Below are 72,089 nucleotides of genomic sequence, written 5' to 3'. Positions count from 1 at the left end.
AACAACTAGGAAATGAATTCTTCCCACAGTTCAAGTGCACATGGAAGAAATGCTTCCCCAGTTGAGATCCAGCCGCTGACATCTCAATGATCATCTTGCCAAAGGACCATGCTAAGCCTGGACTTCTGAGCCACAGTCTGGTGGAGTAAAAGCCATCTGTGGTTTCTTCAGCCACTATTTATCATAGACAAGGAAAAGTGTGAGCAGACTTGGGCATTCGGTTCCAATAAATTATGTATCAAAAGTGCAGGAATCCATCTTATGTTCCCCTTTCTAAAAAAGTATGTTCAATCTTATAATTTGTAGTCTCAGTGAGAATGTGGCCCAGACACTGGCACGGACTCTGTCTAGGGGATCATTTTCTTCATCATGCCTGCTCCAATGCCAAGCACCTAGCAAGTGATTAAAAAACGTCTGTCTAGTTAACAAATTAATAAAGGTTATTTTAGTGTATAGATAATATTTTCAGAATGTTGACAAATTGTGGTTCACTTAGCTAATGACTAGATGATGGGTTTCTAATTAATTTGATACTTACAGGTGATGAGACAAATATCCTCAGTCATACAATATGAACCATTTGGATATTACTTCCAAATAATACTATTTTACCCAACTCCTATATATGTCCACATATACCAAAAGTATGACTAAGTCTCTTTAGAGTAGCATTTTTTTCTTCCAATAAAAGTTATGGCCCCATCTCTTAGCACTGTATCTAAAATATAATCAATACTAAAAATAATACTGAATGAGTGAATAAATGAGACTTTTTATTGCTCTTAATTAATACGGCTCAATTACTTTCAGACTGCATTTATTTATACATTATTAAATTCACTTAATGACAGTATTATTATTTGAAAGTATAATTATATCCTACCTTTCCCAGCATTGATAATTAAGATTTTAAAAATATATTACTCAATTAATATCCAAAGAGATGCATAGTTGCTTTATATTTCAAGTTACTAGAAAAATTCAGCAAGCAGTTATTAGTTGAATTTCCTCTTCGATGAATGCTCTGTTCATGTCCTTCAAACATTTATGTATTGGGTTTCAATTATTTATTAAATTTCTTGACACATTTATGTGATACTGACATCTATTAATGGCCATGCATATATGTGTACCACAAGTGTACCATTATGCACTACTTAAAGTTGGGAATCCTCAAGATTTTGTCCTTGTGCCAACAATGTGGTATGTTTACATAAACTAAAATAGCTACATTGTCACTTAATGGTGTGATTTTTATGGGCCCTCCTTCAATGAAAATATCATTATGTAGTACATGACTTACTTGTTTCTAGACATTTCCAAGGGCTTTAGAAATTCATAATAGGAAAGATTTTTATAAAAATTTCTTTTGCTTAAAATACATTATTTTTAAAATTTCATTTTCTTTCATTTCCTACTGAAAACATCACCCAAAATGGCACAAAGTTGAATGCTGAAATAAATAATTCCATAATCATAGCTGGAATCATCAACATTTATCTCTCAGTAATAAACAAAATGTGAATAAATAGAAAACCTAAAAGGCACTTTGAACTGTTACAACAATTATGAAATATTTCACTCCATAACAGCAAAATAGATAAGAAGTATTAGATATAGATGATCAATAGACAAATACAGATGGGTAGATAAATGAATACACAAATATATATAGATAATAATTAGATGCTGGATAGATAATAAATGCTTAGAAAGATGGATACAGAATTAGCTAAATACGTGTAGAAACCTAATATATATTAGTTATATATATTAGTTATCTATTACTTATATATATATATATATATATATATATATATATATATATATAGTATATATCACCATGCACTAGAATCCAAATGGATCAAAGACCTCAAGGTAAAAGCAGATACCCTGAAAATATTACAGGAAGAAATAGGAGAAACATTAGGGCTCCTTGGCATAGGTCAAACTTTCTTAATAAAGACCCAGAAACTCAACAAATCAAAGAAAGGCTGTATAAATGGGACTGCATTAAACTGCAGAGCTTCTGTTTGGCAAAGGACATAGCTAGCAAGCTACATAGAAAGCCCACACATTGGGAGAAGATCTTTACTAGCCATACAACAGACAAGGGCCTCATATCTAAAATATACCCACAGCTCAAGAAATTAAATTCCCCAAAAACAAACCCTCAAAGAAACAACTGCCCCATTAAAAAGTGGTCTAAAGATATTAAGAGAGACTTCTATGAAGAGGAAATACGAATGGCCAAGAGATACATGAAGAAATGTTCAACATCTCTGGCAATAAAGGAAATGTAAATGAAAACAACATTGAGATTCCACTTACCCCAGTTAGAACAGCCATTATCAAGAAAACTAATAATGACAGATGCTGGCAGGGAGATGGCCAAAGAGGAGCACTGCTTTACTGTTGGTGAGAGTGCAAACTTGTCCAATCACCACTCTGGAAAGCAGGATGGAAGTTCCTCAAAAGACTCAACAAAGAGCTCCCCTATGATCCAGCAACCCCACTCCTGGGCATTTACCCAAATGATTGCAAACAAGGCCACACTAAAACAACCACCACAACCATGTTCATTGAAGCATTATTTACCATAGCTAAGATATGGAACTAACCCAGATGCCCCTCAGTAGACGAATGGGTCAAGAAAATGTGATATATATATATATATATATATATATATATATATATATATATATATATATATCACATATGTATATATATATATATATATCATATTCTTTCCATTGGAAAGAATGGCATTGCCCCATTCCTAAGAAAATTGAAAGACTTGAAAAATTATATTAAGTGAAGTAAGCCAGACCCAAAGAAAAGTAGGTTGCATGATTTCCCTCATAGAATACTCTTAACAGAGGATCCCAATAACCCAAATGCTTTATGCATAGAACCATAAATAATGAAGCATTATCAACATGAACTGCAATATAGGAAAATAAGAGGTTATTACTATGTCCTCTGTGTAGGTTTTTTTTTTCTTTTTTTCTTTTTCTTTTTTTCTTGTTTCCCTTAGTTTTTGGTACTATGTGTTTTTATGTAAGATTCGATAGGTGGAAGCGAAAGGGAATCACAGAAACAGAGGATAAAGGATGAACCAATGCAACATCAATACTTGACACTATGTTTGATAAGAACTTTACAATTTAGGGGGAAGGGGAATAAGGAAGGGTAAATGGGAGATAATGATGGAGGGGGTAACAGGATTTTTTAAAAAATGTACTCATTAACTTACTTATGTAACTGTAACCCCCCTCCTCATTGCCTTTTCAATTAAAAAAAGAAAAATGGATAGAGATCTATCCAAAGATAGATAGATAGATACAGAGAGAGAGAGAGAGAGAGAGAGAGAGAGAGAGAGATGAAAGGATGATGGATAGATAATAGATGCATAGAAAAGCGGATTGATGATAGATGCACAGAGAGATAGATGCATTGATGGATGATTGATAGATGTGTAGATAGATAGATGATGGATAGACAGATGGGCAGAAGGACAGACAGACAGACAGACAGGCAGGCAGGCAGGCAGATAGATAGCTCTCTGAATGATAACTCTCCATACTGGACAATCATCCCTATTATCATAAGCTTTCCTACTTGAAGCATTATTTTCTCATTGATTTTTCATGCACATTTTTCCTGGGGCTGCTTGCAAATGTAGAAATAATACAATAGTCCTTAAAATATGTAAAATTATGTCCAGGTGCTCTGCTCCTGCTATCACTCCAGCACTGGGACGTTTGAATCGATTATCTTGTATTCTTTTATGTTCCACTCTCCAACTGGGAAACATCTGTATCCCAATCGCTGATGGGCTGACCCATTTTCTGATCAAATTTGTCTTACTCTCAGCACCATTAAGTAGGGGGAAAAATCAGCATCAAGTGTTTCACCTCCTCTCAATTTTCCTCTCACATATCGCCCCGTATTTCTACATCATGCATTGGGAATGAGGCACTGGAGACACACCGGCTTGGTAATACTCTTGAGAATTTCCCTGGTGATGTGATTGCCTGGCTTTCTGTGTCCATTAAGAGCCTTCATTCCTACTTTCAAATGCAGGAAGAGTTTGCAAGCTACTGTATCGAAGGACGAAGGTTTCAGGACATCACTAACCTGTCTAGACACATAACCTACGGCTTCCTTTCCTGAAGCAGAGGAAAACAAAATGCTGGTAATAATTCAGAAAGTCACTATGTCATTCCCCACTGTATGTGGGCTTTTGCAGAAGAGATGGGAAATAAACTTAACCTCCAACTGGAAATTCCGCCTGCCTCTAGGAACACCGAGCAAGTCTACTCAAAGAGCAGAACTCAGCTTCAATGTAGTCCCCCTTTCACAGGAGACTCTGTTAGTCTCGACCATGTGCTCAGAGAATATTGGGTTTCTTGACCCAGGGGAATGCTGCTAGGTTTTGAGGTAACATGGTCTCGGGAGCCTGAATTTGAGAGATAAATTGCAAAGGTTTAAATCCTGCTTATCCAAGTCCAGTTGGGAGACCTGTGCTTCGGCTCACAGAGATGTGACCCAGGTAGAATGGGGATTATTTAAAATCACTAAATTTTGGCTTATTTGTTACACAGTATTTGCTAACCAATACAAGTACAAAGCCTTTTTCTCATTGAAAGCTTATGCAACTAAAACAGTATTTGGGACCATGTAAGTGTTCAATCAAAGCTTCTCTTTGATTGAACAATTTAGGTGCTAGTTTTGAAACAGTATCTCTGTTTCTCAATCTTCTAATAATAGAATCTCATAAAATTGCTTCAATAATTAAATAGAACACTGGAAGTACTCAATATACTGCTTTGATTATTGCAAGATACTTATATTTTCCTTAGAAAGTTAGGTCACAATTAACACCACAGTATAGACATAATTTTTTTAGCACTAGACTGTCTTCAACTTTTTTTTCTTATTTTAAACTTTTGTGTTAAATATTTTTATTTGCATATCATACTCAGACATATTATTTCTCTCTCTTTGGACTGTGAATGCTGTAAAAAAAAACAGGCATACATTTTGTTTATTGTTACTAAGGACGGCCAAGGTCACTCGTACTAAAGATGCTGACAATCGCTCATTTTCATGTTGTCTACAAAAAGAGAACTGACTAGCTACCTGTTGATTTGGCATATTCATCTCTGTTTTTCTACAGATAATTGATCCTAGTGATTGACCTACAATAATTTTTTTCAATAGCTTATTTGATGTCCAGCTGCATTATAACATATCTTTGTTTCTGTAATCATTCATGAATCTTGAGGTTTATTCTTGGAAAAATAAAATAATGGATTTTCTAAGCTCATTTGTGTGTGAAATGAATTGAAAACAAGCTAGCTCTGGTTATCAAAACTGCCAAGATGACCCAGAGCTCTTCCTCCAGAGTGGCGGGGCATGTCAACCTTTCACTCTCATTGTGAATGTGTGTGCATGTTTGCTTTCTTTGGGGGAAACATAATTCTAAGAATAAGCTCTGGTTTCTTTTTGTCCAGAGCAGCCCAATCTCTGCCCCTAGGTCTGCGGGTGGTCCCAGGGGAGGTAAGTGGAGAATGCAGGACCTGCTTTTTTTTTTAATGTGCATGTCGTAAAGCTGAGATTTAAGTAACTTAATCGTAATGATAGGCAGGTATTGCTCCTATGCAAATGCATGCAAATCGATGTAAATTTCCATTGGCCCCTAGGCCATGGCCTCAAAGCATTCATGCCAGGGGCAAGAGGAACTGTGAATACTGTGAATACTAATGGGAATGTGACTGTGTTATACAGCGAGAGCCTCTAATTCCTCCCGCTCCCTCTCTCTGCACACTAGGCCCAGGTCACATCCAGTCTCTAGGAAGCCATTGCATCCTGTTTTTAAACTGTGCAAACCGAAGACCAGAGAGTGCAAGTGACATGATCAAGATCACATAGCTGGAAATCCACGTGTCTGCTCCAGACAGACTTGACCTGCATTTCAATCCAGATCCATACAACCCAGAGAAGTGTTTTCATCACTATAGAAATTTGTGAATGAACTCATTCAATAAATATTTATTGACCATGTACCACACGCCAAGTAAACCACAATTAATGAGAAAATCAAACATGCAAGCACATTCGTCCTGGAAATGCTTGTCACAGTGTTATTTAAAATAATGAAAAAGGAAAGCAGTCTAAATGCACGATAATAGAGAACTGGTTGAACAAATCGTGAAAAATTCACAGCTTGGAATACCCTACAGCTGTTTTCCAAGTGGATGGGAATGCAACAGGGGCATTGGCACTTGCAGCCAGCCTGAACTCTGCGGGAGAGTTTATCCGGATGCAGCCGTGCTGGTTCCATTGTGACCTCCTTTCCCCAGTGCCATCGACAAGTTGAATATTTGTGATACAGAGCAAATAACCCAGAGAGCTGGAAATATTTATGATGACTCTTTCCCTGAAGTTTGCCAACCCCTGATGCAGGCAAGGGTTCCACCAATGACAGGCAAGAGAGGCCAGAACACACAGGGAAAACGTGCAACTGGATGTTTTGACTGAGATTCCTTTCCTGCCGGTAGAGATCCACTGGTCCTCTACCCTGACAAAAGGATGGCCTGTGAATCAGGTTGTGTCCTGGGCACCAGCCACTGCCCTGGAGGACCAGCCAGGTGACTTCAGGAAGCTCAAGGTCTAGACAGCTAGAAGAAAGTAATAGCAACTGAGAGTCAATGGGATCCATTCACACCAAATTCATAAAAAGGGAAAATGACAGAACCTGGAACATTATAGACAGCATCCTCTATTATAATAACCTAATGCAAATGAATCCCAGTCACAGACTCACAAAGAGAAAATAGACAGTCCAAATTAGGGAAGAATGTTTAATATGACTGTATCTGAAAAATAATAACCATGACAGGCGCTGGTGGCTCACGCCTGTAATCCTAGCTACTCAGGAGGCTGAGATCTGAGGATCGAGGTTCAAAGCCAGCCAGCCCAGGCAGGAAAGACCGTGAGACTCCTATCTTCAATAAATCACCAGAAAACCAGAAGTGGCGCTGTAGCTCAAGTGGTAGAGTGCTCGCCTTCAGCTGAAGAGCTGAGGGACAGTGCCCAGGCCCAGAGTTCAAGCCCCACGACCGACCCAAAAAAAAAAAAAAGAAAAGAAAAGAAAAATAATAACCAAAACTGCAAAATGAAAAAAGGACAATATGATGATTAGACCAAAATACAGTCTGCTCAAACAAGAGTGCTTGTGCATGTGTGTATATGTAGTGTATGTACATCTGTGCATGTATGAAGTACTCATACACAGCAATAAACAACCTTACACGTGAGATGAGAGAATATGCACGCTTTTCCAAATCATGGAGTAGGTAACACAGAAATAATAGAACATAGCCCAGGTTTTCTGAACCACAGTGCATTAACTTTTGATAGGCAGTAATAAAAGCATACTTAATTCCCTTTTTCCAATATACTTGCAAATAAAATACACTCATAAAGAAACCACAATTTAAAAGTATTTAAAATTGAAGAATATGTAGAATTAAATGGAAATTAATGTACAACCTTTAAACGCCTTAAACATTACTATCTGGAGAAAAATACATAGCTTTGCTGAATTTATTTTAAATAAGAAAACTTCAAATAAATGTAATTAAAATATGCAGCTAGCTTAGTGAAATTAGGAAGAGAATGAAGCAATGACCAATATTCAAGAAAGGTGTGGCTGTATTTACCAATAGTAACCAATAACCAAAAAATCGAATGGAAAAACATCTGTTTACTGTAGCCACAGTCCTATTAGATACAGTGATCATCCATCAAAAGATGGATTACAAAAATGCCATTGAATTACTTCAAGTAAGACCTAAATAAAACATAATCAAAACTTTAGCTTACAAGAAATTGACAAAGATGTCAATTTCCCCCAAAATAGTTGTTATTATAGATGCTGAGTCCAGGTATAATCTGCCTTCTTGGTTAATCCAGGAGTTAGTCTTGCTGTTACATAAAAGAGAATAAAAAGAGAGGCCATTAAGTTTGAGACAATTTTGGAGCAAAGTTAAGATTGGTGCTTTTCTTATCAGATACTAAGATGTTTAACAAACTTCTGGTAATCAAAACCAATATAGTTAGAAGGCAGGATAGAAAACAGATCATGAAAGGCCTATGATCACATAAAAATCTGAGATGGAAATGACACAACTTTTAACCAAGTTCAGAGGGAAAGCTATTGTAAATAAAAATTCATATATATACATACACACATGTGTATATATATATATACATATAGAGAAAAAATACAGTGTCAGAAATCTGTATCATAGTAAATTCAAATTCTAAGCAATATGTACTTGAAATAAAAATAAAAGCTCAAAAAGCTTTATGAGAACATATAAGAAAATATCTTTATGTTATAACCAGAGTGAAGAATTTCCTAGATATGAAATCACACCTAAGAAGAAAACTTACAGAACAAGGAAACAAGCTTAATAGCTCTTAAATCTACATGAAAAAACAAGATGATTTAAACTAGCCAAAGGGATTTTAAAAGCAGAGCTTGGATAATGCACTTCAACTTTCTGACTTTGGCAGGTACGATAGAAAAGCGCTAATAGATAAGTGCATTGTTGGTTTAAGACAGGTATATTGATAAATTAAGTAGAATGAAGAGTCCAAACACCATCCTGTATTGTTACTTATTTGTTAACCAAAGATGTTACTACGGTCTGCATGAGAAAGCAGTAGCCTTCCAAGGGTGAAAAGTAAGATTTTCATTGTGAAATATGAGATGAACATTGACATTTACTTCATTCTAGAGAAAAAACTTCACTTCACATGGATCATACACTCAAATATGTAAGCTGGGACTATTAAGTGTCTGGAAGAGACACTAGAGGAAAATCTCCAGGATAATAGATTCCGTCATACAAGGGCATATTCCATAAAAGAAAAAAAAAGTTCATAGGGAGGGCTTAACCAGAATGTGAAACATTTCATTTGAGAAAATAAAAAGCCATGGTGTAAACCAGAAGAAGATATTTGCAAATCATGCATCTGACAAGCAACTTGCATGGAAATTGTGTAAAGTATTTTTATTACTCAATAACAAGCAAACAGTGTTGGCAAAACATCTGAAAAGATAATTCATGAAGGAAAGTACATGAATGACCAACCAGCATATAAAAGCATGCATGATATCAGTAGCCAATAAAAGTACAAATAATTACAGAATTCAAAACATTGAAAAAGATGTAAAGAGTACATCTAAAACCATATGTACAGGGGTATGAAAATATATTAATGTATACAGATAGACATGCATAAGTATTGAATATTAAAATATATGTATATTTGTGTGTATACATAAAGGTATTTACATACACATCCATATATATATATGTATATATGGAGAGTCTCTGAGTACTCCAGTTGGTACATTTCATATATTTTAAAATCTGATGAAAATAATAGACACATCTTCAAAATGCATATTTTGAGGAGGAAAAAAGAGAGACACTGTCGAGGTAGAATGACAGATAAAATATTTAAAGTACTTTGCTGATATTTACTATTTTTAAGCCTGCTAGAATTTAAGCCTGTAAGGGCATATCACACGATATGTACATTGATATACAAATCTATAATCCCTTGCTGACACCTTTGGGGAAGGTGAATGTATAACACATATGTGTCTGCATATGTATACATATGTATATTTACACACTTCTGTGTGCGTACATACATATGTGTCTTTGTGTACCTATATACAAAAGTACATATACAGAGGCACTCCGTGTCCTACCTCTGACCTCATGGCCCCAGCAGGCTCTGCAGCAGCAACCCGTAACTAAGCACAGGCATGTGTTTGCTGCACACGATACAAATATTCACACAAAGCAGGACCTTTGCAGCTCAGGTGGAGTTCTGCTGCCAGAGGAGTTGACCACGGAATTTCCTGAAACTGTGGCTTGCAGAACTTTTCAGATTTTGTCACTGTTGATGGGGGACTGTGGATCAAAAGCAGTTTGGAATCGGTTTAATGGACTCAGTAAGAAATGGGTAGACCTAGCCAGGCACTGGTGGCTCATGTCCATAAGCTTAGCTACTTTAGGTGGCTAAGAACAGGGAGATTGTGGTTTCAGACCAGCTGGGACTGAAGACAATGAAGTTCTGCAAGACTCCTCCTCTCTACTTACAGCTGGGTATGGCCATGTGTACTGTTATTGCAGAGACAACAAAAAAGCTAACCATAGGCAGATCATAGCTTGGGGATACACTGGGGCTGGAAATGAGACTTTATCCCAAAATGACCAGCAAGAAACAAGGCTGGGTGCATGGCTGGCTCAGCAGTCTCAGCAGGCTAGCAATTACAAAGTCTTGAGTTCAAACTCTAGTACCATCAAGGAAGGAAGGAAGGAAGGAAGGAAGGAAGGAAGGAAGGAAGGAAGGAAGAAGGGAGGGAAGGAGGGAGGGAGGGAGGAAGAAAAAAGGGAGAGAGGGAGGGAAAGGGAAAGGGAAAGGAAAGGAAAAGGGAAAGAGAAAGGGAAAGGGAGGGAGGGGAAGGGAAAGCAAGTAAGCAAAGGTAAGACCTCAAAACTGAGCTCTCTGTAGTTCCCTATGCAATTGGCCCCAGGATGCTTGAGCTGAGTTTCTGAGACTTTGAGCCCTGACACCGTCTGACCTTCACAGCAGAAAGCCATCCTGTGACCCTCAGGCCCTGTGCTGTCTTCACTGGGCTCTGACTCCCCCCATGGCCTCACCCACCACTCCTCTCACTGCATGGTGACCTGGGCCCAGGCACCGCTTTCTCCTTTCACAATCCACTGTGACTTTCAGGTCTGTGAATCTGCCAACTTCCCTGTAACGTGCCTGGGCTGCTCTTGTGATCTTCTCACTGTCATCAACACATTCTGCTTGCTGTGGTGATAAAGAGGCCATCGGACATGCCCTCAGATTAAGAGTCACTTTCTCTGTGGGTCCAGCCTGGGACACATTGCACCTTTAGTCTGTGGGAGAGACTTCCTGTGTAGAACCATCAGATGTCCCTCAGGAAGCAGCAGTGGCCGCTCACTTCCTGTCTGTACCACATAAAAATCAGTCGTCCCTAAATCTGGGAAGTCTATAAAGATTCATAAAGAACTTTTCCGATGGCCATCAAATGGGCATTAACATATATGCCCACTACCACTTCCCATCTCTTGCATTCCCAGAGGGGAGCATATGTTATCTCTTTGGAATATACACTTCTCCTTATATCAAGGAGTCGGCACATGTAGACTATGTTTATGGACCACTGACAGACCCCTCCATTAACATGCTCAAAGACTCTTGTCCTGCTAGTTAACAATCTGTTGATGCATTAGAAAGTATGTAGCTAATGACAAAAAGTTACAGAGCATTCAACACTTTCTCCCATAAGGTGAAAAGGAGAAACAGCATTTACACCAATGATCCAAGTTTTTAAATAGCTCTGACTTCATTCTTGTAAGTCTCCTTGTAGTCACTTGAAGTACCTTTAAGTAACAGGAAGTCATCAGAGATGTAAGAAAGAGATGTGTAGTTTGTGTGTGTGTGTGTGTGTGTGTGTGTGTGTGTGTATGTATGACTGCTTCTTGCAATGCTATTTGTGTGCATGCATGCACACAGAGGAAGCTTCTAAATTGCCTATTTTGCAGAAATGGGGAAGTATATACTGAGACATTTTATCATGGAAAATTATGAAGCCATTAGACCTGACCCTTTAAAGAAATACTTGCTCACAAAGGAAAACATATTAGGAATGAAATAAAGAGAGAAAACAGTCCACTGGGTGTCTGGGCCCCCAGTTTGGTGTTATTAGGAGGCCTGTGAGAGAGGGAGCCCATGGGAAGTTTTAGGTCCCTGGGCGGGGGTGGGGGCATCCTTTAAGAGGAGGTGTCCTGCCAGTCTCCTCTCTTCTGTCTTCCCATTTCCAGACATCAGAGAGCACTGCCATGAGCCCCCACCCTGCCACCACAGGCCCAAAGTGAAGGACCAAGGGGTCACTGAACTGAAATCTCCAAAACTACAAACCAAAATAAACTTTTCTTGCTTGGTAGTTGATTTATCGTGTTTTGGTTAGGTGATAGAAAGCTGACCAACAGAGTAAGATATCTTAAGTATTCATATGAGATTATGTCAAAGATACAATGTACATATAAGCACACACTCTCTCATATATATATATATATATATATACACACACAATATATGCATATGCATGTGTATGCATATACAATGCATTAATATGTAACAAATAGATATAAAATAAATGCATATACAGGATTGATGACAGCTCTACCCTCAGAACTACAGTACTCATCCACATCCATTTTCATGATAACCATTTTTCAAAAATTAGTGCAAAGCACCTTCTAGAAATAGAATAAATAGGCTTACCTTCATTTTTATCAGACACTATCAGGGTCATAGTTACCCACTTTTGCTGCTCTTGGCACTGGGACCTGCACCCCAGTTCCTAACTTCTTCCCCCGTGTCCTGCCATCCTCAGCCCATCCATTATTATAGTCTCACTGTTTTACAAATAAATCATATCTGGGCTGGGAAGGTGGCTCAGTGGTAGAGCGCTTGCTTTGCATGCATGAGGCCCTCCCTGGGTTCTATTCCTCAGCACCACATAAGCAGAAAAAAGCCCCAAGTGGTGCTATGGATCAAATGGTAGAACACTAGCCTTGAGCTGAAGAGCTAAGGGACAATGCCCAGGCCCAACTTCAGGCTCCACAACTGACAAAAAAAAAGTTTGAAGGAATTCAGGTAATTTTTCATACATTGCTCCCTCTGTGTATGGTTGGGCAGGCAATATTACCTAAAATATTTTATTCAAGTCATGCAAGCATTAAGTAATTCTTAATTATATATGGCTCTTTGGTATTCATTATAATAGGTCCACTCTTAGGATAAAATTCTTAACTAGTTCAAGGAGAAATCTAGCCACAACACTAAGTTCCCAAGCAAAGGCAGCCTGCCTGGATGTGGATGTTGGCTCTATGTATTAGTGGCAGTTTAAATTTTGGCAAAATTACTTTTTGCCTTGGTTTTTCATTGCAAAACAGAGCTGATAAGAAAACATCAACATCAACATCAACATCAATGTGACAGCATTCATTCACTTATTCATAATTTAGGACAAAATTGTCCTGGACACTGGTACTGGTGGAGGTAAACCTATGATTTTAACTGACCGAGTCTCTGTCTACATGAACCTTTAGCTTTATGTGGAGAAAGACAGTAAATCAATGAGCAATGAGATGAGAGAAAAGGTCACAATGCCAAAAAAGAGTTTACACTATGGCAATAGAGAATGGAGAGAATGGTTGCCAGTGGCTCAAAGCTGTAATCTTAGCTGAGATCTAAGAATAATTGTTCAAAGCCAGCTCAGACAGGAAGTCTATGAGACTTTTATCTCCAATTAACCACCCAAAACCCAGAAGTGGGGCTGTGACTAAATTGGTAGAGGTCTAGCCTTGAGAAAAAAAAAAGCTGAGACAGTGCCAAGGTCCTGAATTCCAGCCCCTGTACTAGCACATAAAAGAAGGAAGAAGGAAGGAAGGAAGGAAGGGAGGGAGGAAGGAAGGAAGGAAGGAAGGAAGGAAGGAAGGAAGGAAGGAAGGAAGGAAGGAAGGAAGGAAGGAGGTGGAGGAGGAGGAAGAAGAAGAAGAGGATTGTGAGTGTACACATTTTAGATAACATGATGAATGCAAATCTCTAACCATGAGGTGAAAGAATGTTCTAGAAAGCACCTCACTGGGAGGTTACATACAAAGTGTTTTCATAGAGGTTCTAATGAGATAAAAAGTACAGCTCTCAGTATACTGCCTGAATGTATTACCTGTTCAACAAGTATAATGATGTAGTGATAAAACAACCAGGATCAAGTTTTCTTTAAAAATCACAGGAGAAGCATAACCTTCATGGCCTGCCACATGCCTGTCTCCGAGGTCTCCTCTGATTCTCACTGTCCTTCCCTTCCTTTTCTCCATCCCCACTCATCCCCACATATCTTGCACTTTTTGCCCACCTTCTTTTTACTCACCTCAGGAATACTGAACTGGACTGCAGGCAACTTTTTCTTGAAGACATGCTTCTATACATGTAGTTAGCTCTATCGATATTTTTAATCGTGAGCAACCACATGAACTCCAAACCCTGGAGATTACTACAGCTAACCAAATACTCTCACAAATCACCTGACCACCACTCCTACTCCATCCTTAGATCTTTTTAACTCCCTTTTAAATGGAATTGTAATATGTGCATGAGTCCCTAAGAAGCACATTTAATTTTACCGATTTCAAATGCTATAAGAACTTCCTGTTACTACATGTATTCAGGAACTTTTCTATACATAAGAGTCACAGAGTTAATTGACTTTGATGGATAGCTAGTCCTCTTGTTTGTGAAAATACCTTCATTTATCATCCACTTCCTCACTATGTTCCTAGATTTTTGTAATTCTTATTGGTATAGCTATGATGCACCTGTATATTTCTGCCATTGAATATCTACAAGAAATTCTCCTTTCCTTCAAAGAGAAAGTTAAAGGGTATTGGTTTGTCAGAGTTGTGGCATTAGGAGTTAATGAATGAATGGTTTTCAAGATATTTGCACCAATTTCCTCTCTCACCAGTGTTATAGAGATGATCCAGTTGCTTTGATTTTATCCACCAATTCAAATTCTGATACTTACATCATTTGCAAAACATGAAAGTACCAAAAAACAAGCATGTTAAGTGAAGTCATTCAGGCCCAGAATGCATGTTTTCACTCATATATGAAGCCAGAATTCATTTATAAAGATGTAACAAATGCTTTTGGTGGTATGCAAGTCTGCACAGATATATTCACTGAAATATGGTAAGATTCAGGAAAGAACGCAAACAGTGTAATCCTTAGAAAGTCCAACAAAACAAACCCCAGAAAAGGTGTACTCAAAAAGAATAGGTAAGGGGGAGGGAGGCAGATAAATGAAGAGATGAATGGGGGAAGAATGCAATCATAAAATTCAATTCATATCCTACAAAATTAAGAAAATTGGGGGAAGAGGTGGGATTGGGAAGGATGGGGGAGAATGATGAAAGAGCTAATATTCACCAAGATGCATTGGATTTATAAGTTCTTTTTTGAATGGCAACTCCTCTGTATTACTACTTGAAGATAATACACACACACACACACACACACACACACACACACACACACACACACACACACACACATATATATATATATATATATATATATAATTTTCAATAAAACAAAAAAGAATTTGAAAATACTGCCCATTGAAAGTACATAGAAGAACATGGCATTGGGGTTCTAGTTAAAATTTCCCAATTACCAGGTATGTTGATCATCATTATGTTGGCTTTCTCTCCAGCACTGTGACAAAATACATGGGTTAATCAGTTTACAAAAGAAAAGACTTCATTTTAGAAATTTTAGGCCATGCTTACTTGACCTGTTATCCTGGGCCTGTGACTAGGCAGAATATTGTGGCAGGAGTGTGTTATGGAGCAAAGATGCTCACCTCAGAGGTCAGGAAGCAGAGAGGAAGGGACGGGGTTCTCTTATCCCCTTCCAAGGTACATGCCACAACCTAACTTCCTGCCACCATCACTTCACTTCCTGTTGCCATGACCTCATTTCCTGCCACTATGACCTAACTTCCCATGCCATGACCTAACTTCCTGCTGTCAGGCCCAGGCATCTTACTGTTCCATCATTTCCCAATGAAAGGAGGTGGGCAGCCTGGGAGCAAGCCCTCAACACCCAGGTCTTAGGGAACACTCCGGACCTAAAATTCCACATTATTTTCATATGTTCATTGACCTCATGGTTTATATATGTTTTATCCATTTTTTAAATGTTTGGTGTTTATATTAAGCTTTGTTAGATATTTATTACAAAGATATCCTCTCAATTTATAAACTTATCTATTACTTTCTCTAAGCTGCGTTTTGATTCATTTTAATAGACGTACACTTCTGCTATATATTGTTGTATCTAGATTAAATATCAACCCAGTTCTTGAGATAAAAACCGCATTGCCATCTATTTGCAACAAACATGTTAGTGTGTTACCTTATCCATCTAGAGTTCACTTTGTACATTTCATGAGGTAGGGGTTCACTTTTCCCTGCTTACTTGTGGACGTCCTTTTTTGTTATTTCTTTTAACAGAGTCCTGCATCCATTCTCTCTCTGCAGCCTCACATGTTGCTCTCATGCTCATCCAGGTTTGCATAGGTTCCTTCTCACTGCCAGTGGTCCGAGTGCTCCACACTCCTATAATGTGGTTTTATGGCAAATGCTATTATAGTAAGCCTGCTTCATTGGTGGAATTATGACATGCAGTTTTGACCAAACATTGTAAAATATAAACATTGACTTAGAAACCGAAAGAAATTTCCAACACAAAGTTTCTGGATTCCTGTGCATGCATTATGCAGCTCAGTTGAATGGGAGGAGCTCTCCATTGGTTCTGTTTTATCCTCAGTCATGTGATCTGATAGCCATTGTGGTGCCCAGGGGTTCCCTGTCCCATGTATGCCTCCCAGAGAGCAAATGATGCCCAACCAGCAAGGTCAACATTATGATAATCTCCCTAAGATGAAAATGTGCATGAAGGTGTTTAATTTGAGTGGTAAAGTGAAAGCTTTAGATTCGTTGGAGGGTGGCATGTCTTGAGCAGAACTTGAGCATAATTATGGGGAACCTCCATCAGGCATCCACGGTCTCAAGATAAAGACCATGAAATCAGATCTAGGTTTTGGTGAGTAGCACTGATGTGAACAGCCATGATTTTTGTGGCACTAATGTGACCTCCTCTACGCATTTTCAAGTTTTGGGTCTTCAGACCTACTCTGGGTATACTAGACAAATCTGAGTGATTTTAGAGGACTGAGCTCTCTGCACCTTGTGTACTGATTGTTTTTTCTTAGTGGTGCTCTCCCTGGAGCCCTATCCTCATGGACAGCAAGGGCCTTCTGTATCTAATATCACCCGTTCCTACTTATCCTCTTCAAAGCTGTCCCGGTAAGATTCTACCTTCATCCTTTACTTTGCATTTAAGGGATCATTTTCAAATTTCACTAGGGAATCTATACTGAATTGATTGATCAACAAATTTCTCTCTGGATAATATCATGATTTCATATTTCTTTACCTGACCTATTTCTCTCTTTAAGTGTTCTTTGCTCGTATCAGAATTTCTTGATGCCATCTCTTATCGTTTTCTCCTCTGACTCTTACCACTCCCCCAAACTCTGCTTGAGGAAAGGATCCCACAGCCACATTTATTCAGAATCTCAGCCACAATCAACCCAGAAGTCCTCCTGCCTCCCACTCTGCTTTTCTCCCTTGAGCTATAGTGGTTATCAATGTCAGCATTCTTGGTAGCACTTCACACCCAGTTGATCTGCTTTGAATGCCCTCCATTCTCCTCTCCTCCTGTCCAATGTGTCATCCTTTACCTCATACATCTCCTGCTGAATGAGAACTTCTCTGACCTCCCAGCCCCAGGCTTTCCCATAACACCATGTGTTCTCAGCTCACACAAAGCCTTTCAAAACTCAATTGAACTAATCTGACCATTCATTTGTCTCTTCCATTAAACTATAAGCACAGAAACAGATTTTTCCACTGGTTTTGAAATACCTAATAAAATATACAAAGTGTTCCTTAAATGTTTGTTCAATTAAGCTACCAATTATCGTAATAATCTAGAGGTCACAGAGCCGCAATTTAAGCTAAATCAACATCATTACAAGAGGAAGTACTCAAAAGGAGTCGTCAGAGGACCTGAGTTCCAGGGATTCTTTTTTCCTGAGGCAGAGAAGTAGAATGATAGTCCCTTCTCCCTCTGGGTTGAAGTCTTTTAGCGGTGTATTGGGTGCAGTCTTGTAGCTTCATACCACTTATAAGGTTGTTGTTTTTTTTTAATTTCAAAAAAGGAAAGGTATTTGGAGAGAAGTTTCCTGCAAATGTAAGGATGGTCACTCCACAGGACTGGACTCTCTCCAGAGTCCCACCACTTCCTCTCCCTTCTCAGAGAATCTCTTAATTGTATGTCAAAGCACTGACATTCTGCTAGGTCACAAGAAAAAATTGTCTGCTCATAGGTCAATGAGTGTTAAGAAAACCTTAGGTAGCTAGGTAGGTAGATGACAGACAGACAGACAGACAGACAGACAGACAGACAGACAGACAGACAGACAGATAGATAGATAGATAGATAGATAGATAGATAGATAGATAGATAGATAGATAGATAGATAGATAGATAGATAACCTTCTTTGACCAGTAGTTTTTGCTAAAGAATCTTTAAATATAGGACAGAAAAAAATGACTTTTTATTTTAAGAATGTAACAACTATTTAAACAGTTAAAAATTCATTGCAGGCTGTTTTAAACAACCATCAAACCAGGACTGAGCTCTATGTATCCCAAGTACTGGCTTGTTAAAGAGCAAATTATATGATGTCTCTAATCCCATGATTGGGGACACTAAGCACCAGGTTTCCTTTCTACAAAACCTCAGTGACTTTGTCAATGAAGGAAGTTGGGGTACCAACCACAGTGTGGAAGAAGACTTCTAGCTGAGTCCATGGGTTCGAGACTCAGTCCTGGAAAACCCACAGGCCTGATGCAATGGCTCAACTTAGATCCAGTGCAGGGGGGAAGACCAGAAGACAGGCAAAATAATAATTTAACACAATTTAATAAGAATGAAGTAATTGTGAACCATTTCTATCCTGTAGTGAGAATGTATCTGTGCTCTTTCAATAATTACAGAATATTTGAAATATTCATAGAAGTAAGCATAATGAGTTACATCTGCTCATACACACGCCCAAATATGACAAATGAACCAGCACACTGGTATATGCACTTGTGATTCTTTAAATGTCAAAGGGGATGTTAGTTCCCCTGATTTGCTCCCTGGTCCCCTTCCTTTTACCAGGAAGTCATTAGTGTTTCCAAGTTCTTCACATCTATATTTTTAACACTTGCTCTGTATATTTTTCCATTTATAAATAATAAAAGTGGTTTCTTTTCTATGTGTTTCAAATGTACATGAAGGGCGCTGCATTGGATCTCATTCTTCCATGTGATTTTGATTCCCTCCAGCATGCACACACCAAGCCCATTCATCCATGTGAGTGGCACCTCTGTAATTGCCAGGAGAAATGGACTTTCCTTAAGTTAAGTAGAAAAGGCTTCCATTAGAAGGATGCTGGAGAACTGACAGGAGACACAGACAAAAGTAGTAGAAGAAGTAGGCTCAGGCGGGGGCCCTGGAGGGAAGGTCAGAAGCCAAGCAGCTGAAAACTGAAAATGCAGTTGGGGTCTAACGTGTTTCCTTGGGTGGTGCCTATGGCCAGCACAGCCAGAGCCAGCTCCATGGAGCACCCCCACCCTGCCCCAACACCCCACATCACTTTGTCACACCAGCTGACATGGCTGCCTCCATCTGCACCCTGGCTTTCCATCAAGTCTCTTCCCAATGTCACAGCATGGAGCTACAGGACACATTTGCCATTGTGGGACTTGGACTCTGGAGGGGAAAACTGATACAGAAGCCCACAGCCTGCTAAGGATTGGAGCTGGGGCAGAGTTCAGGTGGAACAGGCCAGTGCAGGAGCAGATCACCCCCTCCCTAACCCAGAGCAGTCAGGAAGATGGAAGATGGGATCGCTGCATGTCTGCCTCCTGCCTGGGAATTGAGTAGTGTTCGCTCTCAAAAGATAACATTGGTGCTCAGTATCGCCATTGCTTTTCTCCTCTGTCCCTGCAGCAGGGTTCCAATGGTGGTCATGTGTTTGACTCTGCCTCTTCTTGGACTGTCTGTGGACTTCCTATCCTGTGAGGTGTAGTGTCTGTGATGCTCCCTTCTAAATCTTTGCCTCCTGCCGCCTGTTCTGTTGGTTATTACAGTATAGGGAAAAGTATGTATCTCCATCCTGATGTACGGGCCCTGGCGAGGTCTCCCAGGCCTCCACTGGTCTGTCCACTGTACTGATGATAAAAAACATATTTTATGAAATAGAATTTACATGAAATAAAACCCACTAGTTTGAAGTGTATTATTTGACGAGTAAAAGTTACACAGCTACAGATATAGCATGGTGTATTCCAACACCACCAATCACTTGGAAAGCTCCCCGATGCTCATCTGTTGTTAATTCCCTCCCCCATCCTCAGCCCTGGACAATCGCAGACCTTCCTCCTGTCCATACCATTCTTTGAAAGTTTTCATATAAGAAAATCACATAGGATAGAGTCCTTGGAGATCGTTATTGATCCTAATGGCTTTGAAAGCCGTCAATGTCATTGCTTATATCAGTACCACGCTTTGTTACATTGCTGAGTAGTATTCCATTGTTTGGATATAGCGAAATGTATTTCACCCAATCACTGGTTGACCGATATTTGACTTTTTTCCAGTATCTTTCCAATTATGAGTGATGCCACTTGGTGTGATTTGTGTACAAATCATGGGAGAGATAAAACTACCACCACACCTCCCTCCATCCTTTTGGGGGCCCTAGATTGCTCTAAAGTTAAGTAGACATAAAATGGATTAAAGGAGAAAAGGATGTAAGTTTTACACCAAAGAAGAATCATCATAAAGAATGAAGGCCCAAATGAGCAGTGGGAGTCCTTCTACACGGAATTGGAGGAGGAATATAGGACATAAATTATGAAAACGGGCCCATAACGCAAACCAGTTTTTGTTTGGTGATGTGTGTATTTAGTTTTGTTTTTTCCCTCCTAGGATTTGGTCTTAGGGTGTTACATTTGTGAGATTATGATATGCCATCATAGTCATGCCTTCAGTTCTTCTTCCTTTAAGTTGTTTTTCAAGTAGGTTCTTGTGCTTTAGTCTCATAACTGGCCTCTAATCATGATCCTCCCAAATTCTGCCTCCCTGGAAGCTAGAATTACAAGCACCTGTCATTATGTCCAGATGTTTTCATGTAAATTCTGCATAGCATTATCTTGGGCTCAACTTCTTCAGGATAAGTATGTTGTATGTTTTACAAGGGAAATTCATCTTTAGCTTCTAGAGAGCGCACCAGGGAATAAGGATACTGGGTCTAGGTCACATCTTGTCCTTCCTGCTGTCCTGGCATCTTGTTGGGTGCGGGAGGCTTTGTCCCTCAGTTCTGAAAAACATAGATAAAATAAACATCCTTTGAATTGCCAGATGTGTCATGAAGTTTTGCCCCAGAGAATGCTTGGTCTTGATTGTTGACCTTTATGGTTTGCTTTGCTTATATATCACACTTTCCTGGGGCTTGGGTCCCCATCCAAACACATGTTTTTCGCCATTAGAAACTTCGTGCTAATTTCTTTCTGGGCTGCAGGTCTTTGGTACAGGAGTCTATCTGCAGTTGCTGATTTTCTAATAAAGGCTCCCAATTCACCCTCTCAAAATGTGGCTTCTCTGTAGCTCACGAACGAATTCCCGTGTAACAGAATCAAAGAGTTCTTTCCATACCGGCACTTTTTCAATGAGCTGATATGATCAATAAACTACACAGGAAACACTAAACTTCCTTGGGGTCTCCGTGTGGCATGGTTTCACTTGCTTTGGGAAACTTGAGCAGGACTGGTGGCAGTGTAATAGTATCTATGTAACTCACTGGAAAGCATTTCATGCACTATTCTCTGTTCCTCGCAACCATGAGAGAGTTGCTATCTTCCTGCATCTTCCATCTTGCTATCTTAACTAGTTTTAAAGGAAAGCATGCATGCCCTGGTACAACATCAGAGTTCCAACTTCCTTTTTCTAAAGACAAATGATTTTAAAGGTGTTCAGTTAACACTGCTGTACCTTCTAGCTACACTTTTCAAAACCAGTTTATTTTTCTTCTTCTCATTAAGTTGTGAGCATTCTATGTCCTAAATACACGCTGCTTTTCAGCTCTTTTGCAAATAATTCCCCCATTTCATTTCCCTGATGTATTAGGAAGCAAAAGTCCTTCATTTTATGAAGTTCCATTGATGACTTTTTTCTTTCTCTGTTTATTTTTTTTTGGGGGGGGGGGTGGTACGTGGTTAGAAATTTTTGCCTGCCTCAAGGTTGTCAGTATTTTTTCCTGTGCCTGTAGGTAGAAGGTTTACAGTTTCGCTGCTCTTACCTTTCTGTGAGTGACTCACTCCAAACTCATTGTTTGCATCCTGTGAGGCAGGGTTGAGCCCTATTGTCTTTCATCTGGACATCCAATTGTTCAAGGACGTCTTGTTGAACGGGCAGCTGTTTTCCTTTCCAATAGTGTTGGCTGCTTTGTCGAGATTCAATTGACTGTATAGGTGAAGATCTGTTTTTCCATTTCCTATTCTTTTCTTTTGATCTATTGTGTCTGTCTTCATACCAGTATCACAATGTCCAGATGACTGCTCTTCGTCGTAAATTTTAACTCAGGTAGAATAGTTCTGCCAAAGTTGTTTTTAAAGTACTTGGTGTTTTTGTGGAAATTTTAGCATCAGCATGCCAGTAAAAAAAAAAATTCTGCTACAATTTCAAGAGGGATTTTTTGTTTTCTTTTCAATCAGCAGTCCAATTTAAGAACATTAGATTGAATGGCACTCTTCTGATTGATCCATAACAGATTTTCCCTCCCTTTGTTTCATCAGTTCAGCCATGTTCTGTAGGTTTTCATGTGTATGGATCACTTAAATTTATCTCTATGTATTTTCTTTATCTTTTTTTTTTACTTTTTGTGGTGGTATTAGGTCTTGAATTCTGGATCTTGAGCTCTCGAACAGCTTTTCTACTGAAGGATGGAGCTCTGCTACTGAAGCCATACCTTAGCTTGGCTTTCTGCTGGTTGTTTCAAGATAAGTGTCTCCTTAGATTTGTCTTCCCTAGGATGCCTTCTAACTGTCTTCTCAGATCTCAGCCTCCTGAATAGCTGTAACTAAAGCCACAAGGCAACAACTCCTGGCTAGCTTATGTTGTCTATTCTTGATGCTCTGACAAATAATATTGTTTGCCTGAGTTTCTACTTTTAGCTCTCCATCCTTAGGGTGAAAAAAATAGATTTTATTTCACATAATGGCTTTGATCCTTGTTAAATTCGCTTCTTAGTTAATTGTAGGATTTAAAATATTTTTCATAGCATTTTTCAGTGCAAAAAACATAACACACACACACATATGTGCAAATAAAGACAGCCTTACTTTTCCTTTCAATTTGGGTGTGACTGTTTTTTTTTACCTGTTTGCACACACTACCACCTTCAGTGACATTAATGGCAAACATGGGCATTTAGGCCTTCTTACAGTCTCTGGTCTTTAGACATTGAGAATGAATAAACTCTTCTAAAACCCCTTTTGTAGGGTGAGAAAAACTTCCCCCATTGCCAGTTTTCACAGAGGCTTTAGTTTGCAAAGTAAGCATCCAACTTAGCAAGTATTTGAGTGTATTGAAATTATTATGTTTTTTTTTCCTTTTAAGCCTGTTTTTTAGTTTCAGAATATGAACTCAAACCTATGTTACTGGACTAACTCCTTTTGGCTAAGATACATTATGACTTTTTGTGTGCATTTAAGTACATTTTTGATGTCATAATGAAATAGCTAAGACAGCATTCCTTATAAAGAAAAGAACTTTATTTTGACATAAAATCCAGGAAATGCAAGAGATAAGGGCCTCCCCTATGATGTCTTCCTGTTAGCAGGGTCTGAAGGCACCACTGAGCATCACAAACATCTGTGTGTGTGTGGTCACTCTCTCCTGCTCATTACTAAAGCCTCTAGGATTCAATTTACAGCTTCACTCAAATGACTTTCTAGGTCTAATCACTACCAAATAGAAACACTATAGTCAGATTAAGTTTCCAGGCTCTTCATGGTCCACTTTGGGGCTTAATTTTCCAACTCATGAGGTTTTGAAAGACAGACAAATCCAACACCTAGCCTTGTGTGTTTGGCTGGATTTAATTGGCAAATTTATTTTTTAATGGATTTTCCCATCTTTATTCAGGAGGCTTATTGCTGTCAAGTGCTTTTTTTAAGGTATCATAAGAATTGGGAAGTAGTCTTCCTCTATGTGAAAAAGTTCCACTAGAGTTGGCAGATGTTAAATTTAAATATTTGCTTATATCTATCAGTGAAAGATTTGGACTAAGAGTTAATAGGCAAGAAGTAAGGAGGTTAAGTGCAAATCTCAATTGTGCAATGAATGTGTGTAATTTTAGTTGGTTTACTTGGTTAGTTTAAAACTTTCTGTCTCCCAAACTGTATGGGCTTTACACCTGTTCCTAATTCTTCATTATTTTCCTCTTGTTATTTTTAGCATTGTTGAAGATATTACCTTATCATTCTACTATGAGTAATTTCGGTCTCCTCCTCTTCCTCTCCCTCCTCCTCTTCCTCCCCCTTCCTCCTCCCCCTTCCTCCTCCTTCCTCTTCCTCCTCCCCCCTTCTCCTTCCTCCTCCTCCTTCTTCCTGCTCCTCCCCTTCTCTCCCCTCCTCCCTCCTTCCCTCTCCTCCCTTCTCTTCCTCCTCCTCCTCCTCCTCCTCCTCCTTCTTCTTTTCTTCTTCTTCTTTCTTCTTTCTTATTTTTCCCTTTCCCTTCCTTCTCCTTTTTCTCCCCCACCCATTACATTCTGTCAAGTGGTTACTTAGTTTATTGAGCCTCATAACAACAGATTTTGGCTCCATCAACTTTTTTCTGTTGTTTCTGTTTTCTACATTATTGAACTTGATTTTCACATCTTATTTTATTCTTCATCAGAGTCACTTTTTTTCTTCAAGTTTCTATTCTGGAGTATTAGTTCACTGATTGAAGATACTCTCATGCTAAAAACACTGCTAAATATTCCCTTCTACTAGCTGCTTTTGCTGTATCACACACATTTTGGTATGATTCAATTTGCATTGAGGTGATGATATTCCCTAGCTTCCATTGTCATCTTCTCTTTGATTCATAGTTACCTACAGATATATTTTACTTTCCAGTCTTTGGATATTTTTCTGTGTGTTTTCTTTTATTAATTTATAGTTTAAGTTTGGTTTGTTAGATAATATATTTCACATTATTAAATACAAGTTTATTGAGACTAACTTATGGTTTATTTCAATAGTAAATACTCTTGTTTTCTTAGTTCTTATTAGATTATGAGGAATTTTTATTATAAAGATGTGTGGAATTTCCTCCATTGTTTTGCCACCATCAATCCGAGTAATAATGTTTCTTCTCTGATTTATTGATACTATGTGTGGGGACGTGGGGGTGTCTAAATAGACTTTATCAATCCACCACATTTTTCATTTCCAAGATAAACCTAACATGAGATATCTTAGTACACAGCTGAAATTGAATTGCTACTATTTTAGTTATGATTTTTGCCTCTATCTCAGTGGAAGTAATTTATAATTTTTCTCTTCTTCTGCCTCCTCCCCTGTCCAATGGCTCCTTCCCCACACAACAGTTCTACCTTATTTTTTCCTGTCAATTTTTAGGTCTGCATATGGGAGAAAGCATGAAATCTCTTTTTGAGTCTGCTTTATTTCATTTAACATGATGCTCTCCACTTCCACCCTTCGTCCTTCAAGAAACATAATTTCATTCTGCTTTTTATTGTGGAGAAAAGCTATTCAAAACCCTAATGGAAATACCAATGTGGTGGCACCACACCCAGAGTGGATACTCCTTTTTAATTGAAATTCTTCTGATACACCTTCCATTCTTTCACTTACATTCTGCATCATTTTAGTTTTAGCTGTGCCTCTTACAAATGGCACAGAGCTAGACTTTGAGAGAACTGGGCCGTTCACTTATGTTTACCACTTCTCAGTTAATAATAGGCAGTGTTTAATAAGGACATACCAACACCTGAAGCCTGCAGTTAAGTAGAGATAGGTTTGACTCTAGAACTCACACCTCTCATAGTTTGTCCAGGGCTTTGATTTTATGGTTCTTTTGCTTAACTGAAGCAGAAGAAAATACTACAAAGAAGAGAAAATGAAGCAGGAAATCTGGGCAGGCGTCAAGCCCTTGAGCCCACCCAGACTGTTTAGCTTCTCAGAGAGAACTCAGCCAGTTATCTCACTCTAAACCTCAAGTTGGCATTTGTTGGGCCAATGAGAACATGCACGTGTTCTTCATGGATGTAAAGTCCATTTGGAAGGTGAAAGAGAAATGTATTCTTGGCTCAGGAAACGGTTCATTTGCCTAACAAATGCAGGGCACTGAGTTCCCGACTCTCACAGGTGAAAGACCAAGAAAGCATACTAGACTATACTTCAGTTTTTGTGTTATGTTGTCTTTTTTTTAAAGCATCAAGTGTAAAGTAAATGGTGTTCCATCAAAATACGAGTATATTAGAGTCTAAACCCAAGTATCTTTGGATGTGATCTTATTTGTTCGTAGTACCTTGGAAAAATGTAATCATTTATGATGAAGCTGTTAAGGTGCTCTTAGTCCAACATGGCTGGTGTACTGATAACAGAGGGGTGCTTGGACACAGAACCACATGATCATGAAGACAGGAACAAAGGTGTGCTTTATAAGACACGGAAGAGTAAAAATGTCCAGCAAGTCATAGAAGCCAAGAGATAGATATGAAACTCATTTCTTCTACACAGGGATCAAAGGGGACTTGCTATCACCTTCATTAAGACATCTGGCCTTCAGAATGGTGAAAGAATCCATTGCAGCTGTTTAGGTCCACTTAATTACTGTGGCCTTGGTAAATTAAGTCCGCATCTTCATATTGTGGCTAGAAGTCTTCTTGTTGAGGAATCACCCCTAGCTTCTGTAAATACATACATGCATGCACATGTATGCATGTGTGCATGCATGCACATTCTTGCATATTACACACAAGGATGTAAATGCCTACATTTAGTACATCCTTGTGCACACACACATGACCACACACATGCACATGGCTGTGCATGTCCTTGGATGCATACGTGTAGATATTTGCAAGTATAGACACATGCACAATGCACTATTATACAAATATGTCTACACTCATACATGCATGCATACTTACACTGGTGTATGCCTGGGCATAGGCATTCATGCATGCCTGTACACATGTCTTGTGTGTACATACAAGTACACAAGCATGGACAGCATAATGCATATGTGTCCCTGTGCATATATGTCTTCATAGTGCATGCATGCATGCATGCATACATATATGAAGATTTTGCACGCACATATGGCATCTCACAAATGCTCTGTGGAGAATTATGATGGAGAAGTGAACCTTCTCCAAAGCTCTTCCTCAGTAGTTGAGTGTAAGGGGAAGGGGCAGGTCTGTGTCAGGAAACTTGAATCTGAATATTGATTTTGAGCAAAGTCTTAGATGCTGGTTCTTTGTCTCTCCCTCATGGTCAGCTTAGAACTCTGATCAGGCCTCAGTATACTCGACTTCATGTTTTCAAAATACTTGGCCAGCCTGTCTGTACTTACATGCTCATAATTCATTTGATTGCCCAACATTAATTAATCAAAAACATGTATAATAGAATATGCAACAAAATCGTTTTCCCCAAATGCCTGTGATGTCACCAGCAGCCAATCTGAGTAGAAGGGGACATTCTTGTGGATTACTTCTAAGCTTATGCACAGCTGGGCCAGATGAGAGGCTGGAGGACCCCAGTAGGATAGACCTGAGTGGCTGAGGGCCAAACTCTGCCTGGAAACACCCTCTCCCCCTATGGCTTCCTGAATGGAGTGGTGGCTGGTGGGGGGTAGGGGGAGGGGAGGAGGGAGGCTCTTGCTAGGCCTGAGTGTCAAGTGTGGCTGGGACAGCAGTGAAAGTGAATGCAGACCTCCATGGGCTGCTGCTGCCAGATGGACTTTCTCACCTCAGCGTGGCATGGGAGACTGCACAGGGACAGGGCAGGGGTAGAAAATGGCTTGCCCAAGTAGTTGCACATAACTCAAGGTTCAGTGAGAAGAGAGGATGGGGCTGGATTAACAGCCATCTCTGTAATGTCTGTCAGCATGGGGCCCTCAGCCTTCCCACCATGTTTATACTGCAGTGGTATTTATCTTAGGAGAATAAGCAAGACATTGTTTAAGGTGCTATACCTCCACACACGTTCCGGACCTTCCTAACCGTTCCTCTATTCAATCTGCAGCTAAATACTGAGGGCCTGAGGGATGTCAGGATGCAAATCAGGTGCCAAGCATGGGGAGCCCAACAGACCTGCAGTTTAAAAGGGAGCAGGAGAAACGGTACCACCCAGGAGTGGGTCGCCTGAGCTCTCAACACGGCTGTGGTAAAAGGGGGCCCAGGCCCCACCCTGCAAAGAAGATCCTAGATCCGCGGCTCTCAACCTAGTTCTGAGCAGGACAGAACACCTCTAGGAGGTGTCAGCCATCTTTCCTCAAGCCTCCATCCCAGCCTCCTGTGGATAGCATCTCGGCTAGGAGCAAACAGACAGACAGTCAGAGCCATGCTCCTCAAGGCAGCTGGGAACAGACAGGGAAAATTGTGCCTGTAGTCAGCCTTACTTTGTAGAAAACAAAACTAAACATCCTCTAAGCCCTCCAAAGCACCCTAAAAATAAACTTCCACGGCCATTTTTGTTAACTGTCGTCAGAGCTGTTTGCCATTAAACTTGGAGGATGCTTCTAGAAGGCTGTTTCCTCCCAAAAATGTCTCTCACCTGGTCCTCAATTTCCTTTGCACCACACCTGCATGGGAAAGGGACGGGAAAGGGCACAGGCAGACAGACTCACCCCTGCATTTCATCAGCAACTGGATAGCTTTTAATCCATCCCAAATTGGGTTTTGAGTTGCTATAAGTCAAGTAGCCTAGCGCTGCTCATTCAGCCTTGGCCAAGGGAGCCTCCAACAAGCCACACACAAGTGCATTTTCCTATGATCTTCCTCTGGGCAAACTAAGCCCACAATGATCCCAAAGGTAAAGCAAAACTGGCTTGGCGCTCAGACAGCGTCCTCCAAGCTGGGGGTCTCCCCTTGGCAGGTGATGGCAATGGGCCCTCCACGATCTTCCATCCTAGGGCAACATGGTAGGTGGGTCCTTGGTTTGTCCCCACTGGGCAGGTGAGGAAAAGCAAGGCTTTGAGTGACAAAGAGGAGACTGGGAAACAGACTGAGCCCCATGGGCTGGCCCGGGCTGCTTGGCACAGCTTTGCCTGAGAAGACCAGACGCCATACACAATGAGGGAGCCACTCTCCTCCCAGGGGCCGGGTGTCTTGGAAGGGAGGCGGCCAACTGCTCAGTTGGCTGAGGAGATAATAACGCTTAGAGCTGTTTATCAACCATCTTTGAATGGCAGGCTCCGAATTCCTAATTAACCAACATCCCGCGCTCTGGTAGTGCTTCGAAGAGCCCAATCGTATCAGATCACGAACATTCTACATGGATCTATCTCTCCCCAAAACCTGTGCTCTGTGCCTGATAAATAGAACTTCCTGACAACAATAATTAATGAATGGAAGGAGAGGAAGGGGCAGGCTTTGTGAACTTCCCCCAAATCCCTAGAGCTCCAAAGAGTGAAAGTTGATTTTTCTGCCAAAGACAGGCTTGTGTGGACAATGTGCCTGGAAGAAAGGGCCAGAGATACTCAGCTGTTGTGAATTTTCCCAGGAACGCAGGGGCTGAAGTCCTGAGCCACCTGGCACCCAGCTGTTCATCGCATCATGGGCCTAGACTCCTGCCCTGGAGGGGTCCACAGACACCCGCCAGCATTACCCTTCCCTGTCCATACAATGTGTGTCCACCTCCTTGTACATGACTGAGACAGGATGGGGCCCGGGGCATCCTGGAGGGGCCTGTCTGTCAATTGCATGCCCTCTCTCCTGGATTCCACCTGCAGCTGACGGCTGTCCCTCCACCCAAACACCCTTCCTTCCTTTTCCTGTAGGATTCCAAGCCATTAATCATGCTTAGCCCAGCTCACCTGCCCATGGGGGTCAGGGGGAGGAAACTTCCTGCACTTGCTCCACCTCTTCCTGCACTTGCTCCACCTCTTCCTGCACTTGCTCTCCCTCTGTGCTGAGCCTACCCTCCTCATCTTTGCACCTGTCTAGCTGCACATTTCTCCATCACACCACGTCCCCTTTAACATAAACCTTCTCCTCTCTGCGTTCAAGTTCAACCATGAACTTTTCAGAGCGTTGGGTAGACTCTTTCTCCATCACCCTCGAGACAGGCAGAAAAAAAATAGAAGGGTCTTGGTGGCCAAGTAATTCCTAGCACACAAAAGAATTACACTTTGTAAATAGTAATAGTTCACACTCCTTCAAGGACAGAGGTGCCCATTGGTTGTTAATTAATTAGGCCTGGTGAGCTGTGGCTCCGGCCCAAAGGAGAGATGCCGACCTCTGAACTCTCAGAAACCCAGTGAGGAGGCAAGCCACTGTCTCCTGACTGCGCGGTCACAACAAAGGTTCACTGTTTCCACCATCGCAAAAAGACACTGGTCCAGTGGAGAACACGGAGGCCTGCACCTCGTCCACGGGGGAAACCATTACTGGATTTTCTTGGAACTGGTGATACAGCTCAGAGTTCAGCTCCTTCCTACTTTGGATCTGAATAAGATCTGGCTAAGAATATGGAATCTTTTGCTTTCCTATGTGTTTATTGGCCATTTGTAACTTGGGATTTCTTTTTGAGCGCTGTCCTTTCCATTCATTTGCTGATTGATCGCTTGGATCATCTGTCCTGTTGTTATTAGATTCTTGAGCCCTCTGTATAGTTTGGGATATAAATCCCTTGTCAGAAGACTAGCTGACGAGAATCTCCTACCATTCTGTAGGCCATCTCTTCAGCAATTATTTATTTGCTTTTTTGATTGGATGAAAGCCTACTTGTCAATTATTGCTCTTAGTCCTTGGACGATTGGAGAAAGTTATTGCCTGTTCCTATTTATCTTAAGTGTTTTAACTATGGTTTCCTCTAATCACTTCGAACTTCGGGCTCTACCTTAGGGTATTTGATGGATTTTGAACTGATTTCTGTACAAGGTGATGTATAGGGATCTAATTTCAACGTGTAACATGTGGATATTCAGCTTTTATAACACAATTTGTTGTTGAAGAGGCTGGCTTTTCTCCAACGAATATCACATGACACACAAGGACAGCAATAACTACTGCAGGGGTCAAGTGGCTTATCTCCTGGCTGGCATGTTGGGCTGGTACACTGGGTTGGTACGCTGGGAATGTGTGCTACCTGGCATGTCACTGGAATGGTACTCTGGTTATTAATCCCTTGTCTAATGAATAGTGATAAAAATATTCTCCCACCTGTACACCATTTCTTCACCCCAGTAATTATATCTTTTGCTGTTCAGAAGCTTTTTAACTTGGTTCAATCCTACTGGTGGATCTATTCTGTGCTTTAAATTTGTGGATACCTGGGAGTAATCCCTTCATCCAAGAAGCCTCATTACACTGTAGCCGGACCCATTTCCAGAGACCAAGCAGGACAGGCCAACAGCAAACCCAAATACTGTACTGGGAGCCCAGAGCATGACGAGAGAAGATTAAAGCAGTTTCTGGACATAGACAGCCCAGGTGGCAGGGCCTCTCAAAGGACCTGACACTCAAGCAGCCACAGGATGCATCTAGGAAGAAGATCTAGGACCACACAGCAAGTGCAAAGGCACAGTGGTCAAGCCATGCTGGGCACTGTGAAGAACCAGGAAACTGGGCCATGAATGGATGGGAGTGAGGGAAGGCAGATGGAGGAGGATTGGAGTGCTTATCAGAGAGCAGACCTTGGACCTCCAAGATAAGGGCTTTCATGTCTCCTCTGAGGTAGGAGAGACACAATCATCTGGGTGAGACATTCATTTTAAAGTATCGCTCCGTAGGGCTTGGGAACTAAGCAGGACTGATATTCTAGCTGCCTCACGGTTCCATTATGTGAGGAGGAGGGACTGTGGGGCTTTAACCCGTGATGTGAGGAGGAGGGACTGTGGGGCTTTAACCCGTGATGTGAGGAGGCGGGACTGTGGGGCTTTAACCCGTGATGTGAGGAGGAGGGACTGTGGGGCTTTAACCCGTGATGTGAGGTTCTGGCTGAGCAGTGCAGTTGCCACTCTGTCTCCTTGTGCCTGTCTGTGGAGGGGGAAGCCTACTCCTGAGAAGACAGGCCTCCCGGTGGCTGGTGAACCTCCACGGTCCACAAACGCCACAGACTCTGTGTGCCACACGCCACCATGACAAGAGCCATACCAGGCAAACTCTAGCCCTCGCCACCCTTCTCCATCCACAGGCCTTGAGCTACGCTGAGCGGCTCGCCTGCCACCTTTCCACGGAAAGTTCACCCAGTGAGCCACCAGGCTCTTCCAAAGTCTGCTCTAGCATGTTCCTGCTGCCGCTGCTCAGCCATAGTTTGGCGGAAGATGAACTCCAATGCCAGGATAGAGGATGGCCGACTCATTTCTGAGGGTGACAGAGCTTGCTGTAATCCTTCCCCCACGCTTGTTTCAGACTTTGCCCTTGCAAGTAAACCCATTTCATGTAGACAGTGGACATGATGGAAAGAGAAGCATGTGTCTGACCTGCTCCGTTTCCAGAGGCCCAGCTCTGTCCCCGGGTCCTCAAGGTCAAAAGCCTTTCACTTAGAACTAACCCGTGCAGGCTTCCACAAACTGTTTTCAAATTGTGGTGGAAAGGGACCTCAAGGAGTGGACACAGATGCTCCTCCTCCTTCACCCTTCACAGATCCCCATCTGCCTGAGAGAAGCTACCAGAAGCTCCTCCTCCTCCTCCTCCTCCTCCTCCTCCTCCTCTTCCTGCTGCCCCTCCTCCTCCTTCTCCTTCTCACACCCACTCACACACCTTGATTTGCTGGCTTGAGAGGCAATTTAGGATCCTCAACAAGGGCACTTCACTTTGCACCAAGCGTTGGCATGACTATTGTCTGATGAGTCTTGGTAACCACGTGCTGTCCATCAATTTTGTCCAGGCAGAGAAAAAACTCTGCAAGGAATCTTGTCTCCATGAGCTCAGAAGGTCAACTACTGTGTGGACTACAGCCAGCCCATGTCCAAGCTGAAACCTGAGCCCAGAACCCCTGCGCTCTCTGCTTACCCCATACTGTCTGTCCCTTGAAGCACTTGCTGGGCACTAGCTGGGTGTTAGGACATCCCCGATCAGGCAGACAGGAAAGAACTCTAAACTCACAGGCTCAGTTTGACTTCCCAGAGAAACAGAACATGAGAGACCGACGGGCAAGCAAAGAGCTCAGTGGGGAGGTGGTTCCAGGAAGTACAGGAAAGGAGCTGGGACCCAAGACAGGGACAGGAAATCAGCAACAAAAGAGCATGTTGCCCAACAAATTTCGAAGAGGGCAACTGGGCTCCATCTCACTGGGGAATTCTGGGAAGCTATGCCTCACCTTCCTGTTAATCATCTACCTCAAAGCCAGGAATGAAGGAGGCAGCCAGGGTGTGGAAGTGGTACCAGCTCTCCATCCACCATGAGTTGAGGGTGTTAAGTGTCATGCATCTGGACTTCTCACACAAGAATCAAGTGTGATCTCCCTGCCAGCAAACATCCTCAGACACAGTAACTGCATATAAGCAAGGAGATATAAACAGGCTGAGCTGCCTGTTTATTTTGTTTCACATGTTTGGCTAGTGCTAGAGATCGAACACAGGACCTCACCCTTGGTAAGTCTTATACCACTGAGCCACGCATCAGACCCAAAGAGGTGACACTTTCCTGAGCAACACTTGCCTGCAAAGCTCATGGGTATCTATTCACTTGTGTCATGGAGGTAGAGGAGCTCCATGGAATAACAATAGTGGAGACAGATGTTTGGAGTCAGGTTTAGAAGTGGAATGGTCAGGAATGAAGATCCTGAGTATCCACTGCAGACAAAACAGTTACAGTGCCCACCATACAGAAGGAAGGCTGGACTGAAAGGGACGGTGTGAATAGACTGGAGCATATCAACCTGGAACCGTATTCTGAACTGATCGAGTCCTTATAATGACCCAGGAGGAATCTGAGCATCCCAGAGGTCAAATATGTCCAATGTCCTCCAGGCATCGGAGCTCAGAGCCGGATCCAAGTGGCTGACAGGTCGGCTCATGGAGGGCCATGGGGTGTGTGTCATTGTGGCCTTCTGGCTGTGAGCTCCGACTTCCTGTGAGCTCCTCCCCCACTCCAAGGGGCTCATGACACCAAGTGGGAAGGAGCCCCTTACACGACTGCCTGGCATCTGTCTTGCACTGAACTTGGTGGCTGTGCTTCTTTCCAGATCACAGTACATCCCTTCTCCCAGACTGCTTGACAGAGCTGCCTTGAAGATGTGAAGGCTTTCTCGAAAACCCAGAAATCTGTGATTAATGTTTTATTGGCTGGTGGGCAGCAGAAATGCTATTCAGGCTCAAGAGAAGTAATTCAAATCGGAGACATTGTCTGATACAAAAAAAAAAAAAAGCTTCATGTACAGATTTAAAAAAAAATTTTTAAGTGACTTTGGAAGGAAGCTTCAACCTGAGGAGAAGGATCAAAGGCAAACTTGATGGTTTCAGGGTGGAAATTCTTCCCTCTGTAACTTCGCCATTCCTACAGAGATAATGATGTCCACCTGTCAAGACAGGCACGCCGCGGAGAGAGAGAGCAAGGACTTCACAGAGCTCGAAAAAGGGGCTGGGAGGAAAAAAAGCAATTGCTTCTCTCCTGCCTTCCCACTGTCCTCCACGCTGGAGAACAGATGGCCAAGACCCTGGAAAGCTGATGAAGACAGCCTTTGGGCTCTGTGTGGCCCTTCCACTCGGCCGGGTGGCACACGTCTTCCTGTGTGGCTGCTGCAGGACAAAGTGCTGAACTGGACACTGCCCCCTGCAAAGGCACCGCACACAGCTCAAGCTACCACCCACCACACATCCTTCGGCACTTTCTCTCTCCTGTGACCCACACCATGGAGCTGCCGGAGGCCGGGCTTCACTGGGGCGATGATGGCCCCCAGGGCACACAGGTCTGCAGACACCAGCTCCACCTGGGACATGCAGGTCTGTATGTGGTGAACTGGCGGGCGTGTGAAAGAATATTTCTCTGGTTGGTTTTCCTTACGGGTTCATTTCGGCTACTGAATCTGGTAGTTTAATAGTTTTTCTCAGAACTAATGGCTTGTGTTGCTATATTAATAAGAGTGGTTTAAATATCCTTGACAATTCATGCAGTCTTAAAAATAAATAAACACCTGGATGCAGTGGCTTATGCCTGTAATCCCAGCTACTCGGAAAGTAGAGCACAGGAGAACTGAAGTTCAAGGCTAGCTTGATTGGGCAAAAAAAAGTTTGTGAAGCCCAGTCTCAACCAATGAGGAAGCTGGACACAGTGATGTGTGCCTGCCATCTCAGTGGCAAAAGAAGCACCCATCCGGAGCTTGGATTTTATATCTGTCCATCCCAAACTAATTAAATTAATAGAATAATCACTCATCCTGCAGTGAGCCATATATGTTAGAAATCCATCTTCAGACATAAGCGAGGGTCCAGCAAAAGTTCAGATCTCTAGTTACACCCACGAGCTGACCTTGGCCTTGCTACTTGACCCAGAAGACCTAACTAGCAGGTTGCCTGCCACAGGCCACTGCTCTTTCCCAAGCAGGTTCTCTGCTGCCATTGTTACTAACCCAGTACAATTCTCTTCAAAAATAGCAATGACAGTTCACCAGCAACATGCAAGTTCTGCTACGTCCGTCACTTGCATTTCAAGTGTGTGTGTGAACCGGGACACCTTCCTTCCTTTTTGTTAGGATCCACAATTGCAAGTACATTAAAAGAACTTATAAGCAGATTCGTTGTGAGGGCCTTCTCTTAATTCATCCTTATTTTCCACATGTGTGGGAAGAACGTTGGATGTGAGTCCCTGGACTCCATCTCTTTCTCAGCCATGATGTCTGTGTCTGATTCAATTTAAAGCCTAGCCTCATTCATACTTTTCAAATCCACCAGCTGAGCATAAGCACAGCACAAGCATAAGCAATAGGATCACACCTTTGTGCCCCTTGGATTTTTAGATGGTCTACCTCAAGACCAGGGAGGGAGAGGGATGCAGTATTGCCAAGTAAGACCGATACGGTCTTCCACCCCACGGGTCTCCTTTGCCCCCACTCAGACATACACACACCCCATGAAGATGCCATTGCTCTCCATTGCAAAATTCCCCAGACACCCTCTTCCCTTCTGAGTCCAAAACATCCATTTCTACAAGACTTTCCAAGCATAGATCTCATCTTAGAAGAAAGTTAGACTTTGTATCAGTGCCTGTTACCAAGCAAGAAACAAACCTGGGTATGGCTTAGATAAGAGTCATTAAAATAAGAGCAACGTGGGCTGGGAAGTTGGCTCAGTGGTAGAATGCTTGCCTCTCATGCATGAGGCCCTGGGTTCAATTCCTCAGCACCACATAAGCAAAACAAACAAACAAACAAACAAAAACAAGCCGGAAGTGGCGCTGTGGCTCAAGAGGTTAAAATAAGAACAACGTGGCAGGTGAGGCCTATGAAGTTCTTCAAACATGAAACAAGAAGGTGATGGAGCACAGGTGAATTTAAATGATCTCTACAGGGCAAAGCTGCAGCCATTCAGGTGGGCAGTCTTTTTAGTGTCCATCAAAAAGTTTTCTGTTCACAATTACACTTGGCCGAAAAATACATCATGGAACATAAAAAGTTGCCTCACCCATGACCAAGATAATCCACTATACCAGGCCAGACAAGGTTCAAGTCTTACCTGAGCTCTGACTTAAAAGCAGACTTTGTAATGAACCAAAAATCAACATGCTGGAACATTTGTAAGATAATGAAGAAATAGGAAGAAGGAAGAGGAGGAGGAGGGGGAGGAGGAAGGAGGAAGAAGAATAGGAGGAGGGGGAAGGAGGAAGAGGAGGAGGAGGGGGAAGGAGGAAGAGGAGGGGAAGGAGGAAGAGGAGGGGGAGGGGGAAGAGCAGGAGGGGGGAGGAGGAGGAGAAGGAGAAGAAGAGGAAGAGGAAGAAGAAGGTGTCAGTGTTGAGAACTCTGTAATGGGGAAGATAAGCCTATGCGAGCAATGTGAATAAAGGTTGCTTCTGTCAAGGGTGAGGCATAAGAGATTTCACTGGACATGAAGTGGAAGAGCCAGATGGCTTCTACCACCTTTCTCCTCTGTGATTCTGTTAAATAAAACAACAAAGCTTTTGAGTCAGGTCAACAGCAGATCGGATCCAGTAGATTTGAACCACACGATCTTAGTGGGATTATTAGGGCCTTTAAATAAAACACACTGTAATACAGCAATAAAATATCTATCACATAGAGTGGTGGAAAGAATTGATACCTTTTAATTTTATAAAGTGCCTTGTTACAACTCCCTGCCTTTGAAAAATCACTCGGTGAATGTTAATCCATCTCTGAAGAAAGATCAAAGACACAAGCCGGTGTTGACCTAGAGTATGGGCAGCTCAGGACAACATCACTCAAAGGACATTTCTCAGGGACAACTTGAGAACCATGCACTACAGATGTAACTGAAACCTCAAGCTCCTCAGTCAAATGACCATTTCGCACCCACCCTGCCTCCGTCTCTCCCCACTTCCAGCTCCCTCCTCGACTTCACTTTTTCACCTAATATTGTTATGGGGAGTGTGCACCATTTCCCCTTTGGCTGGGCTGTAGGAGGCTTGTTTGCTCTTCCTAGGCTTTCCTCCTGAACAAAGTCTGTTTGTCTGTTGAGGTTCACCTTTCTGCTCTCTTACTGTTTTTACAGTTTGGTGCCAAAACCTGGGACAGAGCTCTGGCTTGGGGGAGGGAGAGGGGAATCCCTTCCTCACCCCTCCTTGCTCAAGTCTCTGTCTGTCTCTCTGTCTCTCTGTGTGTTTCTTTATTGTGAACTCCAGATCAAGACCATTTGCTGTTTTGCCTATATTTTGGTACCCAATAAAGTCTGTTGGTTTGTTGTTGACCAATCTTTCTGCTCCTTTTCTTTTCTTACACTAGATGGCTCTTCCAGAATGTCTTTGCTGATCCTCATCCCTCCTGGTTGGGCTGGGTTTTATTTCCTCATGAGCGCCATTCCCTGTTACTGTGTGCCACACTGTGTGCCATACAATTGGCCCCTGGCCCAATCACTCATAAAGTGTCTGCCTGTTTCCATAGATCACAGGAGTGGGATAAGGCCACCCCACAGGTGGAAACAGCACATGAAATCATTTGGCACATAACAGGACAGATATCTGAGTTTCTTCTTAGTTACACACAGCCTATGTGCTACATTGATCATTCTGTATGTTCTGTAATGATGCTGTGAGTATCCAAATGGCTCTTGGCAGAGAAAAGGCCTCAGATCCCTATTAGGAGCACGTGACTATGAGTCCTTGGGCTTCATCTCTCTCTACCCCACCTGTAACTTCACTTCATGCCTCTGCCAGAGCTGACGAAGTGTCCAATAGATGTATAATTGATGAATTTCCTCTCTCAAGAATAGAGCTGCACTATTAGGTGGAGATCCTCTCCTTATAGAGTCTTTACACAAGGAAAACTTCCCCCTCCCACCTTCACAGATGTGGACACTGAGAGCCAAAAGGCAGAAGCCCAGCCTGGTCTGTCCCAAGCCCACAACACTGGCCCAAGACCCCTGCCCTGCCAACAGGACCAGTCTTTCTCTGAGGACACTGGGCCCTGGACCAGCCAGAAGTAGCCTCATAAAACCCCAGCTTGCCATGAAGTAGGTTCATGGAAGCTAAAGGATCAGCCACAGAGCTCCAGCTTATCAGGCTGGAAGTTATAAATGGTGAGCAAACCCATCACTTCCCAATGCCCCTGTTCTCTGAGACTTCTCAAGGCCAAGGCCCTAAGTTAAAATCTGACTCCCCTCTGGCCTCTCGTTTGAATGTATTTCTTATCAGATTCCAATTCTGTTACCTATATAGAACCACCCTTGACTCGCCTACTACCCTGTAGGGCCCTGTGAGCACCCCTTGCACCCCAGTTATCACCACCTCCTTCAACCGTAGTGAACAGACCAGCTTGTGTGAGATGCTCAGGGAATCTCGATGAAAACATCTACTCAGACTCTCAGAATGAGGCCACGCCCACCATGTGACCATGCCTGAGGTAGACAGATCAAACAGAGTGCATAGTTCCCAGGGCCACCTGGGAGTCCAGCCCACAGATCCATTCATGGGCTTCGCTGAGACCCCTTCCAACTCCCCTCCTCATGACCAACCCAACGCACGGTGAACAGACAGACCAGGCCAAGTCCTGATGAGGAGTTACTTCCCAGCAAAACAAAATCCCCTTTCCTGGCACATTTGCAATAAGGCACTTGACTGTTTTTATGTGAACTTTCAGGAGAAACTGCTAATTAAAGCTTCATGTTTATGCATGGCATATCATTAGTATTGTAACAGAATGCGTTGTGAAATGGGCATGTGCAGTTTTTAAACTTCTATAACCACCACCTGCCACTCAGAACTATCCATCACAAAGAAGCCCTCCTGTAGGAGGACCCTGCTCTAGACTCCTAGATTCTGAGCAGCCTTAAAGTATCCCAGACTAGAGCTCTCTTACTCAGGGCCGACTACCTTGTCATAGTAAATTCACTTCCACTTCAATCCATCTGTGCTTCTGTGATTGCCTGTGTGTGTTCTGCTCCATTCTTTGTTCACAACAGCAGCACCCTGGGAAGATACCTGCCTGAAACCAGGACACCACAGAATATGCCCTTCTAGAGACAAGCTTGCGGTTGAAGGCAGTCTGCTTCACTCAGGGCCCAATGGTGAACACTGCCAAGAACTGACACTGAAATCTGCTTGACCGCTGAGCGTGAATTCTTTCCTGCCATGTATTAATACTTCTCACCATTGGTCATTCCTTAGGTACGTGCTGTGGGAATGAAGTCACTCCATCTTCAAACACATGGGCTTACTTTCTCCCATCTATGGTAAAATAAAACAAAGTTAACAATAAATAATTAAATCTGGAATGTAAGGAAAAAAGACACATCTGGAACCATAAGAGATCAAGAGAACGGGAGCCAAGACCTACATGGATTACCCTTAATTAATGAATGTATTTTTTGTCTTTTCTTTCATCCTTTCTCCCCTTTCTCTCATGGCTGAACTGTTGGCTTGTGATGTCTAAAGAGAAAATTGTTAATTGGTTTATTTAGGCAACTATAGATGTATTCAGTATTATTCTTCATCCTGTGAATTAAATTAAATAGTTTATTTACCCCCATGCAATTCATTCCCTTCATTTAATTTAATTTCATAGTTATAATATGGAGAACAAGCTAACTAGATTTCTCCCTTTGGGATGAAAATGGGCAAATATTTTGGTTCTGAATTAACAAGCAGCAAAGCTGATATTTATAATAAATCATCCATTGTTAGCCATCCTGATAATTATTCTGTGAATGGTCTAAAACAGACATGGGCATGTAATAGACACATTGTTGGCTTTTACTGCAGTTTAGTTCTTTGTGTTAATCTAAACAGAAAACTCAGAGATGGTTTCCAAGCAAACAGACTTGTTTCACAGATGTCACTTGAGCACCTACTATGTGCCTGGCATTGTGACATTGCTTCTAAGGCCTCACACACACATTCTTAGAACATGCCTATGTCTTATAGTTCCTACATGATGTCTGTGCCTAGACAAAAGCTTGCAGAATCCACAGTGACCAGGACCTTTTCACTTAGAAATGAAGTTGACAGTCATCCCTTCTACACAGAGGTGTTTGTTTTGAGGATTAATGGAAGTCTCCATGTGCAAAGGATTAAATAACAACATGCCTAAGAGGAAGTCTCTGATAAATATTAATTATCACTTTCTATTTAGGAATCACACTTCCCTCTAGATTGGGAGTTGCTGGAGACTCAAGACTTTGATCTCAGTATTCCTAGTGAGTAGCATCGTGCTTTGAACAGAATTAATTTTTCTCCTATAAAAGCGCATTTATGGAGATCTTTAGAGAATTTCGAATGGCAGTTTCTCTATATATGAGCAATGGAAAAGGAGAGGAGAGAAGCAAGGACAGGTTTGCCATTTGTAGAACACGAAGGGCTACAGATAAAGCTCCCTTTAGCAGTTTCTGAAACCTCCATGGAGGGCCTAGCTAGATGCTAGAGCAAGGGGCTGGGGTAGGCTCCGGCCTGCAGTTTGAATCCACTGCAAAGTTTTGTGAGCTGAAGTTCAGATTCCCACTGCAAAGACACCAATGCCTGGCTTTCCCAGCCCTTCAATCCCTTTTTACACTTCTAAGAGTCCTGTGCTGGAAACATAGAATCTGAAGAAAGAGAATGGATGTTGTCTTTGGATAAGGAGCAGGCTCACAAGGAAGAAAAGCTGATAGCGTCACAGATCACATTGGGACTCAACTCTGTTAAAAAGTGTGTCATTTGGGCCTGTCACCACCTCTCCCAAGCTGCAGATCCCTCATGGCGGATCGTCTTCTGCCTAGGAGTTTCGAGACAGTAGTGAGCTGTGGTCTGAAAGGGTCCCAGACAGCAGAGAGGAAGCAGAGGAGGTGGGGAGGACTCAGTGCTTCCCACACGGGCCTGTGCTGGCAGCCCTGTGGATCCGGCACAGCAGATCGGCCCTGTGACGAGGAGTCTGATGTCAGTGTGATATGCATTCCTCTGTAGGAAATGTGGCTCTGGTGTGTTGTCTTTTTTTTTTTTAATATTCTCCAGTTGCTCTTGAGATTTTCCTTTCAGCAGTTACATGACTAGGGCTTTCCTGCAGACAGGGGTGACGTGGACCATTGCTTAGAGGGCATGCCTGCCCAAGCACACATTCAGATGGTTTTCATCCATCTTCTTCTCTGTTCCCTTCATTCTCTTCCCCCAGGAGCACAAGGGAGAGTGTTCTGGCTTCTGGGAGGTGTGTGTTCTCCTCCCGTCCACTTTGCCTGTTTGTTCTGCGTTTGTGCTGCTCTGATCTGGGTTTCTCTTACTCGAGGCACATCTTTTTTTTTTTTTAATTTTATTTTATTTTATTTGAGAACATACTGTACAGAGGGGCTACAATTACATGGGCAGGATAATGCATACATTTCTTACCAAGCATTGCAGCCTCCTCCTTTGTTTACCCTTCACCTCCCTTCCCCACCTCCCCCCTCCCCCCACCCAATTATACCCCCCTCCCCCCACCCAATTATACCCCCCTCCCCCCCTCGAGGCACATCTTTTAAGTGCACTTTTTTTTTAATTTTCAAAAATGTATGTTTCCATTTTTGACATTTTTATAAAATAAGTTATTGCTGCTTGACTGTCATTTAAAAAAGCAAAAAACAAAAACAAAATCTCTTCTCATCCAGTGCCTTCTTTTTAAATCTTGGGGGATTATATATATTTTTTATTATATATATATTATATATATTTTTATTATATATTATATATATTTATACTTTATATATATAAGTATATATATTTAAAATATATATAATACTGTACAGAGGGGTCACAGTTACATGAGTAAGGTAATGAGTACATTTCCTAACAAGCATTTATATCTCCTCCTTTGTTTTTCCCCTACCATCCCTTCCCTCCCCACCTCCCCAACTCCTCCCTCTGCCACCCACCTAAGTTGTAAAGTTCATTTTCAACATAGTGTCTTGTAAATCTCATTGTTACAACGGGTCAACCTGTATCCTTATTTCAGTATTTTGTTATTTTTCTCCCCCCCCCCCCAGTTAGATAAATGTATATATAAGATGCAGGGCACCAACATCAAATACAGTGACAACAGGGGTTATACCATGGGGAAGAACACACAAAAGAGGGAAGAACATACAAAAGAAACAAAACGCATCACATAGTGCACATTAGGCTCTCTCTCTCTCTCTCTCTCTCTCTCTCTCTCTCTCTCTCTCTCTCTCTCTCTCTCTCTCTCTCTCTCTCTCTCTCTCTCTCTCTCTCTCTCTCTCTCCAAAATATCTCAGACTTCTTTCTACATCCCTAAGTGTCTTTTGACACTTCTCAAGTCCTAAGACTAGAGCTCCAACCACACCACAGGGCGGGAGGTATAGAGCTCTACAGACCCCCAAAATTTCAGGGTCCTGGAGGGAGATTCCCACAGCCCACTGAAGACTCGCAGCCTAGGTGTCGGCCTCACTCCCAGGTGCCCTGATGGGGCCCTCAGACCTTCCTAGGGCCTAAAACCCTTGGTCTAGCCTTGTAAAATAGGTCTCAACGACGGCTCTTGCTAATCACCACAGCCTTCCCTTTCAAGCCATTTCCATTTCTGATCTCTATTCACTGCCAATTTTTATTTTAGATCACTGTTTTATGTTTGCTAGACCTTAGGAATATGCTCATCTTCCACACATGCTCATAGAAGTGAGGAGATGTTGTATTCATTCAGGGTACCATATTGGATGAAAATTCTCATTGCTTTGGGAATATGATGAAATAATTATACCCATCTCTCTGAATCATTTTGAAAATCAAATGAGAAAAATGAGTATCAATGAGAGAAATTAAGGTTTTAGCTGTGAGAAACATTTTTTGTGGATATCTGTGCTGTGAGACGCTCTATGAGAGAGGGGCTCCAGACTAAAATAACTTAAAGAAAAGCACCACATTTTCTCACCCTTTGGGGGCTTCTAAATTCCTACCCATTTACTCCAGGCTGCAAGAAGCCCTGTTATAAAGACAGTGACCTCACTTTTTTTAGTCTCCTGTTTACAAAACATGTACCACAAAAACCTCTTCAGTAATATGAGGACTGATGATAGGCAAGAACAGGCAAATCGGGCACTCATTAAGGAATTCTGATTTCCTAAAAAAGCAAATTGCTCTAAATGGGTCTTAATGAATCTCAGACACTGTGTAAAGAATCAACTCTAGTTTAAGATGGCGCCCAAACACCATCGGAAATGCGTTGTTGAAATAATTGCAACAACCAAAGATAGCCTTCCCCCCAACTAGTCTATCACAAATAAGAACTTCTCTTACACATAAAAGTTATTTAATGATCAGTAAGTTGAAGACCTACTATGGAAGTGCTTAATGTGCCTTTTAATTAGAATGGAGGTAAGAGTTTGAATATTAATTCCAACTTTATATATTTGGCAATGATGCAAGCTACATCAGCCAATTGTGGACATCTGCCACTGAGTAAATACACATTCCCTGCTTATGATAATCTACGAAGTGGAAATCGTATGTATCACCTTCCAAAGGAATAACAGTCACTAGTGAGAGAAATTCTTGCTGAGTCCAATATCACATCTCAGTTTTGCAGTTCTACTGTTAGCCCCCAGAATTATCATCACAACTTCTCAATTTCAGGGTAAAGATACTGTGGTTACTGGACAGCTCATGACTTGTAGTAAAGCAGGTGGCAATTAGAGGTCCTGGCTCTTTACCCAGTGGTTTTCATCAGGACACTAAAATACTTCTCTTTGTGTGGAAAAAAATAAAAACAATAAATCAGAGTTCAGGCGAGAAACCTAGGCTTTAAAACTTCTCATTTCCTTCGTTCAAGTCTTAGGACACAAAAAGATGCACTGATTCCTGCCTTATGTCCCATGCTTCTTCTCATGTCTTTAAGGGAATAGGAGTACTGTACTGCTTTAGATGGCCAGCAAGGAAAGTGAGCATCAGTTCCCTACCAAATGCCACCAACACATAACTCATCTCTTTCCTGACAGGCTGGGCCAGGCGCTAGAGGCTCTGGTCAAAGCTTGTCACGTGAGAAGCCTCTGTGTATTTTTAGAAGGGTTTTGTTGTTTTTTTTTTTTAAGAGAGAGACATCCAAAATATTTTTACTGCACAGCAGGCATGGTTTCGTGTTGGAGGGTTGGAAAGAAAAGAGAGAAAGAGGAGATTTAAGACCGCCCAGCAGATTGAAATGGTTAACGCCTTTCTAAGCACAGAGAGCAAGGTCTCTCTGCCTAGGAGGTCCCATCAATCTCTAGAATGCCCACTCAGACTCTGGATCTGCACAACAGAGGGGCACGCCACCAGGCTGTGTCAGAGTCTTGAAGACCAGGTAGGGCTCAAATTCAGCAGGTAGGGCTCAAATTCAAGAAACTTCAACCAGATAAGACTAAGCCATGTAAGGGTGGGAGGTCACACAGAAGGCCCCAGAGGAGTTTGGGCAAGGGCCTGCGACCCAGATGGAGAGAGTTTTCAGAGCAGGCTCTGGAGTGTTGGTGTTGTCCTGTGGACAAAGTAACAATGAAATAGCTTCATATTTTGAATTGTCGTGCAGTCTTTGGGCCCCAAACAACTCTGTGGGTTGGCACTATTACTCTCTCCATGGCATGGATGGGGAAACTGAATTGCAGGAGAGTCATCATACAGCTCATAAGTGATGGAGCTAGGACTTGAATCCAGATCTTCACAGACCACCTCAAAGATGTCTTCCTTCCATGAAGCGTGGAGATATATACACTCTCTTAGACAAAGTAGGGTAGAACCTTTGTAATTGGGCAGGAAGATCTGGAAAGATGGTCATCAAAGGTGAAGGGTCTCAGCAATTCCATCCTTGGGTATTTATCCAATAGACCACAAACAAGGCCACACTACAGCTACCAACACAACCATGTTCACTGCAACATAGTTTACCACAGCCAAGATATGGAATCAAGCCAGGTGCCTCTCAGTGGATGAGTAAATCAAGAAAATGTACATATACACAATGGAGTTCTATGCCTCCATCAGAAAGAATGACATTGCACCATTCCTAAGGAAATGGAAAGACTTGGAGAAAAATTATATTAAGTAAAGTAAACCAGGCCCAAAGAAACTTAGGTTGCATGGTTTCCCTCACTTGTTGTAACTAGATTGTGCCTACAAATCTACAAGTAAACCTACTGGATGATAAAAGACAAAAAATTATACTTGGAAATGATACAGGAATCTACATATTCACACTGTGAGACAAAGGGAGGATATTCTTAGGAGAGGATCACAAAGGCTCAATCAATAGCTATGTGCATATGATCATATAAATAGATGTTTGTCAAAATGAACTCTAAGAAATGGGAACAAGAGGTTTTGTCATTTTGTTGTTTTTTCTCCTTTATCACTTTTTTTTATTGCTGTACCTTTTTCCTGTATGTAAATTTATTTTTTTGGGAAAGTGTAAGAGGGAGCACAGAAATGGTGGGACAAAGGGGAAACAAATGTAGCAGAGATACTCATGTTGAAAATGAATTCTACAACTTGTGGTGGAGAGGGGTTGGGAGAGAAAAACTAGGAGAAAACAAAGGAAGGGATGACACTTCAAAAAGAAATGTACTCATTACCTGATATATGTAACTCTAACCCCTCTATACATCACCTTTCAATAACAATTAAAAAAAACATTAATAGAGGGGGGAAAAGGTGAAAGGTCAGCAAGGCTGAAGGGTTGGCAAGGGTTAAGCGTCAGAGAATAAATAGTTTGTGGACTTCACTCTCTTCATTATTTGTCATTTGGTTGTTTTTCAAAATCTTTTTAAAAGTATAGATATATTCTCCATTCTCAGGCTGCAAAAACAGGTGAAGAGCCAGACCTGACCCTGGCTGTAGTTTGCTGACCCTATTTCAGAGTCTGTATATAGGCATTCATCAGAAAACATTCTAGGAGAAAAACAAGGGACTGAGCTGAGATGGACAAGAAAGATCACAAATTAGTACCACAAAGAGCCCAGGATAGGCAGGGCTAGGAGAAGAGGTCCAGTAGCTGTAGCGGGGTGAGATGATGAAGATGACTCCCACCTCTGAGCCTGACGTGTGAGGACACAGTGGAGTCCACACATACAGGGTCCATCAATGAACCATCAGGGTGGAGGGAAGAGATCAGTGAACCCTGAGCACCAACACAGCATGAGATGTGACAAGTAGCACACTCACTGGCACTTACCCTGTCCTGCAGTGCAGCATCTTTTCCAAGCACTTGCTTAAACTTCCACCACATTCTGTACAGAACAAGTATAATCACCCCTGCTATTGTCTGTCCAGGGAAGTAACTGCAGCTCACTGTCCTTCTCAGGGTCACAGAGAAGGACAGTGACATGTCCCGCTCTATGTCCCACAGCACTGCCTCACAGCTAGTCCAGGGGGAACATAACTTCTTCATTGCTTATGTGTAAAATGAAGACTGTAATGGTAAGTTGAGTAGAAAAGGAGGACACAGGAATAGGGAGGGAAGCACTTGGCACCATAATCCCCCAGAATCTGGGGGTCCTGGAGTTGCCACCGATTGTCACTTCATAAGTGGTAGAGTCAAGACCTGAGTCCTCATAGACCACCAGTGGGTCATGGAACAACAACAACAACAAAAGATGACAATTTTAAAGTTCCATGTGTCCTCTTGTAGAAAATGAAGCCATGTGTCCTCTTGGTCTTTCAAAGAGAATCAAAAGGAAATAGATGTGTGTTAGAGTACTTTATCAAAGCAAAGAGTGCCCTGCCCGATGAACGTTTAATATTAACATGCCAGAGAGGGGATGGTCATTAAGATGTCCAAGAGGGAGATAAGGATGGGGCCACACACACACACACACACACACACACACACACACACACACACACACACACACACACACACACACACACACACACACACACACACACCGACTTTCTTATCCAGCCAGCATCTCCATATACTTCCATCCTCCTCCAAGTGGGCAGTCCACCTGGTTTCTTTCAGAAAAGAATTCTGAATTTCAGAAAAGCAATCCAAACACCAACAAACACTCTGTGACTTGGCAACCCTGCCCTGTGTGCTGCCTCTGGATATGAGCTGTTATTCAAAGGGACAGTGCAAGTAATGTCACAGAGGAGTCAGATTCCACAGACAAATCCTGGCCTCTTCCACACATTTCTTTCATCCTCATGGTGCTAGATAAGGGGGTTTATTGTCTGAGAGGCAAATGCTTGTCAGAGAAAAGTTCCACAACAGAGTCATCTCTGAGGCTGATCCCACTCCCCCAGGGCTTGGAAAGAGGAAGGTCAACTCATGTTGAACTTGGAGAATATCCTCCACTTCGGGTGCTTGTCAAGTGATCATGAGAGAGCTAGAAATCCAAGCCATGCAGTGATCACATAGAATCTCGGGACACCCTGAGAGCTAGTTACACCTGCACCCCCTATAGCATCTATCTTTCTTCCCAGATGGACCAACAGCAAAAGTCTTCCCTCTTGCTGTAGTGTTCCTCACTGTTCCATAGCAATACCGTGCCCCTCTTTATACACAAAGATAATTTCCCAAACACCCAAGCAATCCACAGATGGCACCAAACCTTCTATATATTATTTTTCTCCTATCCATACATACCATATGTTTTACTTATGAATTAGGCATAGTAAGAGATCAATAGCAATAACAAATATCAAAAGAAAACAGTTATAACAATATAGTTGCATTACAAGTCTTACTGTCAACTTTTCAATGGAAGCAGGTAGTACTTTATGGTTTCTCTTTGGTGTACCAAGATTTTCAAGATCCAAGTAATTTGGAGCATTATTAAGTAAAATAAAGATGATTTAACACTTTTATGGACCAGGACAATACTACTACAACAGTCCATTTGAAAACAGAGACAGCTACTAACAAAAAGATAAACATACAATGTGGATACTCTTGACAAAGGAGTATTTGTGTCTTGGGCTTCATGGAGAGAAAGGGTCAAGACCTTGTCACAAGACCCAGGAAAAGGTATAAGTTAAAGTAAATTAATTTGTATATTTCTGGAATTTCTTTTTTAATACTTCCAGATTCCATTAACCTTGGGCTGCAGAAACTGTAGAACATGACATATAAGCCTGGTGAAAATAGCAGTTTGGACAGAAGAAAGAAAGGATGCAAGGTAAAATGGACCAAGGAGGTAACATGCACTATGCTGGGCAGGAAGAAGGTGTTTGGGTTGACTCTGGTATTTACCTCTGGGCAACTGGCACATTATTGATGAGAATTACCTAGATGAGGAGTGCAGGATGCACCTATGCAGCTATGAACCTAACAAGTCCAGGTAGGGCCCTATCTGCTTTCTCCACATCCTACATGTGAGAGGCTCTAAATAGTTGAGGAAAAAGTGAATTCTGATCCAGACATGAATTCTGGGGTTGTTGAGTTTGAGACCCATGAGATGTGGAAGTGGAAGGTGGAAGATGTATCTCAATGTGCATTCTTGGAATTCAGAGGGGTGGGGTGGGAGAGAGGTATAGATCATCTGGAATCTTCAGGATACAGAGTGAGTGACTGTGGAGCTGTTTTAACTATTAGGAGTATGGACTGACAAAAAGTGAGGAGAAAGGAGAGAACGGAAAGGGAGGTGATTTATAGGAAAGAGAAGAAGTGAAGAGAGGGCAAACAGAGCAAGATAGAAGTAAAGAGAAAAAGAATGGGAAAGCATAGAATCATGGTTCCTATTTAGACATGGAGGCACAAACTTGGGAAAGCCTTGGTCTGAGTGGTAGGCAGTAATGGAATAAACAGGCTCTGAGGAAAGCTGGACGTAGCTCGAGGCCAAGAGGACCCCAGTGATCTAAATTGTACTCAATGCCAAAGATGGACTCTGAAAAAGGTTTTTCATCAGGAGGAAGCTATTACTCATGATGGAGTGCAGTCTATATTCTCCCTTAAATTACAATTGAACTGGTTAGGGGTAATTTATGGAAGACCTCTGTGGTGTCAGACACCTTGTAAATATTATCCATAAAAATAAGACTCCATTAATTGCTTCCCATTGGCAAGGCAAGATATTAGCCACATTATATACATTATTTAACCCTAGCAGTAGTGCTGTAGGATAAGTATTAGCCATACTTTTCACTGATTTGAACACAAACTATTGGAAAATTTGATTTAGCCAAGCTCACACAGACAACTGGTATACCTGTAATGAAACTCCCCAGACTCTTGTCCTTCAGGCCATGTTTCTTTCTGCCAATGTCTGTGAGCACCTAAAGAGAGCAAATACCCTGTGGGTATCAATTAGAGATAAAGATATTCAACAGTATGAAGGAAAAAAAAGGCTTTATCCCTTTATGGCGAAATAGAGCTTTGGGAAGCTGATCTTTTCCTCCCACTGGTTGGTCTGAGCCCAGCCCTGTCAGGACCCCTCAGGCTTCCCTGCTCCCTGCTCTGGTTCTGAGGGATGCCCAGTGCCAGGTGGGCTACCAGAGAACGTTCTCACCTGATTTATGGGTGTGTTTGTTGTGCTGAGATAATAAATCTGCACCCACTCCCTCTCCTTCCCCCTCCCCTGCCCCAGGACCTTTCTGCTGTGGTATTTATTGACCAAAGACAACTTGTATTGAAAAAGAAAATGTTTTGAGATTTTGCCAGATAATCACTATGGAATATTTGAGAACACACGGTGTCCTCTAGTAGATGAAATTCTGCTCCAAGTAGTTACTGCGGCTGGTGGGGAAGTGTCTTGCCTGTCTGCTGCTTTATTACCCTTTTTGTTTTGTTTTGCTTCACAAAGCAAGGCAGAGGCTTCCTATGTGTCTCTACCACCTCACCAGTTCATCAAGGGAAAGCTGAGAAGAGGAACTGTCGAAAGACATTTCCCTGGGGGCAGAGAGAAGTTTTGATTCCTTTGAACCAGAACTTTGGGCCAAGTACATCTCAGAAGCAGTCAGGTGGCAAAACACCTGGAGGAGAGCAATGAAATATAGATGCTTCCAGCCTAGAAAACCAAAGACGTTGAATGAGAGCTAAATCTGATACCGGCTCCAGCTTCTAGTATAGACAAGCTGAGACTTTAAAGAACATCAGTAAAGAAAACTCAAAAATTCCCCATCAATTAGCTTTCCTTAGTGTCAGTGCATGCATGCCCTCTGTGAGGGATGTAGGAGGCACTGTCCCGGCTCAGTATGAGTGGAGGACCATTCTTACAAGTTGGGTATGGTTTCAATGTGTTCCCAAGGTTTCATGCGGGATAGCCTTGATCTCCAAGGTGGTGATATTGAGAGCCATGGGACCTCTAAGGGTGGGGGCTGTTGGTCATTAATCCACCGGGGACACTTGCCCTTGGAAATGATTGGGGTAGTCTTTCAGGATCCACGTTTATGTTCCATGCCCCTATTCTCTCACTATATGTGGTCCTCTCACTTGTATTCCCAAGATTAGGATGATATCAACCCTGTCCAGTTGATGCTGGCACCATGTCCTGGGACTTGCAAAATTGTCAACTAATAAAAAAAATTGTATATTGTTACCCATCCTCAATCATTTTGATATAGTAATAGAAAACTACCTCACTCCAGTTTACATTATCCATTACAAAGGAAGATAGGATTTTTGTTTAAAATCTAGTTGGGAAACTAACATTTCAGATAAATATTTCCCAAATTCCAAGGGGTTAAGGAAGTTAAAGAAGAGAAGCTGGCATTAGAAAATGCCAGAGGAGCCTGTGGTTCACGCCTGTCATCCTAGCTACTCAGGAGGCTAAGATCTCAGGAACACAGTTCAAAGCCAGCCAGGGCAGGAAAGTCTGTGAGACTCTTATCAATCAATAAAACTGGAATGGTAGAACATACCTGTTATTCCCTCTATGTAGGGGCCAGAAATAGGGCAATCAGGCCAGCTTAGGCAAAAATGTATGACCAGCCCTATGTGGTTGATGTGTTACAGCAGCTGCCTAGTAAATACAAGACTCTGAATTCAAGCTTCAATATCATCCACCAAAGAAGAAGAAGAACAAGGAGGAGGAGGAAGAGGAGGAGGAAAAGAAGGAGGAGAATACAGAAGCCATTGTCACTCTGGAGAGCAGAGTTTCTTTTAAAGGAGATGGTCATTCCAGAGATACAGGCCTTTGTAGCTGTGTTGGCATGTGAATTCAAGCTTTGTCAATCTTCTGGCATCCAGATAGATGTTTATTTTAATGTGGTGAATCTAAGTCTCAAAATTTATTTCTCTGTTTTAAATTAAACAGCAAATAGGCCAAACCAGACACATCTGTGAGTTAGATCTGATAAGGACTGCCAACACAACCCTGTTCACAGTTAGACGATTGCTGTAGATGCAGAACAATGGGTCTTTGTTTTCAGTGTGGGCAGTACTGGGGTTTGAACACAGAGGCTCAGGCTTAGCTAAGTCAGTGAGGTACCACTGAGTCTTGCCTCTAGCCCTGGTTTTCACTTATTCTTTAGGATAGAGTCTCAGTTCCTGCACAGGTGATATGCCCAAGCCATAGTCTGCCTGCTTTTAGGGTTTCTGTCTTTTGCTGCAATGCCTGAAGCGAGTTACACAGACATTTCTGCACTAGAATCCACCCAATCTCAGCCTTCCATGTTTCCTGGGGTGACAGGAGTGTGCTTTTATACCCAGCTAAGGATTGAGAAGGGATCTAGTTGACTATTCTGTCTAGGATGGCCTCAAACACCAATCCTCAGCCACTCAAGTAGCTAGGGCTAGAGGTCAGGGACATGTTTAACAAATATGACTCATAGTGGCTGGTCAGCGACTTGTGGTTGGGCTCAGAAATCCAAGGCTCTGAGAGAGCCGTGAGTATGAAGAAGCTAAGCTCAGTGGTGAGAAACCTCAGTCTCCTGGGAAAGCCTGGGTCTGTGCTTTGTGCTGATGTCCTCTGATTCTGGGCTGCCCTTGGGTGCTGTCCCCGACTTTTGCTTTGGCTCAGATGTGCCTGGCTATGTTAGTAATGGTAGAAGCAGCTGTGCTGAACTCCTGCCACCTCTGGGCTGTAATGCTGATTCTTTACTCAGTCTTCACTTGAGGCACACCCTATGGTTATCTTCACTCCTAAGAACAGAGACTCAGGTAGGTTGAGGCATCCCCACAGCCACTCACCTAGAAGGGTCACGTTCTGGTCAGCTTCCTCTTGTGCATGCCTGGGCTCCATGGCTCTCCTTCAACCAGCAGGTCTCTTCTGGAGTCCAGAAGTGCCCAGGCCCATTTGTCCTTAGTGCTGGGTTTTTTGCCCCAGCATGGCTGGCTCATAGCAGCCCTGCCCTGGAGAGGTTTCATGTCCCCACTGAAGGTGCAGAGGGAACATTCCTCAAATTGTCTTTCCAAGTCCCCTGGGAGGCCCTCAGAGCAGTTGTACGATGTGTGAACCCTGGGATCTCAGTGTAGACAGCATCCTCTCTCCTTTACCTTCACTCCCCTACCCACTCACTCTCCAAACCCTGCAGGTTCATGCAGGAACCTCTCCGATGCGCTAGTCCTGCTGGTCCCCGGTGCCGCCATCCATCTCAGCAGCCCAAGCTCACATGGCCTCCCATCTGTCATCTGGAGCTTTAGAACCTGGGTCTGATTCACCCGACCTGGACTACATCCACACACTTTGCACTCTCTAACCAGAGTGGCACAGGCCTGGGGTCTTGGCATTGCGCTCTTGATTCAGTGTGATGCATGGTTTAGGACTGGGATACATTACTGAAGTGCACTGCCCGGCAATTTCACCACTGTGCAAACATTGGGCAGCATTGAGTTTCCATGGGTCCCTCCTGCTCTTAGAATCACAGCTCCCCTCCAGCCTCCCCTCCATTTCACATGGAGGAACTACCCTACCCCGTTACACACACACACACACACACACACACACACACACACACACACACACACACACACACACATCGCAGTTACATATAGTGAAGTTCTGGAGTTGTCCTTCACGGGATCCCATCATCCTAATAGCATAACTGGAGTAACTTCCTCTGCTCTGGCAAGGATACAACCTTCACAGGGAAAAGGGACATGGAGTTGTTTGCTCCTGGTCCCTCGATGCCTGAGCAGAAGGAGAGCAATGGGGGAAAGTGAGGTATCAAGGACCCTTTCCTCCAGATGCACGTAAGAAGTGAAGGGAAGGGGAGGGAAGAATTTCGTTGGCCAGAAATTCATTGACACACCCGAGAGACACATGGCTCTTTCCTCTGAGATTGTGGCCATCTTGTTGCTCCCATGAGCCCTGCATGCTGGCCATCTTACGTCCAGCTCATTGCCAGTAGGGATTTTTTGATTTGGTGAGGCCAGATCTTTCATTTGGCAACTTTTTTGTTTTCCATTTGGATTTTTGTCAAGAACTTCAGCATACGCTTTTCTGCAAAAGGAGAAGATGCTGTTTGCTTTGAAGGCCCATCGTTAGGCACCCATGGTCCGCAGGGCACAGAATGCCTACTCTGCCCAGTAGACCATCCATCAGAATCAGAAAGAACCAGTGTGAGAAGCCTACGAAACTGCCTCATGGATTGGCTCAGGCTTCTTGCTGGGCTTGTTTTGAAGTCATAAATTAACCTAGATGCCTTGCCTAACTTCTGTCATTACAGAACACTAGGACCTTTCCCCCAGATCTAATGTGCCGGGAAATTCAAGAGCTGTGATGATGTCACCCCAGGGTGCCTGAGGATTACAGAAGAAGAGGCCAAAAACCCTTTCTGAATGTGAGCATGCGCAGTGCATCTGACCAATGACAGCGCCATCCACTTCAACTCTGTAGATTACACAGCTCTGGTCAGTTTGCTAGAGAGGTGGTGAATTGGAAAAGAGGTTTTACGTTATTCCACCACGGAGGTGAGGGCGCTGTGCAGGGGAGTGGGGCGGGCGGGGGTGGGGTAGCCCAGTGCTTATAGGGCAGGAGGAAGACAGAACTGCTGATCAACCAGAACATTTGCACATTGCAAGTGCAGGCTCTGCCATTGCCTGGATATGTGTGTCATTAGCAAGCAGCTTAGGAGGGAGCAGTCTCTGGCTGAAAGCCACAAAAACAGCTCTTCAGTTCCTGGAGAGGGGCTCTCCCTCCCCTCATCCCTTTCCAGATGAAGAAATGCGTCTCAGTTACCTCCATTACTATGTGACTACTTACTTACTTTGTTACTAGTAACTTTCTTACCTGACAACCTTTGGGTGGATCTCTTGTTCTCACTGATACCTGGGATAAGGATTGATTTTGTTGTCTAATTACTTCATTAGACTGGCATTGTGTTTTCCGTCAAAAATTCTGTTGCGTAGGGAGTAGGGAAAGGCTTGTTGCTCGTTTAGAGCCTGGGGTGGTGGGGTGGTGGTGGGGGGCAGCTGGCAGCTTGCATGGTCGAGGGGACTTTATTAATTGGCCGAGTAGCTAGCTCTCGGTGAAGCTGATCAGGGAGGCAGTGTGGATTTTCTGGAAGTAAATTGATGTTTTCACAGTGTAAGGTTGTGTTCAAAATAAAAACACCTGAGTGCAGAGACCATCTTAGTGGAACAGTTTCAATCGCTGTTTCATTTCATGTTTATCTGGCAATTTACAGTGTGCCAGGGCCGTTCACTTCAAATAGCTCATTCCATCCTAACTAAAGAGGCTTTGGAATGTATTTTATTGCTGCTAATGTACGAATGGGCCAGCTGGGGGCTGGATAGCCCAGGACTGACTTTTGTCCCCCCCCTTGCCCTGCTGTGTATGCTGTCTATTAAATAGAGGAGGAAAGGGAAGTGGAAGAGGGTAGACTGTGGGGCAGAAGGTACGTGATGTAGATCTGATGATCCATGCACATTAGCTAAGCATCTGTCTAGTCCTGTGATGTAAGGTGCTGGACCCAAATGCAAACCACAGACCTCTGTGCCTCTTCCAACCACTGGAATAACCCTTGGGACTTCAGCAAGCTTCTCTGGCAAAGGGAGAAGATGCTATCCACCTTGAAGGACCATCATCAGGCACACAGCCTATAGGATGCAGCAAACATGGTCTGGGGATCCTGGTTGATGATAAACAACAGAGCTGCTTGGATTTGACCCCACGCCCACTCTCCACTTCATTAAGACGCAGGCAGAGGCTCAACCACTGGGTGAATGATCTTCCTCCAGACCTTTCTGGACTTTTCTGCAGCTTCATGCTCTGGCTCTCTGCATTGCCCTCTATACTTCATCCTCTCCCATGACTCTAGTCATTCTGATGCTCTATTTCCAGAGCTTTCTGTCTTCCTATACTGATATAGTGGGCTCAAGGGGCAGGCCACAAGTACTAAGTGATCCCACCTTCTGGCTTTTATATTCTCTGAACTTACCTTTACAGAACTCTAGTCAATGGAGCACAAAGGCTGAGTGGTTTGGAAATAAAAATAATAATATTCTCTCACAGTACTGGAAGCCAAGATCCTGAGGGGCAGGAGCTCCAAGCCTCACTCTCAGCCTTCCTTGTCATGCGCATGCAACGCACCCTGACTTCTCTCCCCCAATCTCTATGCAGCCCTCCCCTTCCCTTAAGAGCACAGTCCTGCTGAATTCAATATGACAGTTGACCAAGTTAATTTCATCACAACCTGCAAGCACATGGTTTCCAAAAGTGCTCTGTCCTGAAGTCCTGGGGGTGAAGGATCCAATGCATGAGTTTGGAGGACACATACTTCAACCCAGAACAGTGCGCGTGTGGCATTCTTTATCTTCTTTGGGCATCTGATCATTTCTTCTAGAATATCATAGAAGTTTAACCAAACAAAGTTAATGAATTATACATAAACAATATTTAAATGCCATTAGGTAGAATAAGAATAGAGAAGCAAATTTTAAGGTGGTTTCTTAGAGGTTTATGACAATATATTAATTGGATATGACAAGCAAAACTTTTATCTGTGTTTGTGGTGCTAAGACTTGAACTAGACTTAGGACTTGCACATGCTATGCTAGTACTCTACCACAGGATTGCCCAGCCAACCCTGGAGCCTTCTTGAAATTAATGAATACTGTTATTCTCTGTGTTCACTTATTTGCTATGAGAGAAGCATGAAGAAGACTACTCACAGCAAACATGGATCGTTTTTATATTTCCACCCTTGATAATAAATCCTTTCTTCTGAGACATAGAGGAACTTGAACAATAAAATATTTATTTCTCTTCCTTTTATGGATTCTTTTTTGTTTTATTTTTTGGATAACAGCATGCAATTGAGTTGTGGTAACGACATTGTTTAGAAAAGAATAATCATATAAACTGATGCTTAGAAATATCTTGGTAGTCCTTGAGATGATGGCGAAAAGATAAAAAAGTATCATCAAACTCTGACATGGCAACAACAGAAAACTTACATGTATATGCACAAACATCTACTTGTGCTTATCCACCATGTGTCAGACAAAAGGGTGCAATGCTCACAAGTGTCAGAGCTGCTTTCCAGCACCTTTGCAGCCAAGTTGCAAACAGTTCCAAGGATCAGAAACCTTCTTCAACACGCCGTCTCGTGCCGTGGATGGAGCCCTGGAGAATGGCAGTAGGCTCCCCATGGCTGGCATCAGCCGACCCTGCCTCAGGCTTTCATCACAGGAAAGTCACCTTCTGTGCTTCAGGAAAGCACAGGCCATGTCTTCTGAATGACTGGTAAATTCGTACCACCTCTCAAGTCCATGCTCAAGGCCACAGACAGCCATCTCCTTGCAATCCAGGCCTCCTCACTCAAACGTGTGTTCATCTGGCATTGGCTTTCTGGGCACTTTTGAACTCCATTTTTACTTTTTCTTAAGTGGAGGTGTCCATGAGCTGTTGGTGAGGCTCTTTCCAAGCTTGGTGAGTGCCCTCTTGGCCTTTCAGAGACAGCCAAATGCCATCTCTCCCCATTGCTGGGCCCAACACCAACTCCTACAGGCCAGAATAATGCCCACATCAGCTCTCAGTTGCATCACCTCCTCCAATGCTGCAATGGTATATTCTGGTTTTTCTTCTGGAACCCACCTTTAGACCACCCCCTGCTCAGACAAATACACTGTCTTTTAATTCAAATCGTAAAGTCTCTTCTAGAAGGTTCGCCCATCTTTGTATTTTATTCACCAGGCCTTGGTAGATCTTACAAAGAACAGGGCAGAATAAGTGTCACTTGAAGAATGTTGTGTCCCTATCTGGGCACTGACCCTCAAAGGGGATCTCACTGAAACAAGATGTTCTCAGACACAGAAGAGAAAGAACCTAAATCTGACTCATAGGAGGGACCCACCAAAAGTTGGCCAGAGTTCTGCCCAAAGAACAAGTGTCTACAACCACAAGTGTCAGCTCTGAAGGGCTGTGCTGGGGCAGAGGAAGGGGCCATGGCCCAAAGCACCAGGAAAATAGGCTCTTTAAGAGTCTACAGGAAGTCAGGTGTTAATAAAACAGGGGAGAGTTGTCCTATGGGGCTGACAGAAAATGGAAAAATAAAATAATGGGAAAGAATGTGATAAATCAAACAGGAAGGCCATGTCTCCCATGTCCAGAATGAGCAGTGGGGCTGTGGAAAAGGTCATCAGCAGGAGATGACCTTGTCCATGGCCTTCTGTCTGTGTCTTGAGACATGCTCAGTGGTTATATTAGGGGCCCAGGGTGCTCCTGGAAGACGCTGTTGACATTGTACTGTGGGTTCAAGCAGAACTGTCAACCCCAAATACCAGTAGTGCTGAGGTGCTTATAGTTAAACCTCACACTGCACAGGTATTTGAGCCTAAGCCAAATGATTTATCAGGATTAGAGCAAAAGGTGCCAGAGCTTTCCAGGCAAGCTCTCTAATGGGCACAGTCTTGGGTCTTAGCTTCTTATTTCTAGGACCCTGGGTAGGGACTGAGGCGCTAGCAAGCATGCGTAGCAACCTGTGGCCCGCACTTTGAAAAGCAGCCTTTCAAATGACCTGGGAGCTCCTTCCACTTTCTTGTCTCCTGACTCCTAAAGAGAAGCTACAGAAAGGTAAGAGGCATTTACCTCATCGCCCACCTTGGGAAAAAATGCTGGTTGAAGGCCCCAATTAATTAGTATTTTTAAAGAACTTGGAGATCTAGGATTTTTCTTTAATAAGAAAATGAACATAAGTGCAAAACATCACGACTACTCATTATTTAATTTAATGATTTGTGAAGATTCTGTTGTCATGGCAACAGGGCACTATTTATAAAAGTTAAGACCACAAATTATAAATAATAATATTATTACAAAGCAGAAGGGACTCAAAGCTTTCAATCAGAAAGGAATAATTTCCAGATTGGTTAAAAAAAACATTGTTTGCACCCATATGGGGTAAGGTGCTGGCAAATTTGCATTTACAGAGTGAGCTAGAGGGAGAAGTGGGGTCAAAGAGATAACCTTCCCATCCCTTGTGTGACAAACTGTCTTTGCATCCCAAGGGGTGTGTGGGAGCTGCTAGTGGTTCTGGAGAACACCAGTGAGGCTGGTAATGGTGCCAGAGAAAGTCGAGAGGCAAGGTGGAATGATACTTCCGAGATTTGAGTCTCCCCACTCGCCTCCTCTAGGCCTATTTACTGCTGATTGGGCCAGTTGGGAATCTACCCATGGACCCACATTTATCAGTGTATTTGAGCATTATGTCTACTATAGCTTGAGAATTTTTGTCTTCTCCACAATCCCCAAAGCAGCCAATGTTCCGGGCTGGGCTTTCGGCAGGTGAATGATTCATGCAGGAGACTCTTTCAAGGATTAGGTGCCCTTAAAAATGGGTTCAGTCAAGGAGGTCATCCTTCCTATCGTCTACCTTCTGCCGCCCAAGGACACAGCATTCGAGGCACCATTTTGGAAGTAGAGCACAGCCCTCACTACCTGTTGGCTACATCCTGGATTCCCCAGCCTCCGGAACTGGGAGGAACAAAGGTCTAGTCTTCATAAGCTTGGATATTTTGTTACAGCAGCACAAAGAGACAGTGCTCCAAGGCAGCTGATACCAAGGGAGGCAGGGAAGCCAAAGACCTCAGAGTTTGATGGGATAAAATTGTCACCCCAGAGTTCTCCTCAGACTCTTCTGACATGTGTCATCAAAAGATGACACTGTCAAGTGTGAGATCCCGATTTGGGGCGGGGGGAGGCGATCAGTCCCACCAAGGAGATGTGGGGTTTGGGAGGGGGACAGGGGTAAAGGAGACCATGAGTTCAAACACCAGCCACCAGGAGAGCCAGGATGGGAAACAAAGCATCAGAACTACTCCTTGAACACCTTCTTCCTGACTAGTAGTTTCTGCCATCAGACACTAAGCAGTATTCTTGCTCCCATCCTGGTCTAAGTGGACCACCACCTACATGATTCTGCTTCAATTGTCCTAGGTGGCCCTGAGAGATTGCTCTGGTGGGGCTCATGAGATACCAACTCTAGTTAGACACTTGTCTCCTAGCACTGTTGGTGGTTGATGACTCACTGTGTTAATACCAGGTATTTCCATGTAAGTGCCACTCTCATTATATATTGTGTAGACAAAGCCTGTCCATCCCCAAGGACTAAAACAAGTGACTATGGACTCCAGACATCGTTCCTGATGCCCCCAGTCGGTCCCTGTTTTCGGAGGCAGAGTTGGAGAGCAGTCCAGAGAAGGTGTGATCACTAAGTCAAGGTGCCTTAGCGTCCGTGCTTGCCTTCAGGTTAATTCCAGACTAGCCATGGCACCCGGGCTGCATGTGGACACCAACGTGGATGGTGAGCTCTGGCAGCTGGCAGCATGAATCCACCAAGAGAGGACCCCAAGATAATCCTCTCCTCCAACGAATTACTCCAAATTAAGGTGCCTTTAAGGATGTAGGGTTCACTGAAACATATTCTAGGCACAGATAGTAAATGGAATGTTTGCAGAGTATAATTGCCTTCACAGGCCATGAGGAAGAGAATGAGGTTTCCGCAGAGCCAGCGCTGTGATGAATTCCTGAGTACAGTCCCAGGGCACAAGCTTACACACACCCAGCAAGCGTGTGTTCAGGAGCAAGTTCCTTGAGAAACTGAACTCTTGTACTCATAACTTCACCCCTAAACATTTTATTTTCTTAAAGTTAAGCTTGATTAGCAGTGACACAGTGGTATCTATTGTCCAATTAAAGGCCTCAAGGGGTGACACTGACATTTTCCAAAAAAGAAATGTATTCTTTACCTGACTTATGTATTGGTAACCCCCTCTATAATAACAATAAAATATTACCAAAAACAAGAAAAGATATGGCAAGCTATCTATTACCACTATGATAAAACTCAATAGGGAGGAAGAGGAAAGAGAGAAGGCCGCTTGAGCTGCAGAAAGGGAATTTTTTTTTCTGAGGTCATCTGGTCATCACATGTCGTGATCTGCTGAGACTCCTGGGGTGAGTGCCAGAAACGTTGCCAAATGGGAAATTTAAGAGCGCACATCTGCCCCGCTTCTTCCATCTTCCTTCTTTCCTCTCTGGTTTTTTAAGATCATAAACTATACCAATCTGGATCCAGAAAAGTCTCTTTCTGTCTCTGATAGTGTGTGTGTGTGTGTGTGTGTGTGTGTGTGTGTGTGTGTGTGTGTGTGTGTGTGTGTGTGTGTGTGTGTGTGTGTGTGTGTGTGTGTGTGTGTGTGTGTGTGTGTGTGTGTGTGGTCTCATTCTGAGGCTTCAGTTTGAGGAGAAAATGGGGATCATCATATAGACACTGTTATAAATGGAGACAGTGATTCCATTCTTGCTCAGGGTTACACAGAAAGCAGCGAACCTTGCTGTGTCCACCACGATCTCACATCTCCCAGTAACCATTCCTTTCTTATCATCTGATCTCCCTCCACTCCTGCATGCCATCTCCTCGCCTCTAATCTGGTCAGTCACCTGATCCTGTCCTTCCTCTCCCTGCTGAAACTGAGAACTGCAGCCCTTCCTGACTATACATGGACTTCAGGAGGTGTCTCCACACTTACATTTTTTCTTTTTAAAATTTTTTTATTATCTTTAAGTAGTTGCATAGAGGAGTTGCCATTTCATAAAGCAGTTTATGAATGCAATACATATCTTGATCAATGTCACCCTTTTCAATATTCTCACAAATCCCTCCCCTACCCACCCTTTCCCTTACTCTTCTTAATTCTGTAGGATATACATTAGATTCTTGACTACCTTCTTCCCCACTTCTCCCCTTTATTTTGGTACCCCAGTCCCCTTGACCCCACCCCACCTCTTTTGATCACCTGCTTCCTGGTGTTTTATTTTACTGAACTCTGGCTTTGCCTTTCTAAGGAATGACAGTACTTCAGTTCTGAATTCACTTCAGAAAGCTCACCTTTCTGTGTTCTCACTGAGTGGAGCCCAAGTCACAGCTTGCCCTGGTGATGTCACCCATATTACAAAGAACTTGATCTTGTGATACAGCAACCATGTGTTGGTTCCAAGCCAGCCTATACCTTGGTGAGGAACCAAGTTTGCTGGCCATCTCCCCATGCATGTGCACCCTTGAGACTGCTTACCCCAGAGAACTCAAGCAAGATCATCAGCCATTTCCTAACCCTAACCCTAACCTCTCCTGCTCTTAAACTGTTGTGTTTTCCATGCCCCAGGATCAGACATACTTCATGATGTTAACTAGGTTTTCATTCTTCCTTCCCCTTCTTCCCTTTCTTCTTCTTCTTCTCCTTCCTCCTCCTCCTCCTCCTCCTCCTCCTCCGTCTTCTTCTTCTTCTTCTTCTTCTTCTTCTTCTTCTTCTTCTTCTTCTTCTTCTTCTTCTTCTTCTTCTTCTTCTTCTTCTTCTCCTCCTCCTCCTCCTCCTCCTCCTCCTCCTCCTCCTCCTCCTCCTCCTCCTCCTCCTCCTCCTCCTCCTCCTCCTCCTCCTCCTCTTCCTCCTCCTTCTCCTCCTTCTTCTCCTTCTTCTTCTTCTTCTTCTTCTTCTTCTTCTTCTTCTTCTTCCCAATCCTGGGTTTTGAACTCAGGGCGTGGACACTGTCCCTGAGCTCTTTGTGCTCAAGGCTAGCACCACCTTGAGCCAGATTGGAGATAAGAGTCTCATGGACTTTCCTGACTGAGCTGGCTTTGAACTGAGATCCTTGGGTCTCAGCCTTCTGAGTAGCTAGGATTGAAGATATGAGCTACTGGTGCCTGGCTTAGTAAATTAGTTTTTCTGATATGAGAAAGTAGAGACAAGAAAAAGTTAATCCAGATAGTTGCAGGAACAGATTTGTGGAAGCTGACAATGTGGCCTCCAAGGTCAGGAGCATAAACCTTGTTGATTTCATCCCCAAATTTGGCCCTGAGTTCATTTCCTCCACATGATTTTTGTCCATCGATAGCCAAACTGCCCCAGTGTGGGCTTGCATTTGTTAAGATCTGCCTGCCTTGGGTGGACACTGAGATATCTGTTTTTAGTTTTCCTAAAAGGGGAAGGAGGGGCAGTGGGAGGGAGAAAGGAGGGGTGGATTTGTTGGCTTGTTTGAGTGCCATAAATAATAATTCATCAAAGGTTAAAAAATGATTCGTTTTCCATGGAGATACGGCAGGCTCCTTGCCCGGTGTTCAGATAAACATTTGTTTAGGCAGATAGTTTATGAATTATACACAGCTTTGGAAAATGCGATAGTGGAGGAAATAGAGCCTCCTGAAGCATTTCCCTTGGTTCTGTCAGGAGCATGGAGGAATGGCCAGCAGAGAAGCTCCTGTCAACTAGGTTGAGGTGCCCTTGGCTCAGTGGCCACCCTCTTCACTTCCTCCATGCTTAATGTATTGCCTACTGATACCATCTGTGTAATACTAGTCGAATTAACTAAGCACAAAGGCTGTCTTCCACCCTGAGCCAAAACATGATAAGACAATTTCGAAAGGAGGAAGGAAGGAAGGAAGGAAGGAAGGAAGGAAGGAAGGAAGGAAGGAAGGAAGGAAGGAAGGAAGGAAGGAAGGAGTAAAGGGAAAGGAAGGGAGAGAAAATAAGAAATAAGAGAAGAGAAGGAGGGAAGGATAGAATCCACCAGCATGGAAAGGAGAGGATGTTATCAGGACCTAGAAGCTGAAAGCGTCTAGAAAAAGCTAGTAGAGCTAGAATCACAGAGGGAAAAAAACCATGTGGCAACTGACATTGAAAAAGGAGAGGAGACACTGGTGGTACCCACCCATTAGCCAATAGACTGCGAAGGAAGTGTGGACGTACATCCTCTCTTCACCTTGCAGGGCAAGAGTTAAGATAAGGAGCTCCTTATCAAGGGGAAAGTAGTGAGCAAGATACATACACACACACACACACACACACACACACACACACACACACACACACACACACACACACACACACGAGTTCCTCTCCCCCAGAGGCTTCTCTTTATGACATTTCACCAAACTGCTCCCCAAATATTCAGCCTTCACTAGCTATTTTACTCATTCAATTTCCCAGCTGTCTTTACATAATTCCTATTTTCAAATGGGATTTACTTCCCAAATAAAACTTAGCAGGCTCTTTGTTCTAATCCCAGCTTCTATCTATCAGAGATATGGCAAAATTTTAATCTTTCTGTGGAAAAAAATTAAAAACAACTTTTATTTGTGTTACCTTTGTCTGATAATTGAGTGAAAAGTCTTTCTTGAGTAACTTCTTAAGATCTTATTAAGAGAATTGCATTTCTCGTACTAAGAGTGGAAGTTGTATTCAACCCTTAAGATGGGAGATCTTTGGGAAACATGTACGGACTATGCGCCCGGCCTGTGATTGTAAAGCCTCATGTTAATCTAGAATTCTTTCCATTGACAAGAGTTTAGCCTTTACCAGCATCCAAATCGCGATTGTTCCAAGCCCCATTGGCAAAATAGGTGCCTATGTTACAGGCAATTTGTGCTTCAAGGTTTTATCTTGGTCATTACTGCTGCTGCAACTGATTTAAATATTTTAATGAACGATGTTATTGTCTCGTGCCTGGGGGTCTTTTCAGGAGAGGTTGCAATTTGAAGGAGGAAAATAAAATAATACAGGAAAATAGCTCTAAATAAGTCAGTGATGATGAATGGCTCACTTTGGCTGGGTAGCTAAAGTCCAGGCTTGCCGGTCACTGCCCTGAGACTGAAGTACTACCAAAGATGCCCTTACCTTGGAGAGAAGGGTGCGAGGTGGGGAGGTAACTACAGCATCTCCACCAGATTTGGCCCAAACCAAGGGAACGGGTACAGGTGGCATACAAAGAATGCAAACGAGGGCAGAGCGCTGTGCACAAATCCCTGGAAGCATGGAGAAAATGACTCACATACGCTGCATGGGCAAATCCATTCTTCCATTCAAAGAAAATGTGTTCCGGTGTGACCGTGCCTTGGGAAGTAGCTTCTTTTCACTAAATACTTTCAACATGTGTGGCCATGTAGCCAGGTTGGACAGGATCCAGGTGTTTAAAGACAAGCACTGCTTGTGCAACCTGGACCTGAAACCCAGACCTAGTTCTGCTTCCCATGTTTTACCAAAGAAACAGCAGGATGATCCGCCACTGGAGATAAAAGTAGAGGCAAGCGCTATTGAAGGTGCCTCAGCCACAGCACTGGCAGCCTCCAAACCGATGGTGCCCTGGTACAATCTTTGCTCTCTGTGGCAACTTAGAATCTCAACACTGTAAGTACCATGCAGTAGGAACATTCCCAAGAGCCTCTGAGTCATCACAACCATGGCCTTATTCTGTCATGTGTCACAGGTGTTTATTGAATGCTGTTTCAGGCTGTAGCCAGGCTTCTATGGATGGCTGGGCAGTTGGAGCTTTGTCTTCTTAGTGATGCCATTCAGTGATGGATTTGAGCCGTAAGGAAGAACATAAACCAATTAATATCAATCAATCAAATCAACTTCAAGTAGCTTACAGTTATGGGAAGCCATGACGCACATGAAGGAGACAAGGCATGGTGATTTTGGATCCTGGGAATGGAAGCCAATTAAGGGGGAGTTGTTCACAGGCCTGAGGGAAGAGAAGTCCTGAGAGTTGGCCCCGAAATGGAAGATGGCTGTGTCGGAGGTCACTACTCAATGTGAACCACCTCTCCTCCAGAAATACAAAGGTATTAGAGGAGAGGAGATTAACCCCATTTTATGCATCGAGACTCAGAGACTGGTAGCTGACTCCTATAATCCTAACTACTCTGAAAGCTGAGATCTGAGGACTGAGTTTCAAAGATAGCTTGGCAGGGGCTGGGAAGGTGGCTCAGTGGTAGAGTGCTTGCCTTGCAAGCATGAGGCCCTGGGTTCGATTCCTCAGCACCACATAAGCAAAAAGAAAAAAGCCGGAAGTGGCACTGTGGCTCAAGTGGTAGAGCGCTAGCCTTGAGCTGAAGAGCTGAGGGACAGCACCCAGGCCCAGCGTTCAGATCCATGACCAGACCCCCCCCCCCAAAAAAAAAGATAGCCTTGGCAAACAAATCTGAGAGACTTAACACCAATTACCCAGTACAGAACTAGAAGTGGAGACATGCTGAAGTGACTGAGCACCAGCATTGAACAAAAAAGATAAGTGAAAGCATGTGACCCTGAGTTCAAGCCCTAGTAACACACACACACACACACACACACACACACACACACACAGAACTCATGAAATCCATCTCCAGGGTGTGGAGATCTATAGTCCCCAGTCAGACAAGGAGAGTAAAATACGAGGATGGTAGAAGGCCACCTGTCAGAAATGGGTCAGGGCCAGGCTGTTGCTGTTTGCCAGTGCAGATTCTGGAATCAAGAATTGGCAACCGGGGCTGGGAAGGTGACTCAATGGTAGAGCGCTTGCCTTGCATGCATGAGGCCCTGGGTTTGATTCCTCAGCACCACATAAGCAGAAAAAGCCAGAAGTGGCACTGTGGCTCAAGTAGTAGAGTGCTAGCCTTGAGCTGAAGAGCTGAGGGACAGCGCCCAGGCCCAGAGTTCAGGCCCCACGACTGACAAAAAGAAAAAAAAAAAAAAAGAATTGGCAACCATACCATGAAACAGTACAAAGTCCTATCCAAGAGCCTCCTAGGAGCATGATTTCCCAAGATGTCATCCTGCCTACTTCTAAACCTACAAGCAGCTGCTGATTCCATTAGATGCCCATAGGAGGAAATTGTTGCCAAAAGACTTAAAAAGAATGATAGAAGAGGAGAAAGTTGAGTCTACTGGAGCTCTCGGAAGAGATCTGTTCTGTTTTGTGAGAGAGGAATGTCCAGTCAGTAGCAGCCAAGGTAGGTTCTTGCTGGGGAATTTGCTAGATGACAATAAATAAGAACCTTCCCTAGAACTTTGTCCAGTTCCAAATTTATTGTTTGCATCAGCGAATAAATGATAGCTTTCCTGACAGTAATCTCATGGCTGCAGTTGAGCTCAGCGCCCCATGGGAGATTCCTTCTTCCAGGGTAAAGGCAGGATTCTGGCTTTGAAGCCTCACTGGTGTCAGAATCCTGGCTATTTTCTCGACCTTCAGTTCTCACCTGCAGAATTCCCAGGGCCTAGCCAGACAGGGCAGCAGCCTGCCCTGGTCATTGAGGGGCTTACACTGGGCCTGCTTTGGCCGGTGTAGACTTGGAGAAGAGAGGAACCCACAAAAGGATCACTCACCTGCCTACACCCTCACAATCTCCACAGAGATTCCCTGCCTTGAGGATCTGGTCTTGAACAAAAAGAATTGTACAAGCCCATTATAATTAAAGTGTTTTTTAAAAAAATTTCTGCTTCACTTACTTTACTCAAAAAAGCCTAATCTGTAGCAGGCTGCAGTGATGAAACTCATGTTTACAAAGACTAAACAGCCTTCCAGGGACAGCTCAGTAGTGCTCACGCTCAGGGAGAAGCCAAGGGAAGGACAGGAAATGCTTTCCACTCTGAGAAAGTTCTGGCAGGCAGCCTGCCCAGCTCACAGGAGCTTTGGAGGATTGACTCCACCACTCCCCATCCCAGCCACCGTGCCGCCATGTTCCCTTCCGGGCTAATCCCAAACGTGATGCCTTGAAAAGACTTAGAAATCTCACCTCTGTCTGCAGGCATTTCAGGCACTCAAGGAACTCTGTCCTTGTTTACATTCACATTTTACCTTGTGCCTAGGTGCAGCCTGTATCATAGGCCCACGAAGGTGAATATGTTCTCACCAGAATAGATAGGGGTTGTGGTCAAGAAACTCATACAGCTAAAAACCATCATAACCCATAGAGGGGGATTCTCTGGTTCCTCAGTTCAATTGAATCAACATTACTGGGCAGTGTGTTAAGTTCTAATAACACTAGTATCCAATAACTTCTGGGAAACTCAAATTGAATAAGCCTCTCACCTTCAGTCTTTCTTCCATTTGTGCCACAGGCTGTTCAGGTTGTAATTATTCATGCCATTTGACAGAGGATGAGGAGGCTCAGAGGCATCAGGCAACTTTTTTCTCTGGGTCAGACCAGGTATGAAGGCTGGAGAAATGGAGCTTGAAATCAAGACTTGAACTTTCCATCATGTGAACCTCGGAGCCATAGCTGTTAACACTGGCAAACAAAATAGGCAGTGTGTATTGATACGGTTCGCACACAAACACACACACACACACACACACACACACACACACACACACACACACACACACACACTGTGTCTAACCTGGGCTTCACACTTTCCACAGATCTTGTGTGTAACCTGGTCACTATCATAAGAAGTAAGCATCTCCATTCTCACTTTACAATGGCTAAGAGTAATCAATTAACCTGCCCAATCGCAAAACTAATGAGGTTCCAAGAATTTGATGCTTGATTGCTTTACTTCCAGAGTACAACCATCATGCTGTTGGTTGCTTACCTCTGTTTTCTCAGGCCTCTATAGCAGCAGAGATTTATTGCCTTCTCTTGGTCATGGAGAAATCAAGATGTCGCAAGGACCTACACCCACCTCCAAAGCCTCTGGAGGAGGAAGATGCCTCCTCACCCCTTCCAGCTTCTGGTGGTCCTATCACTCCTTGGCTTAGGGTAGCATTACCCTAATGTCTGCCTCCAGCCATGTATGACCAACTCCTCCCAGGGTCTGTATCTTTGTCTCTATTTATAAAGATTCCTATCATATTGGGTAAGGAGCCACATTAGTTTGGAATGACTTCCTCTTGATTACATTTGCAAAGATGTTAATCCTAGATAAGATTGGAGTCTCCAGATTAGGTCAAAATCATAGATTTCAGGTGTTGAGGGAGAGAGAGAGAGAGAGATTGGGGAGCACATTTCAACCCATACAGTATCCTTTGTCTTCCTCTCTTCTACACCATCATGACAGTTCAATCTCTCTAATTTAAAGGAAACATCATTGCTCATCTAGACAATTATAAAGTCATCTAAGGATGATATAGGGGGAAACTGATCCCCAGGGAAGGAAGGGATTCCACAAAGCCAGGACCCCAATCTGAACCCATTCCTACCCTCCAAACCTGCAGTCCTCAAATTGTTCTTCTCAGAAGTTACTGAGGCTTCATTCCCAAGTCAGGAGAATGGAATTGGCCAAAGCTAAATCCTTGTTAAAAATCTGACTTCCAAAGTATCCATCTTCAAAAAAGAAAAAAGTTCTGGGAAATATTTAATTATTTGTGAGCTGGTGTCAAAATGAATCTCTATATTTACTCTGTAAGTTCAATTTCCACAGTCCAAAATGGTGTTGTCTCCCACCCAGTCTTTTTGATTGACTACACCAGTTCCCATTGTAAATGTTCTTGTTTATCTGGTCTAGATTATATTAGTCAATGTCATCATATGCAAAGCCAATATCCAGATACAAATGTTAAGGAAAGCATTCACTTTATCCCTTTCATGGCTATTTAAGTATCTAGCAGTAACAAGGTTGGATAAAATCCCAATGTACACACAACCTCAATGATATTCATATTCAGAAGTAAGTCAGAGCATCAAGTAACTCAAAATCTACACTGCCCAGGCAGAATTCTGCATTTCCAAAATAAATTGCCTGTAAAATGCAATGTCTCGATGAAATAGTCAAGTTTAAACCCAGTTTGCATTCCCAATTTTAAATACAGACACAAATGTGGGGCTGCACTTTCTCCAGCCATATCTGAAAGTGAGCAGGCGCATTGAATCAATCAACTAAAGCTGGCAGAGAGAAAAATAATCCCCCCGTCAAAGTAAACTGCAGAAATCCATAAATAAAAAACAGAGCCACAGAAAATCTCAGCCATACAGGAAAGTTTGTACATGTGCTTTTAAAGATTTAGCTCCCCCCACCCCGCACCTCCAGCTTGGAGATTTCAGGGTACTGTTTTAATAGACAAATATGTATGAACTTGACTTCCCCCAAAATCCTGTCCACAGTTGCACTCAAATGTCTGTAGTTTCTAACCACAGTTATACTTAGGAGCAGAAAATTGTTTGCAAGGCAATGGAAGAGGAATTAATTTTTTGTTGTTGAATCAGGATTAACTGTGTGCCAGAGCAGAAAAAAGAGGAAGAGGAGGAGAAGGAGGAAGAGGAGGCAAAAGAGGAATAAAAGGAAGAAACACAGAAGAAAAAGGAGGAGGAAAAAGTGGAGGAGGAGAATGAAGAGGAATAGAAGGAAGAAGAGAACAAAATGAGAAGAAAACAAGGAAGAAGAAGAGGAGAAAATGGAGGAATGGAAGGAGAAGGGGAGACGAAAGAGGGGGAGGAGGAGAAAGAAGAAGAAGAGGAGGAAGAAGAATGGGAGAATGAGAAGGAAGCATAGCAAGAAAGAAGGAGCAACAAGAAGGGGAGCAAGAAGAGGAGAAAGAGAGAAAAGGAGAAAGAGGCACAGGTCTCTTTTCACAAGCTCTTCACCTCACAGGCTGTGAGAGGCAGCTGGAGAGCTGCCTGGACCTGAGCTGGATACTGGAGACCGAGAAACAAACACAGTTCCTTCATCTTTAAGTTCCACGGGAAACTGGTATGGAAACAGCCATCCAAACACACTTGGTAGACCCTCCAGGTTCAGGTGAGAAGGGGGTGCTATGGGAACTCAGAAGTGGTGGTTTACCCAAGGTGGGGGGGGGGTGGGCAAGTCAGTCACTCACTCAATCATCTACTGGTCACCAAACACTTACCAAAGTGCTGGGGGATATGCTGTTAGGCAGCCAGGGCTGGGCAGGACATGGTGAGGCTTGACCATAATCCCAGTTACTCTGAGCTACAGGAGCATCACCTTCTGAGATCACGCAGGCAAAGTTAAGGTAAGACTATAGCTGAAAAGCAAATGAAAAGCTAATGAACTGGGTCACGGCTCAAGTGGTGGACTGTGTATTTAGCAAGCACAAAGTCCTGAGTTCAACAACAACAACAACAACGAAGTCAGGTCCCTGCTCTTTGTTCAGTTGTTTGCTCCTGCCTGCCCCATGCTGGAGCACAGAGTCTTCCAGGACCTTCCTTCTCCCCTGGCATCTGTACTGTGGGTATGATCTCAATCAGCTAGGGCCAGACAGAGAGGGCAGAGACTGGAGACCACTGGGTGTCTGAAGGCCTGGGGACCCCAGAGGTAGGTTCCTCTCTGAACACAATGTCATAAGATGCAACAACCAAACCCAGACTGGAAACACATCTTCGCTTCTCCCAGCTGCTGTCTTGCTCATACTGACTGCTATGAAAACGGAAACAAATGTTATCTTTTCAAGTAAACCACACTTTTAAAGCTAAGTGGATACTTTTTAAAGGAAAAAAAAAGTTAAATGATGTTTCTGGAGAATGCTAGCATTTTCTCAAAATAGCCAGCAGCAGCTGTTCTAATCATTTTCAGGTACATGTTTTTAAAGGAAAGAGAGAAAGAAAAAAAATTAAAAGCAGAAAGAGCAAGGGACCCCTAGTCATCCAAAGAAAGTCCTACTTTAAATCTGTCTCTAGGTCACAACTGCATTGTTTTACTTTTAGTTTTATGAACATTAAAAAAAAAATCAGACTGGCTCTTGTTTTCCTTTTCTCTCTGAAGCTCCTCAAGTGTCTTTTAGGCCAAGTGTACAGGAAAACAGGTCATAAAAATTTTTTCAAATACAATCCAATTAGTACCAAATGGGGAGAACAGGAGGGGAGAGAGACAGGCCACAGACTGCGTGCATGCCACACAATGATGCTGGCACGGGTTACTTAACCACAGTAGTCCCATAGAGAGCAGCTCCACTCAAATCTCTTCTAATGAGCACAAGTCCAATTTCTTTTGGCAAATTTCATCATGAAACAGTCCTATCTCCTTTTGCCTTCTGCCAGCTGAAGCAGAAACACAAGAAGGGCCCTGTTCCTAGTCCTCACTTGCAATAGGATGAAGGAAAATATCCTCACCTGTGGCAATAAGAAGAAACAGCTCCCAACTGGGTGCCAGTGACTCTCGCCTGCAACCCCAGCTACTCAGGATTCTGAGCTCTGAGGATCACAGTTCAAAGCCAGTCTGGGAAGGAAAGTCCATGAGACACATCTCCAATTAACCAGCAGAAAACCGAAAGTGGCACTGTGGCTCAAGTAATAGAGTGCTAGCCTTAAGCTGAAGAGCTGAGGGTCAGTGCCCAGGCCCAGAGTTCAAGCCCTACTACTGACAGGAGAGAGGGGGAGGAGGGAGGG

The sequence above is a fragment of the Dipodomys merriami genome, unplaced genomic scaffold (genome assembly GCF_024711535.1).
Source record: "Dipodomys merriami isolate MVZ:Mamm:240054 unplaced genomic scaffold, mDipMer1.0.p SCAF_50, whole genome shotgun sequence".
Classification (NCBI taxonomy): Eukaryota; Metazoa; Chordata; class Mammalia; order Rodentia; family Heteromyidae; genus Dipodomys; species Dipodomys merriami.
Note: the sequence above shows the minus strand (reverse complement) of the source record.